The sequence below is a fragment of the Polyodon spathula genome, chromosome 26, assembly GCF_017654505.1.
Source record: "Polyodon spathula isolate WHYD16114869_AA chromosome 26, ASM1765450v1, whole genome shotgun sequence".
Lineage (NCBI taxonomy): Eukaryota > Metazoa > Chordata > Actinopteri > Acipenseriformes > Polyodontidae > Polyodon > Polyodon spathula.
In genome coordinates, this window is record NC_054559.1 from 736,744 (window position 1) to 804,391 (window position 67,648).

General features: G+C 42.0%; 2 protein-coding genes and 1 pseudogene across 3 annotated transcripts; 1 reads left to right on the forward strand and 2 right to left on the reverse strand.

Moving 5' to 3' along the window:
- Positions 1–2,706: 2,706 nt before the first annotated feature.
- LOC121300458 lies at positions 2,707–5,635 on the reverse strand (annotated as a pseudogene).
- Positions 5,636–30,786: 25,151 nt separating this feature from the next.
- On the reverse strand, positions 30,787–39,587 carry LOC121300885 (R3H domain-containing protein 4-like). The gene is made up of 8 exons (XM_041229848.1): positions 39,378–39,587; positions 37,850–38,004; positions 37,376–37,497; positions 35,670–35,796; positions 35,071–35,156; positions 34,580–34,665; positions 33,462–33,517; positions 30,787–32,127 (listed from the first exon to the last, which is right to left on the reverse strand). The coding sequence occupies exons 1-8, from the start codon at positions 39,425–39,427 to the stop codon at positions 32,024–32,026; spliced, it is 786 nt and encodes a 261-aa protein (XP_041085782.1). The 5' UTR covers positions 39,428–39,587; the 3' UTR covers positions 30,787–32,023.
- Positions 39,588–48,756: 9,169 nt separating this feature from the next.
- LOC121300532 (iron-sulfur cluster assembly 1 homolog, mitochondrial-like) lies at positions 48,757–60,360 on the forward strand. Of its 2 annotated transcripts, XM_041229097.1 has the most exons (4): positions 48,757–48,854; positions 57,808–57,861; positions 58,507–58,612; positions 58,894–60,360. In XM_041229097.1, the coding sequence occupies exons 1-4, from the start codon at positions 48,771–48,773 to the stop codon at positions 59,040–59,042; spliced, it is 393 nt and encodes a 130-aa protein (XP_041085031.1). In that variant the 5' UTR covers positions 48,757–48,770; the 3' UTR covers positions 59,043–60,360. The 2 variants fall into 2 exon arrangements, with proteins under 2 accessions (XP_041085031.1, XP_041085033.1); XM_041229099.1 differs by lacking the exon at positions 57,808–57,861.
- The last annotated feature ends 7,288 nt before the right edge of the window (positions 60,361–67,648 follow it).

The window sequence follows — 67,648 nt, forward strand, 5'->3', positions numbered from 1 at the left end:
GTAAAAGTACTCAGGAAAATACTCTCAAGCTTTACAATATTGTTCAGGTTTGAAATATACAGTAGAGCTGTGACAGGTGTGGAACGTGGGTCTGTGTATTCGCTGCTCAGTGCCAAGCATGAGATCGAGATGGAGGTTGTAGTTGATATGCCCGCAGGCGCACAGGTTTTATTAATGTAGAACAACACTGAACAGCTTACTTGACAGTAGTGCACAGAGGATATACAACACAGTGTATGAAAAGCAATATAAAACACTGTACAAAAACAATCAAATAAAAGGTGCCATGAAAACACCTAATAAATGGAGGTCCGCTTCTACACCTCACTCACTATACTCAGGTGCGATTAAACAAACCCTGACCTGGATAGAAATGAAGAGTTTGGGGGTCATTTGACACTCTGTCACAAAAACAGCTGCAGTAAACCAGAAACAGGAACTAACACAAAATAAACAGAGAGAGGCAGAGTTTTGGTGAAGCTGAGTGCTTGCTTGCGCTTTAATAAATGAAGAAACAGTAAATAAAAAGGTTGCAACAAAAACAGCACACGGCATGTGAGGCCAAAATAAACAGACAAACAAAACAAATTAACACTAAATGAAACGGACACTACCAAACACCGGACAAACAGACAAACACGGTGAGTTAAATTATGATTTGCTTTAACTATTATTATTACCTCTGTCTCCAATCCCATTCTCCACTCACCGAACACACAACCCTGAATGAGTGAAAACATCCTGCTTTTATGCAGCTGTACCGAGACTCGATTGCTAATAAATCGTTCAAATGGAGTCTCAGTACAACTGCACGTGAATTAATGAAGTGCAATTCCCCGTGCTCACATATTATTACATTTTACCTGCACGTGCTGTGCAATCCTCTTGCCTAAATACAAATATACATTTTAAACACTTGTGCGCATAACCCATATTATATCCTGTGTACCAGTGACTATACACCAACATTAACACACAACATAGAAATTCACAGGAGTGGGGCAACATTGCCACACATTCATATTAGGGAAGTTACTAAAATATCTTTTTACTATTTGAGAAATATAGCCAAACTTAGACCGATTATTTATGTATCTGATGCCGAGAGACTAATGCATGCCCTTGTTTAATCTAGAATTGATTATTGTAATGCACTTTTTTCTGGTACAGTCACTAGAATTCTGATTAAAACCAGGAAAAGTAAACAGATTACCCCTGTTTTGGCCTCTTTACACTGGCTCCCTGTGCAGTATAGAATTGATTTTAAGACTTTGCTGTTAATTTACAAGGCCCTCAATAGATTAGCACCTAGTTATTTGCAGGAGTTGCTGACCCCGTATTTTCCAAACTGCACTTAGATCACAATATGCGGGGGCTGCTGCTTCTTCCTAGGGCCAACAAAAGCAACACAAGAGGTAGGGCTTTTTTCTTGTAGAGCTACTAAATTACAGAATGCTCTGTCAGGGAAGCTGGGACTGTTACAGTTTTCAAGACTAAAAATGTGGTTTCATAAAATGTTTTTTGTATCTTAGTGGGTTTTAATGTAGTTTTAAAATTGCTGCTTTTGTATTGTTTATTTACTGTTATTTAAATATGTTATTTAAATGGTCTGATTGTGGCAGTTGTATGTGTGACATGCTATACAAATGTATTGCGGTTTGTTCTTTTTTCCACTATGTACTGTGCAGTGCTTTGCGATTTTGTATAAAAAGCACTATATAACTATAGCACTATACTTTTGTATAAAAATCACTATATAAAATGCAATAAATAAATAAATAAATAAAAACACACAGTGATCAGCGGTTTTGACTTGCTGACTCTTCAGTATTCAACCCTTTGTCAAACACACAGCCGTTGGCAAATTTCAGCTTCTTTACGTACTGATCCCGGTTCACTCTCACGGCGATCAGAGGATTTCAGCCAGGTCTTTCAGTCTCTTTGTCCAGGTAGCGTCAACGATCTTCAGCCCGTTAGCTTGTGCATAAACGGGACCCGACACCGTGCTGGGACACCCCTAACTGCTGATTAGATTTCACAGCTGGTAATCACACTCAGCAGGCAGGCTGTCCCAAGCACTTAATTTATTATTTACAATACATGCACACAAGATTTACAATACACACACACACACACACACACACACATATACACAAAACCCCCTCTTCATGTGCAGGGCTCAAAGGCATCTGAAAACAGTCTAATGGTCTGCAAACAAAAAAATTCAATCACATAAGCTGGCACAGTTTATACTTTATACCAATTAACATTGCAACACAAGGGGCATAGAGTGCACTGGCTTTCCACTAGTCGTAAGCCTTGTTTAAGACAGACAAGGGTCCCTGCGGTGCTCACCTGGTAAAGACACAACCGCGGAGTGCAGGCTTGTGTCTTGCATGTATGATGTTGCTGATTGTTGCCAGGGATTCCACAGGAAGCGTCGTATTGGCGCTGGCACTTCTGCAGATTAAGCAAAATTGGCAGGGGGAACATTATTGGACATGGGGGGAAAAGACAGGAGTGAAATAATAGGGTACACTAGTACATGTAATCCCTGCTGGTCCCTTTGTCATAAAACAAACTCATAGCATTGCTTTTCTGTGGTACTCCAATTTCTTAAAAATAATTTAAGAGCACAACTTATCAACAGCCTCCGATGCTATGTAACACATTAGCAGGGTCTAGAGGTACCCCCGGATGGTCCACTTACTCCTGGGTTATGGGTGCATTCTGAGATCCAGATGGGATGAAGTGCATCTCTGTTTTGGCAGTGCAGTGGGGCAGGTTGGCGTCTGCGATGCGCTGCTTAAATATGAAGGGGAAGGCTTTCTTGAAAGTCTTGCGGAAGTTAGTTCTCATGAAGGAGTACACAATCGGGTTGACACAGGAGTTGGTGTAGGACATGCAATGAGCCCAGATCTTCACTTTGTAGATGTAGTAGTCATGCTCAAAGCTGGTGCTGAAGGACTGCACCAGGATGTAGATCTGGCTGGGCCCCCAGCAGTGGGCAAAGAGAAGCACCATGACATCCACCGTGCGGGAGATCTTGGCTCTCATTGCCTCCGAGCGCCCTGCCAGCAACTGCAGCTGGAGGTGAAGAGACATTTTAAACACTCTGAACACCTGACTAGCTTTATGAAAGCGTATGTAGCTTCAAACTTCATTTCCTTCATTTTTACTGCCTTGCTATCTTTTTATGAGTGCATTCTTTAATAAACCTGTTTTAGGCTACTTTCACTTGAGTTCAAGAACTATGCCAGTGGCCTGCCATAGACATATGTAAGGTATGCTTAATCAGCGAACTCTTACTTCTATGTCTTTTCGGAAGAAAAATCCAACACCATCTAGTGATCTGCCACTTGGAAAATACTGTACGTTTAATTTAGTATTGCTGGCATTACAAATGCTGGTGGCAAGATAGTGCTGGCGCTTACACATATAAAGATGCTTTGGCCAACAAAAATGTAATTTGAAGCTACTTCCTCTTTAGCATTTTTCCAGGACCCCAATTGTATTGTTCTTAATTTGTTTTGCTTAAGAAGAATTCAGGATATGTAAACATTCCAAATACAACACTGCAGATAAACTATTGAATCCTGGAATTCAAGCATCGGTCCTCATTAGAAAATTTTGTTATGTTCTTGTAGTTTTATCCACCATAGGCCCATGTAAAGAAATCTCCATGATTATGAGAATAAGAAGGGCAGTGCTTCTACCTGATACTTGTTATCAGATGGTTCCACAGTGGGGTGCCCCATCTGGAATAGCATGGCGGTGTAACACACACACAGATGGTCACTAGGGGGAGCAAGTAGACCGCCAAGAAATTGTAGAGGATGAAGGCTTTCTCGTGAAAGATGGAGGGGAAGTGTTCAGTGCAGTAGGTCTGTGGTCCGAACCATTCCCCTTTGGTTATCCAGTGGTACATGGGGACTGGGATGGACACCAAGAATGAGCCTGCAGCATAGAACAGGCGGGAGTCCAGACAATGCAAGGACACTTCTTGAACTTTTCATCATGTGTGCAATCATTCAGAGTGGTTCCTGTTGCAATCACTCAAACACTGTTTTTGTTTTTTGATCAGTCTGTGTTGCTTTCACCAGGATTCAGGAGCTGCCCTTCTGTTCCAGCTCCCTGTCATTACTATATGTAGCCTGCAATACACTAGCCTTACAGTAGAAGTAAGAGCCAGCTCCATCTAGTGGTCTGCGATTTTAGTTTTACTGTTCACTAGATGGTGCTGGAGCTTACTAATATAAAAGATACATCTACAAATATTAGTGGAATTGTATTGTTAGCAACTGTGACAGGAAATGGCTGAGCAGTGATGTCAGGCCAGAAGAAAGAAGGAAAACAAACCAGGTAGTACTGCAGTGTAAGACGCGGCTGCGTTGTTTTATTACACACAAAAAATAAAATAAAAGATTTAAAAAAAAAAACACTCACAGAGCACAAAAATAAAAGGCTGAAACAAAACAAATCACGAACACAAAATAACAACTGAAACTAAGGTCAGGCTGGGCAACTGCCTTCACTGATCCTTATATGTTCTTTTAATTTTAAATTTGCTCCTCGCTGACCAGGAGTAAGCTAAAAAGGATAAAGAAAAAAGTAAATCGGCATAAGACAAAAAAGAAAATTAGATTGGGAGGGGTTTTGTGGGTTTTTTTGTAAAGTTTTATCTTCAGGTGCAGGCTTTTATGCAGGTGACCATCTCCCGATTAGCAATAAACTAAACAAAATACATACATAAATAAATCATAATAAACAAATACGAGACAGGGGGAGACCATGTTCTAAAAATAAACACTTTACAGGGCTGGTTGCCCTGTTACATATCCCCCCCCCGCCCCTTGTGCAAAGCACACATGGCCCCAACGGCCACCTCCCGCCTCAGTCTCAAAGTCCCAAAAGAGGGGTCTGGAATAGTCCATGGGAGTGGCCATGGTGGGAGCCCCCCCCCATGTCTTCCTGGCTGGAAGCTCCCTCTTCCGGGGCTCCAGCCGGACTGTAGCAGGGGGACCTGGTATCCTGACCTTCCCCCTCTTCATGGCCGACAGCGCCCTTTTCTTAGGCGCCAGCCCCTGTGCTTCCTGCGGTCCTGCAGGACTGGCAACGACTCCAGGCGAAACAAAACTGGCAGCGACCCCGAGCGAAGCAAGACCGTCAACGACACCAAGGGATACGAGCCAGGCAGCAGCCCCAGGTGACGCGAGCCAAGCAGCGGCCCCAGGCTTCCCATGGTGGCGGAGGTGTAACCAGCAGGTATTCTCCCTCTGCTGGTGGGTACCTTGTCAGTGGACATTCGGCCTTCCCCCTCTTGGGCTGGGGACCCACCGACTCCTCCCTCTTGGGCTGTGGACGTTCAAACTCCTCCCACTCAGGCACAAGACGTTCGGGCTCCTCCCTCTTGGGTGTAGGATGCAGTGACTCCTCCCTCTTGGGCGCTGGAGATGGTCGGGTCTGGCCCACTGCCCAGAAGCACTCAGCAGCATCCCCCACCAGACCCTGGTTCCACACGTTCATACCGGGGGTCTCCATAGGGGCAGTCCTGTCGGACGTGCCCAAACTTGCCACCTGCACCGCACATAGGAGCCCCTTCTATCCTCCGGCTGCCCAGTCTGGGGGTCCACATGGTGCTTCTTGCAGCTTTTCCTTCCCATCCTCTCTTCCTCACTCCACACGTAAAAAAAACAAGAAAAAAACTGCAGTACCTTCTCTCGGCAGTACCTTTTCCAGCCTGCGTCCAGGAGGCGCTGGTGATCTCACCACTGACACTACGTGTGACAGGAAATGGCTGAGCGGTGACATCAGGCCAGAAGCAGGAAGGAAAACAAACTAGGTAGTACTGCAGTGCAAGACACAGCTGCGTCGTTTTATTACACACAAAAATAAAATAAAAGATTTAACAAAAATAAATGCTTACAAAGCACAAAAATAAAAGGTTGAAACAAAACAAATCACGAACACAAAATAACAACTAAAACTAAGGTCAATTGCCTTCACTGATCCTTATATGTTCCTCCGAAAACACCCATTTTGTTCCTTTGATATACACAACCTACTCAACACTTCCAATGTGTGAAAAAATGGAGGGGACGGGGGTGAAAAAACTAATCAATTAAAAATAAAAACCTGAAAAGTCTTCACTAGATAAGTATTCACCCCCTTTGCTATGACACTCCTAAATAAGCTCAGGTGCAACCAATTACCTTCAGAATTCACACAATAAGTTAAATGGAATCCATCTGTGTGCAATAAAAGTGGTTCACATGATTTCAGATTAAATACACCTGTCTCTGTAAGGTCCCACAGCTGTGTAGCATATTCAAAACAAAGATACTACCATGAAGACCAAGGAGCTTTCAAAACAACTCCGGGATGAAGATATGGAAAGGCACAGATCAGGGGAGGCGTATAAAAAGATTTCAAAGGCATAGAATATCCCTTGGAGCACAGTCAAGTCAATCATTAAGAAGTGAAAGGTATACGGCACCACCCTGAATCTGCTTCAAGCAGGCCGTCCTCCCAAACTGTGCAGTAGGTAAGCAGGGCATTGGTCAGAGAAGCCACCAAGAGGCCAATGACAACTCTGAAAGACCTACAGCGTTCCATAGCTGAGATGGGAGAAACTGAGGTACTCCACAAATCTGGCCTGTATGGAAGAGTGGCAAAAAGGAAGCCATTTCTGAAAAAAAGCCCATGTAAAATCCTGCTTGGAATATGCAAAAAGGCATGTGGGAGACACTGAAAAGATCTGGCAAAAGATTCTGTGGTCCGATGAAACAAACATTGAACTATTTGGCCTAAATGCAAAGCGTTATGTCTGGCGCAAACCCAACACAGCACATCACCCAGGTAACACCATCCCTACTGTGAAGCATGGTGGTGGCAGCATCACGCTATGGGGATGCTTTTCATCGGCAGGGACTGGGAAGCTTGTCAGAGTAGAAGGCAAAATGGATGGAGCTAAATACAAGCAAATCCTTGAGGAATACCTGCTTCAGTCTGCAAAAGACCAAAGAATGGGACGGAGATTCATCTTTTATCAGGATAATGAACCCAAACACACAGCCAAAGCGACACATGAGTGACTTAAAAACAAGAAAGTGAGTGTTCTAGAGTGGAGCAGTCAAAGCCCGGACTTGAATCCGATCCATGCTTTTCGATCCATGGCAATGGCCTTGGCATCACAGAGGGTGGATCGCCGGTTTTTCAGGTCTTATTCGATTTGTTTTGACCATGTCTTCTTGGGCGCTGCTCTTTGAACTTTCCACTCGGTTGGACATTTTCGCCAGAGAAGCTGGTATGGTGTCCTGGTGTTGCTCATTCTGCAGATGTGCCCGAACCATTGCAGTCTTCTTAGTTGGACCGCTTCCATGACCGTTGGCTGGTGGTCGCATCTTATTCGGATGGTTTCATTTCGGATGCGGACGCGGAGGGAGATACTAAGGATCTGCCACAGACATCGCATTTGAAAGACTTCGAGCTTGTTTAGGTCTTGCTTCAGTAGAGTCCATGTTTCTGACCCGTATAGGAGAATTGGCAGGATCAGCGTCCGGAAAAGGCGTATTTTGGTCTTAACGGAGATGTTGGCCCTTTGCCATAAGCACCACTTGAGCGAAACGAATGCCGTGGTTGCTTGGCCGATTCTGCCGTGGACATTGGTTGAGGACGCCACTTTCTTCTCCTGACCCAGAAAACTACTATGTATAGTAATATGCACAAGCATGTTTTCATTTTTGATGCTTTCGGGAAGACAGTTTTTTCCTTTTAAATAATATGCATGGATTATTGTTGATTATTGCCATGTTGGATATTCATTTAGGAAATTGGTGGGTGAATCTTTTCCTTATTACTATGCTCTTTTTCAGATTCCAAACTTTAAGCCCCAAACGAGTGGTGGTTCAAAGTTCCCTTCCAAATATACAACAGCACACGTACAGAACATCATTTAGAGATGAAGGATGCAAGCTGGGTAATATATACTGAGCAACACACAGTTCTGACTCACTTCATTGTGAAGTGCAGTATGAGGTCCCTCTAGCCTGTGTCCTATTACCTAGTGTTACACTGCTGGAAATTAACATTCATTTCAGAAGTAGTGTTAATATAGGATTGTGACAGAGATCGAATGATTATTGGTGTTAGAGCTCCCTCCCAACCTGTGAGGGCACTATGTAAAAAGAACAGAGTACCTTTAATCAAATGGTATGACAATTTATTCATTAGGGTAGGTGGAGTTGGTCATTTAGGAAGGGGGCTGATTTAAGGTAACCAAGCTCAATGATCCGGATGGGAGACGGCGTGGCGTCCGAAGACTTGAAGGCGAGGATGTGCTCATTAACCTAGAGGTCATGAGCAAGGGTATAAATAGGGGGGCGTAGTGTAAGTGATCTATTCCTTGGTAAATGGTTAGTGTTTTAAACCTAAAGGAGTCTGTGTTGCCATATTTTGAACCGTGAGTTTTTGTCTTGTGTCTGTTAGTGTTTGTTAACTGTTGTCTGTTTTTTAATAGACTACCAGTAGCACGATCCAGAGCTGTAGTGAAAGCCAGCATAAACCCGGACATCACTTTCACCCCCTGTATTTTCACGGGGAACGTTAGGTTATTACCATAACCCTGGTTCCCTGAAAAGAATGACAACCATTACCGAATGGGAAGAGCCTCTCTGACCGTCACTCACTGAGCATAAATAAAAAAGCCTCCCTATCATGACCCTGCAGTGAGGAGGAAGTCCTTACCACCTCCTGTTGAAGAGAGTCGTCCTCACAGTAGCATATCGCCATTTTCTTTTGAAACTGAAGGTCAGCTGGGGACACGACCTCTAAGGGTAATGGTTGCCATTATTTTCAGGGAACCAGGATTATGGTAATAACCTAACATTCCCTTTTAAGTGGAATGGCAATCATTACCGAATGGGAAGCTGTACCAAAGCTGTCGAGTCTCCACATTACCGACAGTACAGCCTCACGGCTATAGCTTCCAGAGCCCTCATGACGCCTAAGGGCATGCCGCCTGCAACACCCTAGAGCCCAGAGAGGGCATTGCTCAGTTTGCAATATCAAGGCAGTCCATGTAGCAGCATTGCAAAGCTCATCCAAGGAGGCGCCAAGAAAAAGAGCCCACCAAGTCGCTTGGGCCCGGGTAGAAAGGGCCGTAATGTCCCTCGGCATGGGGGAGTCCGTCTGTTCATACGTCAAGCAGCATCTGCCACCCAGTGTGCTAGACGTTGCTTCGATAGGCCTTGACCTCTAGAGCGGGACCCATAGCAGACAAACAGCTGGTTGGACTGTCTCCAGGACGCTGTCCTATCCAGGTAACAGCGTAGAGCTCGGTCCGGGCATAGCGTGTGCTGCCTACAGTCCTCCTCTAACTCGTGCAGGGGAGGTCTGAAAGTTTCCAAAACCACTGGTTGGTTAATATGGAATGAAGATACCACCTTTGGCAAAAAGGCTGGGTTTGTTCTTAATGCTACCCGCAAGTCATTTCCAGCAAAAGCCATACATGTGTCATCTATGGATATTGCATGAAGCTCACTTACTCGTCTGGCAGACGTAATGGCTAATAAAAATGCCACTTTGAGGGAAACAGGGCACAGCTCTACTGAGGCCATGGGCTCAAATGGGGGACCCTTAAGGACCCCCAGCACTGTGGACTGAGACTGTACAAAGTTGCTCTTCTGTTGATGTATGAAGAGCCTTAACCTCGTCACATGATCTGTGACCTGTCTGGTTTCCGCCTCGGCGCATGCTTTGGAACGCACGCAAAATAGCCAAAAGCCCAGTAGTTCAAGATTCGAATATCCCGCAGCCTGAGTGGAGCCAGTGCTGCATCAATGCACTTGGAAAATGTGCGGGGCACCAGCGAGAGGCCAAACGGCAGCACGTAGAATTCGTACACGTTGCCTTGAAAGGCGATGCGTAGATATTTTCTGTGTGCGGCACGGATCGGGATATGGAAGTAGGCATCTTGCCTGTCAATCGATGTGAACCAGTCGCCCAGCTGGATGGACTGGATGATACGCTGTGCTGTCAACATATTGAACTTACTCCGTTTGAGGAACATGTTGAGGACCCTGAGGTCCAGAATAGGTCGAAAACCGCCATCCCTCTTGGATACCAGGGCTTGGGAGGAGCACGTCTTTTTTAAGCAACGGCCTCGGACTCCAGCCGGAGACCTGGTTACCCCTGGACGGCGGTGGTCCCTGAGTGGAAGCGACAGCGAGTGGGAGAAGTACAGGCGTGGAAAAGTACAGAGCAGTTTCAAAGCAGGTTGAAAGGAGGTTGACGGCTGCAGAAGAAACTAAACTTCAAAAAAAAGAAAAACCTCAACATGGTCTTCAAGCCAGTAATCTGTGACACCTGCTTGATGTGGGAAATCCGAGAAAACCCAGCGGAGCTAAACCAAGTGTGAGTAAAGTGCCGCGCGATCCAGGATTTGCATAAACTAGTAAGTATGCTAGAAATGGAGCTGGAAGAAGTGAGACAGCAACAGGATCTTGAGGAACTGGCACACCCACAATTCATGGAAGTCTGCATCACCCCTAACAGACTGAAAGCCACCAGGGAGATAGAAGGTCAGAACAGCTGGGTTCAGGTAGGCAGAAGCAGGGAAAAAAAGAAACTTTGTCAAACACAACCACCAGAAATCAAAACAACCAACAGATTTGAGTCACTTCAGAATTTTGATGAGCAGAACCAACAACAAGAGAATGAAAGGAACAACATCCAGGACCCTATTGACAGTGGTGACCAGACAGCAAAAAGAAGGGAGGTCATGATTGTTGGGGACTCCATATTGAGAAACACAGCAAGTTCAATTCGCAGTTTGGACCCCCTTACTACAACAGTGTGCTGCCTTCCGGGAGCCTCGGTCAAGCACATCACTGAGAACGTGGACAGGCTCCTGGAACGAACAGGAGACGACCCGGTAGTTGTCGTCCACATCGGTACAAACAACATTGGAAGAGACAGACCAAAATCCCTGCAAAACAAATTCAGAGAGCTAGGAAGGAAATTAAAAGAGAAAACCAAAACTGTGGTATTTTCTGGTATACTACCGGCACCTTGCAAAGGACCATATGGACAGCTGGAAATAATTAATCAAAATGCATGGCTGAAGACGTGGTGCACACGGGAAGGCTTCACCTATCTTGATCATTGGACCACATTCTACAACGAGGACTATCTGTATAGACGGGATGGACTGCACTTAAATAACAAGGGAACCAGTCTACTCGGAGAAAAGATCCTCGAGCAGGTTCGGAAGCATTTAAACTAGAAAGGAAGGGGGGAGAAATCAACAAAAAAACAGAAGGGAGACCGCATCAAAACAAGAACAACAACTCAGGTAAGACAACCATTAAATGTATTTATCTAAATGCTAGAAGTATCAGAAACAAAATTCTAGAACTTGAAGCTACTGCACTAACAGGTAACTATGATGTGATAGGTGTTACAGAAACGTGGTTATCTGAGAGTGATGGGGACGAATATAATATTTGTGGGTATACACTGTATAGGAAAGACAGGCAGGACAGAAGAGGAGGAGGGGTAGCGCTATACATAAGAAACAGTCTTGAAGCCCAGGTGTTAAACCTGGACAAAGAAAATAAAACCGAATCAATATGGGTCAGAATAACAGACAAAAATTCAAAAGGCATAATAATAGGAGCATGCTATAGACCGCCAGATTCAGACGGTGAGCAAAATAATCTGTTATACAATGACATTAGAAATGTGTGTAGCAAAGGAGAAGCCATACTAATGGGGGATTTCAACTTCCCCCAAATAAAATGGGAAAACCCGGTGGGTAGCGCGAAGGATGAAATAGAAATGGTGGAAATGACAAATGACTGCTTCCTAACACAATTTGTGAAGGCACCCACTAGAGGGGAGGCATGCCTTGATTTAGTCTTTTCAAATAACGAAGATAGAATAACTAAAACAGAGGTCAGAGAACCACTGGCAAACTCAGACCACAACATGGTCTCATTTGAAGTGTTTTTTAAATCCCCAAAAGTAAAGACTAAAGCTAAGGTTTACAATTTTAGAAAAGCAAACTATGAAGGCATGAAACAGAGACTAACAGAAGTAGATTGGAGTAAAATAGAGAAAACACCCACAGAAGAAGGATGGTTGTTCTTCAAAAATGTAGTACTAGAGGCGCAAAACAATTACATCCCTAAAGTAGACAAATCTAAATGTAAAACTAAATTGCCAAAATGGTTTAATAGATCTATTAAAAAAAAATATTCAGCGAAAAAAGGCACTTTACAGAGCATTAAAAAAGGACCAAAAAGAAAGTATGCAGAAAGAGTACACGGAACTGCAAACGCAAGTCAAAAAGGAAGTTAGAAAGGCCAAGAGAGAAATAGAAATGAACATTGCTAAGGGAGCTAAAACCAATTCCAAAATGTTTTTCCAATATTACAACAGCAAGAGAACATTCAAAGAGGAGATTAAATGTTTAAGAGATACAAATGGCAAAATCGTAGAGGAAGAAAAAAAAATAGCAAATATGTTAAATGATTACTTTTCACAAGTTTTTACAAAGGAAGATACTGACAACATGCCCCACATATCATCCAGTCCTATCCAGTTTTAAATAACTTTAGCATAACTGAGGCAGAAGTGTTAAAGGGACTAGGAGCTCTTAAAATAAACAAATCCCCTGGGCCGGATGAGATCCTCCCAGTAGTACTCAAAGAAATGAAAGAAGTAATTTACAAACCGCTAACCAAGATCATGCAGCAGTCTCTTGACACAGGGGTGGTACCGACAGACTGGAAAATTGCAAACGTAATACCGATCCACAAAAAGGGAAACAAAACTGAACCAGGTAACTACAGACCAGTAAGCCTGACTTCTATTATATGCAAACTTATGGAAACTATAATAAGATCCAAAATGGAAAATTACCTATATGGTAACAGGGTACTGGGAGACAGTCAACATGGTTTTAGGAAAGGGAGATCGTGTCTAACTAACTTGCTTGATTTTTTTGAGGATGCAACATCCATAATGGATAATTGCAAAGCATATGACATGGTTTATTTAGATTTCCAGAAAGCTTTTGACAAAGTCCCGCACAAAAGATTAATTCTCAAACTGAACGCAGTTGGGATTCAAGGAAACACATGTACATGGATTAGGGAGTGGTTAACATGTAGAAAACAGAAAGTACTGATTAGAGGAAAAACCTCAGAATGGAGTGTGGTAACCAGCGGTGTACCACAGGGATCAGTATTAGGTCCTCTGCTATTCCTAATCTACATTAATGATTTAGATTCTGGTATAGTAAGCAAACTTGTTAAATTTGCAGATGACACAAAAGTAGGAGGAGTGGCAAACACTGTTGCAGCAGCAAAGGTCATTCAAAATGATCTAGACAAGATTCAGAACTGGGCAGACACATGGCAAATGACATTTAATAGAGAAAAGTGTAAGGTACTGCACGCAGGAAATAAAAATGTACATTATAAATATCGTATGGGAGATACTGAAATTGGAGAAGGAATCTATGAAAAAGACCTAGGAGTTTTTGTTGACTCAGAAATGTCTTCATCTAGACAATGTGGGGAAGCTATAAAAAAGGCTAACAAGATGCTCGGATACATTGTGAAAAGTGTTGAATTTAAATCAAGGGAAGTAATGTTAAAACTGTACAATGCACTAGTAAGACCTCATCTTGAATATTGTGTTCAGTTCTGGTCACCTCGCTATAAAAAAGATATTGCTGCTCTAGAAAGAGTGCAAAGAAGAGCGACCAGAATTATTCCGGGCTTAAAAGGCATGTCATATGCAGCCAGGCTAAAAGAATTGAATCTGTTCAGTCTTGAACAAAGAAGACTACGTGGCGACCTAATTCAAGCATTCAAAATTCTAAAAGGTATTGACAGTGTCGACCCAAGGGACTTTTTCAGCCTGAAAAAAGAAACAAGGACCAGGGGTCACAAATGGAGTTTAGAAAAAGGGGCATTCAGAACAGAAAATAGGAGACACTTTTTTACACAGAGAATTGTGAGGGTCTGGAATCAACTCCCCAGTAATGTTGTTGAAGCTGACACCCTGGGATCCTTCAAGAAGCTGCTTGATGAGATTTTGGGATCAATAAGCTACTAACAACCAAACGAGCAAGATGGGCCGAATGGCCTCCTCTCGTTTGTAAACTTTCTTATGTTCTTATGTTCTTATGTTCTTACCATCGGCTCTTCCTCTGCCTGCTCGCTTGGTCTGGGGTGGAGGGCGGCATTCAGGCCCAGTTGCCCCAGCAGGCTGGGAAGGCCACCTAGGGCACTGGCGGTAAGCAGGAAGGTGAGAGAATTTGGAAGAGACCTCTGTAGCCTTGTGGGACCTCTCTAGGCTCACATCAATGGTCGCTCCGAATGTCTGCCCTGGTGTTATAGGGGCATCTAACAACGCAACCTTCTCCGTCTCCACGACCTTGGCTTGGGTTAGCCAAAAATGTCGGCGAGCATCCACCAGCGCCGCTAGAGACTTCCCTGATGCCTGACTTAACTACCCCATCAGGTCAGTCATCGCCCCCATCACCACCTGAAGCTCCCCCTTGTCTGTCTCTGATGTCCACTCCTGTAGTCTCGCTGCTAGCTGCGACTGGTAGAGCACCAATATGGACATGACATTTGTCCAGTCTCCTGGAGTTCCCTGGAGTTCCCTCAGTGAAAGAGAAAATAAGCTGATCACCAATCTCAATAAAGGGGTCGAAACCAACTCTAATCAGTAGAAACTACCAATGCTCAGTGACTGACAGTCAGAGAGGCTCTTCCCATTCGATAATGGTTGTCATTCTAGGGAACTGTAAATACACCATGAACACTTATTCACTATCACTAAGAACTGTGTTTGTGTTTATTGTTGGTGTGTTAAACTGGACTTTTGGTTGCGGGATTTTTTACAAATGAAGTGATACTCGCCACTGTACTCACTTCCATCATTTATTATTTACAGGTGTTTGCCATAAGGCTCTGGATATTGACATAATTTCAATAAACACCCTTGCACCTATTAATTACTGTCTGTGTGATTCTTACCTGCACTGCACTACACTCACCTGCATCCATTCACCACTTTGCCACAGGGATGCAGTTACCTTCAGATTTAATTAAATATTTTATGTACTGAGTCATCTATTCATACAGAACAAGAGCACTACAAGGCAATACTCTATAGTAGACACTGATGTTGTAATCTGAAAAGTCTTTATAATACAGTGTATAGTAGACATGTGATACAACCATCTGAAATGTCTTTGTATGTAGGTGCTGTGTAGAGCTGAGGGAACTCAGAACCACTTTTACAGGAACAATGGCTTGACTGGGAGACTTACTTAGATGCTGTATCAAACAAATGTCTCCTCTAATGTGCCACGCAGTGGCCTGAAACCTAATCTCCTGAAAGCAAGTTCCGAGCCACAAAGTGGCTTTGTTTTCCCTCAGCTTAAGGTTTTCACCCACTGCTTTTCACCCACTCAAGGTCAGAGCAGCTGGTAAGCCCACTCATGGAGTGGATCTCAGCTTGTACGATACAGCTCCCTGTGCAATATTCTTCATGTATCCATTAGCTTGTATCTGATGGTGTGATGAGTCAAAGGGTTTTCGGTCTGTGATTCAGCCTCCCGACAGTAGATGGCATCAAACCAACTCGGGACTTCCCTTACCAAGATCTCGTGACCATGGCAAAAGTCATCTTTTGAGGGGCGGCACCTTGGTGAGGGGCGGAAGTACGAGTATGTAACTTCCAGCCACTGGAGTCAAGTGAAGGAGAAGGACACGTGTCGGTTGGGGATTGGTGTTCCACTGACTACAGAGGCGGGACATTACATACTAAAGGGAACGTACTACTGTGTTCGGGGTGGGTCCGAAAGTAAAGTAGGAGGAGTAACGGGTGAAGGGAGAGACTGATTTTGTGCAGCGGGTTTTTTTTAAAATACTAACATTTCATTTGTCTTTTTTTTGTTTATGTATGGTCACCACGAAGACAAATTAAAGACGAGTCATCAGTTTGTTTTGGATTCCACCCCTGCACTCCTTCCCTCACACCATTTTGTTTTTCGTTTGTTATTTAATCCTTTTGTTGTGTATAGAAAATAAAAATAAATTATTTTATTTCTGTACACATAAATTACTGTCTGGACATTCCATTTAATACACTCTCGCCTCACAGATGGGTATACACAGAGCAGGTGGCAGCCAGAGTTGAATGGCGTGAGGAATGCTGCTAGCACCTAGCATTCTCCAGACAAGCTCTAAGGTAGACAGATGAACCTAGAAACACTCAGAACAATTTAGACCATTCAGACTTTCCTTGGACATCTCACCTGAGGCGACAGTGATGGGCAAAGTCAAGAGTAATTGCAGGGCAATGCTCAAATTGCCATACAGCTCCAACAGATTCTCCTTGTAGATGTAATCCAGCATTTCTGCTGGAGAAGAAATGTGACCTGGAAAAACAATGACAGCTGCCCTCACTTCAAGGACCAGGTCCTGGCTGTCAATGTCCCTGTGTAGATTGGCTGGGATGAGGTTAAATTCCCCTATCAGCCTGGGTTTATTGTGTTCAGGTGGCTGGGGGGGCTGATTGGAGTAATTAACGATCAATCAGCACCCAACCACCTGATATAAAAGGAAGCCTCAGTGTCCTATTAGGGAGAGGAGGGAGCTGAGGAAGCAAGCTGGTGTTTGAGATTGCTGGGTTTTGGCTTGCTGTTTTGTGGTTTTTTAAATTTTTCTGATCCAGTGAAGGCATCGCAGCCTGGAAACCTTTATTTTGTAAGTTTTGCTTTGTTATATGTGATTAAATACCTTTGTTTTGGTCCATATGCCCTTTTATTTTGTGCTTATTTATAATAAAAGTATTATTTTTTTGAACTGCAGTCTGTCTCTGGGCCTCTACCCAGTTGCCAGCCTGTCATAATCCCCTAGTGTCTGCTCCAGGTTCCTGCATGACTCCTCCAATGTGTCTTCTTGAACGGCTTTCTTTATGTTATCTGCTGAATATAAAAATCCAAACAAAGAAAAAAACTGGTCCACCTGTGTGAACCTCTCACTGACACTATTCGGTGCTATATCAACCAGGGGAAGGAAAACATCTTGCTTAAAGCGCTGTTCTGGTGTGAATTGAGTTTTCTCTGTGCCCTCATAGAGGAACTGGTGAGTTGTTCTTCTCTGTCTCTCCATTGGGAATGTCATGTCTAGGTGCTGTTTCTCTAGCATCTGTCTGGGCAGAGGCAAGTCCACCATCCCTGTATTCCTGGAGAAACTGTTTAACACCATCAGTCTCCCTCATCACTCTCTCAATCGACACACTGGGGCTTTGCAGGAGTTTGCTGATGCAGTGTACCTGCTACAACACATTGTACCAGATCACAACACCAAGAATGAACTGCCATGTCAGCTCCTCACACAGGCTCTGTGATGAAGACAATGTCTCCTCATCTTCTTCTCTGTTGCGTGTTCACTGGGTGCAGTTAAAGCCTCAACCACTTCAGGCATCTGGTAGCGAAGTGCTTTCACACTGTCAATGCGGCACTACCATCTTGTTGTTGACAGACTTTTCACTGTGAGCATCATATGATTTTGTAGTATTGACCAGCGCTGTACTGAGGAGCTGAAGAGGTTGTAAAGAATGGTGAAAAAACTCAGAGAGTGCAGATGACTTGGCTGCATCAGCCACAACACGGTTTAGTGTGTGACTGCTGCATTAAACACACATTGCCTTATTGTTCAGTTCCAGCACTCTTTTCTGTACCCCCTGCTTGTGTCCCATCACATTACTTCCATTGTCATAGGATTGCCCATGACAGTCTGCAATGTTCAATTTCAAGTGGTTCAGCTGCTCAAGGAGGATATTACACAAGCCTTTTCCTGTGGTGTCATCAACACTGATAAACCCAACAAAGTGCTCTGAGATGGAGACATGTGAATTAATTATGTGCAACCTCGTGCTCACATATTAACTACTTTTTACTTGCACGTGAAGTGCTGTGCAATCCTCGTGCCTAAATACAAATATACATTTTAAACACTCGTGTTACGCAGACCCGTTTATATCCCGTGTACCAATGACTATACACCAACATTAAACACACAACATAACTCACAGTTCACAATGTGTAGCACCAGGGACAACTGTTTTGTGTGGCTGATGTCTGGGGTGCAGTCCATTATGACTGAGAAGTATTTGGCCTCTTTCACTTTCTGCACAATTGCATCACATGTTTTCTGTCCAACTAATGCAATTAGCTCATTTTGGATGGTGTTACTCACGTAATGATCCTTGATTTCCTTTTTGTCAGTCCTTCTAAGATGTTTGCTCATTATGGGATCAAACTGTGCCATCAGCTCTATCTGTCCAAGTAAGTTGCCATTATGGGGCTCAAAAAGTTTCTCTGAGTGTCCTCTTAATGCCTGGTTGTGTTCTGCTAAATAGCAAAGAATGGCAATTATTCTGCTTAACACAGCCCTCCAGTACTGTACTTCCAGAGCCTGTAATTCCTGACTGGCACTATTAATGGTTTTCCCAGATTTCAGCCTTTCATCTAATTCACGCCAGCTCTGCATATTGGCACGGTGCGATTTGCCATTTTCATGCTCTTTCGAGTGGCTATGAAGATTTATCCACGAACGAAATCCACTGCTGCTAAGAGCATATCTGGTCCCTCTTTCAAACAGCTTGCAGCAGAAACAAAACACAGAATCACTGCTCACTGAGTAAACTAACCACTTACGATGTATTTCCTCTCCGTTTTTCATTTTCTTTTGGTAATTCTCTTCAGTAAAACAACGTGGGACTTTGTCATCGTTTTGTGCGAAGTCAAAATCCTTAATTTGAACTGGCCCTCTTTTGATCAGCTGACATTTCTCTTGGTCGGTAAGCTTGCCCGTCCAAAGCGCTGGGTCGTCCGAGAGAATGACAGTTTCACTCGCCACCGGGTCATCATTCGATTGTTGTTGCGAGGATTCGGGCGAGACGTCAGCAAGTTCCGCGGCAGGTGGAGCGGCTTCTTCTGAGCGAGTCGCTGTAACGTTATCCCATAGGTCTGTGCGAACGGGGCTGCGGCAACAAGCTGAGGTGGCGGCAATATCACGAGGAGGACAAACATTTTCCACCTCCTACCCATCGGATGAGTCCTTTGCAGTGTTACTCTTAAAGAAACTAGGGAGCTTCTGCAAACTTTCCTGTCGAGTTTTCGATTCTTTTATCTTCAGTCGTTTTTGAGCTTCTCTAGGATTCGTGTGCTTCATTTTGCTAGCTTTCACTGACTGAAGCTGGCCTAGTTACGGTAACTCAAATGTGTCATGACGCGTGATGAATGAACTTGCCTTTTGTAAATAGATAGACTTGCAGACAGTGTGTGTGTGGTCTATGAAAGAAAATGTGTATTATTTTACTTTATTTGAGAAAATAAGGATTTTGTTGCAATTCAGGCTGTAATGTAACACTGCTACTAGGCAGCAGGGGGCCCCACGCAATTGTGTGGTTTGCGTGTTTGAAAACCACGCCCCTGTGTATAAGAGGTGTAACGTTTTTGGAAGGTCAGCAATTGCCTAAGTGCAAAGCAAAATTCTTACATCACATTATAATGTTTGCACCCGCTTAGTATCCAGATCCCACCAAAATCCATGCTCTTTTCTTCATTTGAATTTATTACAGTATAATTGTAATGGACTAATGATGGCAAAGTGCAAATTTGATAGCGGGTGCAGAATGCCAGAACACCATTCTTTACATAAGCCGCATTTTTTGCAGCTGCTAAACACAGGTTTTGCACGCACAAATCACTTTCCTTACATCTACCCTTTAATGTAGTATGACGTACCTTTGTGCATGCACACCCTGTCCTGTAAATATTGTGCTTGTGACTTCGGAACACAGATACAAAGATTCAAATATGAATACAAAAGGATATTTAAATCACCCAGATATGGTGCTTTGTCTAAATTAAACATTTCTCACCCTGAACTTAATGTGATCACTCACATTACTCTTATTTGATGTCTGCAATCATTGTGAATGGTTCTGGGTTCTGTTCCCCCCATGTTATAAGTGAATATGTTGTGTGCAGGGTGTCTCTCATTGTATAAGAGATGGCAACTCGTGCATGACTGCAAAACGAAGCCGAGCCATTCTGGCTGCTCAAACTGCAAAATGTCGTCTCATACAATAACAGATGCCCGACACACAACATATTCACTTATGATACACTAATGAAGATTTTACTCAAATTGCTTTAAAACAAAATATATTTGTATTTTTGTAAAACTTCCTTAAAGGTACCAAGAATGTGTGTGTTATTTTTGTGTTTTGATTTTTGAATACTGAATTAGGTGTGGTGCTCATGGCACGGGATGACATCTGTACACAGGACAAGAGGTAATGGAATTTCAGCAAAAACTACACTGTGATTGATCGATTTCTGATATGTGATTTAAATAGAGTTATGTAATTTGTCTAATATATAATATATAATGATTTTTTTTAAAGCTTGAATATTCTAAGTGCCAGGGCTGAACATATTTTTCCACTCAATTTAGATCATGTAACAATGTGACTGTTCAACTCTGCCTGTATCTGCCTCTACATATTTATCGTATCTATCTATCTATCTATATATATATATATATATATATATATATATATATATATATATATATATACACACACACAGTTGTAGTCAAAAGTTTACATACCTGTGACAGAGATCGAACGATTCTTGGTGTTAAATCTCCTTCCCGACCTGTGGGGGCACTATGTAAAAGTTACAGAGTAACCTTAGCTAAATGGCACGACAATTTATTCCTTAGGGTAGGAGGAAGTCGGTCATTAGGAAGGGGGCTGAGCTACGGCACCGAAGCTCAATGACTCGAATGGGAGACGACGTGACATCCGAGGATTGGAGGAGCGGATGCGCTCATTAACCTAGGGGTCATGAGCGAGGGTATAAATAGGGGGCATAGTGAAAGTGATCTTTTCCTTTGTATATAGTTAGCAAAACAACCTAGAAGGAGTATCATGCATTTTTTTAAGTAACCGTGTTTGTTAGTTTGTCTTGTAACGCTGTTTGTTTGTATTGTTTGTTTCAAGATTACTAACACGATCCAGAGCTGCAGCCTCAGGCCAGCATCAAACCCGGACATCACCACTCACTTTTCACTGAGGAACTGTCTTTGCACCACGAGTACTTGAGCAGTGGTTTTAATATAACCCAGAACCACTCAGAATAATTGCAATCACCATACAGTTTAACAGGGACATAAAAAAAAGCAAAGAAATTGACAGTTTCAATAACAGTAACATAACCGTAAGGAAATCAAAGAAATTAGATTTGTATAAATTGCTTTCATTATGCATGTGGTTTCAAGTGGTGTTTGCCGAGCACCTGGCACTATACACAGTACTGTATTCAGAATAAAAAACATTAAAGTAGAACTCAAATTTCTAAAAGATAAGCAACATAAGTAAAATTGTTAGGTTATTATCATAACCCTGGTTCTCTGAAAAAGAAATATTAACCATCACTAATGGGTTATTCCCCTTTAAGAACCCATGAACTGAAACATGTACGCAAACAAACTGGCGAGAGTGCATGATGCAGTGCGAGTTGCCCCAAGAAAAGCACGCTGCGGCCATTTGCAAATTCTCTTTTACTTTTGAGTGTCGTGGCTCAGCAGCAACCATGAAGACTGATAGTTAATATTCATATTTCAGAGAACAAGGGTAATGATAATAACCTAACCTTACAAATATGAAATATGAACCATCACTAATGGGTAATTATACCCAATCTGTTGTAAGGACAGGTGTGAGACTCTTCTGAGCTAATGGCACTAGCTGTCCCAAGGTAACTAGGTTACCCACTGTGACAGAGAGTGAGAGGATCTGAGCTGTAAATCTCCCTCCCGACCCAAGAGGGCGCTAAGCAGAGGTACTTGCACGCCTGTACTGAGATGGGCCGGCTTGGAGACAGAGGTGGAAAAGGAAGTCAGCCATCTTAGTTCTGGGCGGAATGACCATATTAGGGGGCAAGATTACTGTGATCAGCTGTGCTGCATTAGATAACTGGCAGGTGTGCTGAGTTGCGCTGATCATGGGGTGGAGTCTCCTGGTATATAAGGGCTGTCATTTTGCAAGTGCAGGGCTTTTGGAGGTAACACTGAACCTGGGTTGCTGAGCCGTGAGATCTGAGCAGGTTGCGGCGACTGGGCAATTCCAATGGTTGTCCACAAAGGAGCTGTATCAGCGAGGCAAACCAGGCTCTCTTACAATGAGGTGCTACTAGTAGGACCATGGCCCTGTCTTGTCTGATCTTCTCCAAGAACAGCAGCAGCAGTGCTAATGGCGGGAATGCATACAGTGGTCATGCTTGTCACTGGTGAGCCAGTGCATCGACCCCCTAGTCACCCTTGGTCTCTCTTTATGGAGAACCGCAGGGTGCAATGAGTCGACTCCTGGGAGGCAAAGAGATCGATCTCTGCTCTCCCGAACCGCTCCCATATGAGTATCACTACCTCGGGATGGAGTCTTCAATATGCACTGCTCAGCACCTGCCTTGAAAGGAGGTCTGCGGCAGTGTTTACCATTCCAGGTAGATGAATCGCTCAGAGTGAGAGAAGGTGAGTGTGTGCCCAGAGGAGAAGCCTGGTGACCACCCTATTGAGACTGGACGATCTCGTACCGCCTTGGTAGTTGATGCAAGCCACCACTGTTGTCCATCCGGACAAGCACGTGTCTCCCCTTGATCTCCTCCAGAAAGTACTGAAGGGTTAGAAACACCGCTTGCAGTTCCAGAAGATTTATTTGTTGGCCCGCGCCAAGGGGGACGCCACACCCCTTGTGCACCCTGACTGTTTCACACTCCGCCCCAACCGTGGTTGGAGGCGTCGGTGGTGATCACTACTCCTCTTGTGACTGCTCCCAGCCTGATGTCTAAGCACAGGTGGGTTGGTTGTTTCCACCAAGAGAGAGTCTGGAGACACTATCTGGACACTGTCACTAAGTGGCTGCGGTTCAGCATTGGGTGAGGGACCATCCTGCTGAACCAAACCTGTAGGGGACTGTCACAAAGATGGCTGCAGTGGGTTACGTCAGACCAGAAACAGGAACCAAAACAGAACACGGAAATGGTGAAGTCACTGACACGCTGTTTAATAATTAAACAGACAGAAAATAAAAAGGTTTGTAACAAAAACACTGACACCAAAACAGGACACGGCACTTTAGCCAAAATAAATAAACAAACAAAACTTACTAACACTAAACAGACAGTGAATGAACAGAACACAATGGCACTTCCAGCACGCAATACAATTGTAATCCAAATAAATCCCCTCTCTCTCATATGTTCTCCACACACCGAACATCCTGCTTTTATGCAGCTGTACCGAGACTTGATTGCTAATCAATCATTCAATTGGAGTCTCGGTACAACTGCACGTGAATTAATAAAGTGCAATTCCTTGTGCTCACATATTATTACATTTTACCTGCACATGAAGTGATGTGCAATCCTCATGCCTAAACACAAATATACATTTTAAACCCACTTGTGTTACACAGACTCATTTATATCCCTGTACACCAACATTAACACACTACATGTAACATACAACTCAAATAAATAGCCCGGGGGCGGGGCACTTTGCCACATATACCCTTGTGCGAAGCACACCTGGCCTCAATGGCCACCTCCCCCCTTAAAAACCCAGCAGTCCAAGTCAAAGTCTTGGGCTGGGAAGGGAGGCTTCACTGGGCCAATGGTTGAAAATGCTGTCAGCTCCCCTGCCAGTAGTGGTGGTCCACTTCTGCAGCGGAAAAGCTTCTCTGTTCCTTTGCATCCCTGGTAGCAGAAAAACTGCCAGGGGCAATGCTGTCAGCAGGCCTGCTGACAGCTTCCAGTCTGACTCATTCAGCCGGGGCAGTCCTGGCAGCAGAAAGGCTGCTGAGGAAGGTGATCTCCTGACCTTTGCCCCCTTCTTCATAGCCAGCAGCTCCCTCTGGTGGGACTCCGGCCACACTGACCCCTGTGGCCAAGCAGAGCTGATGGCGACCCCTGGCGAAGCAGAGCCGGCAGCCCCAGGCGATGCGGAGCGGCTGGCAACCCCAGGCGATGCGGAGACAGGCATTCTTGGGTGAAGACATGAAGGGAGTCAGGACAAGCTGGGGTGTGGGTTTTGGCCCTCTTCTTGGCCACTGCCGCCAGGCGGTTCTTCCCTGTGCTTCCCTCAGCAGCCTATGCAAGGGCTGATGAGGACTGCCAGCATCTAGTCCTTGTCCTTCTGGTGAAGGGAGGGGCAGCTTCTGCTCTGGTGGGAGAAGTGATACCAGTAGGCATTCATTCTCTGCTGATGGACAGGGACCCAGCAGGCATTCACCCTCTGCTGGTGGACGGGGACCCAGGAGGCATTCACCCTCTGCTGGTGGACGGGGAACCAGCAGGCATTCACCCTCTGCTGGTGGAGGTGGCGGAGGCAGAGGCAGCTCCAGCTGCTCTGCTTCTGCCGGTGGAGGTGGAGGAGGCAGAGACAGCTCCTGCTGCTCTGCTTCTGGTGGTGGAGGTGGCAGAGGCAGCTCCTGCTGCTCTGCTCTGGGCGGTGGAAGCGGTGGAGGTGGGAGCAGCATGTAGCCTCCTGGCGACGGAGGTGGGAGTGGTATGTAGTCTCCTGGTGACGGAGGTGGGAGCGGTGTGTAGTCTCCTGGTGATGGAGGTGGGAGTGGCGTGTAGTATCCTGGCGATGGAGGTGGGAGCAGCGTGTAGTATCCTGGCAATGGCAGTATCCTTCCCACTTGGAATGCAACCTGCTGGAGCAGTCCCATATCGGCAGCCAAGTAGTTGATCACCATGGCTTCCAGGTTCACAAAGGTCACTGGGTTGTAGTGTTGTTCCCAGCGTTCCCAATGTTCCCCATCTCTGGCCCACAACAGGTCAACACCCTTGGGAGGTCTTCCCTGTTCCACTCCGGGTCCAACACCTCAGAGGATGGGAAAGGCTCTGTCTCCTCCCTCCTGGGCTGTGGATGTTCCTCGACCCCTCTCTTGGGCTGAGGATGTTCAGGCTCCTGCCCCTCAGGCTGTGGAGGTGAAACCAGCACAGACTCCTCCCTCTTGGGCGGTGGACACACAGACTCCTCCCTTTATAGCTGTGGAGCTGGAATTCGCTTCTTCCCCTTTTTTCTGTGGGATGGTCTCGAGGCCTTCAGGCGAAACCACCTCCACATCCTCCACCTCTCCCCGATCGAGGGCCTTCAAAAAGAGAGGGTCTTCACAGGGGCAAACATCCCCCTATACTCCATGCCTATACTCCATGCAGGAGGCGCACCATGGAGCCCCTCCTTCCTTCAATTCCTCCTGGCGATTACACCATAGTTGCCTTTCTTCCTGCCATCCCATTTTTTTCTTCCCCCCCCCCCCCCCCCCACACAAAAAAAAGGCTGTTGGGGTTTTTTTTTTCATACAACACAAATAAATAGCCCATGGCCGGGGCACTTTGCCACAGGGCCGCATATGTAGAAAGCTGAGTGGAAGGGATTGAGAAGCTGCTGCCATCAACCCCAGAAGTTTCTGGAATGTCACCACTGGTAAAGCTCTGCCTGCCATGCTTGTCACCCTGTCGTCTGACAGAGCAGCTGTCATGAACCTAGAGTCCAGACTCAAATCCAACTGGCTTTTCGCATGATTCACTTTCAGACCTAGTCGGAAGAGATGATTGGTGATGAGTTAAGTGTGTTGTCTTGCCTGACCTGGCGATTCCGCACAAATGAGCCGGTCGTCCAGGTGGTTTTGAATTCTGATACCCTCGAGTCTCAGAGTGGCCTGAACAGCATCCATGCATTTCGTAAAAACACGTGGCGCTAGGGACAGGCCGAACGGCTGTACACGAAACTCACAGCCTTTTTCTTGAAAGGCGAACCGAAGGTACTTCTGGTGCCCTGGTTTTATGGGAATGTGGAAGTAGGCGTCCTGTAAGTCCATTATCGTGAACCAGTCACCTGTTCTGATGGACTGCGACAACCATCGCAGAGTCAACATCTTGAACCGCCAGGGGCTCAAGTATTGGTTGACCTGTCTGAGATCGAGGATCGGTCTGAGGCCGTCATCCCGTTTGGGCACCAGAAAGAAGTAGTAGTGAAGAACCCTCCGACATGGACAAGATGCGAATAGCCTACTTGTGCAGCAGGGTTTCTAGCTCCTGAGCCACTGAGTCGTTGGGGTCCTTGACCAGCGTATGGACCACGCCCCGAAGGGGGTGGTCCATGGCTGAATTGTAAGGAGTACCCCCAACGTATAGTGGTGAGCACCCAAGAATCGTGGGTGCACTGGTCCCAGTAGTCCAGATGGACCCTGGAGAAGGGGCCCCGGGCCTGTGGCAACAATGTCCTAGGGCTGTTGCTTTGACTTTGGCACCTGGGTTTTTTTGCTAGATGCGTTGCACTGAAACCGTTTGTGCCTACCATTCCTTCAGTGCGACGTACCAGCAACTTCTGAAGGATCCCGTGGACTGCCTTGAGGCTACCACTGTAGCCGGGGTGGTGGTATCTGATACCACTGCTTCTTAGGTGGTGGTGCAGGCTTAGGGGCAAGGTTATTGAACACCATTGTTGCTTCCCTTGCCACCTTGGACAGAAGCAACAAATCATCCACCGCAGGGCCGAAAGTATGCCCTGGTGTAATGGGCGCGTCAAGCAGATCAGCCTTATTCCCCTCCGTCAGCCTGGCTTGGGAAAGCCACAGCTGACGGCATGCTGCCACCAATGCTGCCATACTCCGCCCTGTTGCTTGGCTCAGGAGCTTCGACAGCCGTAGCAACATGCAAGAGATTAACTGCAGCTCATCCGTCTGATCAGCGGTGAGTCCCATCTCAGCAGCAGAGCTCCAAATGTGGCTCTGGTAAGCCACCAGGCCCGTATTGTAGTTGCCCTAATGCACAACGAATGTGCCAGCAGAGTAGGATTCTTTAGAAGGACCTCTGTGGCCCTACATTGCTTGTTTGGGCAAGCGGTGTCCTTGGACAGCAACGTCAAACACTGAGAATCTCTCGGCCTTTGCAATTGGTCACGGCACCTTAAGTGCTTCATTGGCTCGACGCATCAAGTGTATAAGCTCCCTAGGTAATGGAGGTAGGGGCAGCAAATCCGATGCTGCTTGTTCCTCCAATACAAACCCTTCTTCCTCCTCCCCTTTTTCCAAAGCAAGGACAAAGACAGCATCCTCCATTTCCTCCCCCACCGACGCAAATGGAGGGGGAGGGGGAGAAGTCACCGTGTGTGACGGAACAGGTGCTTGTGTCACCATAGGCGCAGCAGGTGCCTGTGCTGGCAAAGACTGCTCCTGCAACTCAGAGTTGACTGCTGTTGCTGGAACATCTCGCACATATTACGCCAGGGTTCCGATGACTTGGACCTGTGCCGCCTCTTCTTCCTCCTTGGGGGGGGTGAAGGAGAAGAAGCAGGAGAGGAAGAGAATGGTTAGGGGCTTCTCCTGTGTCCCTTCCTAGAGGTAGGCTCCCTAGAGCAGCGTTCCCCAGAACTGCGCTCCCTAGAGCGCCTCCTACTGCTACCAGCTGTCTCTGTAGGAGGTAGTTGCACAGGAGTGATGGAGCGATCACTCGATTGGTGCATAAGTCTGGTCCGTAGGGATCGCTTTCTGAAAACAGCACACTGTGCGCAAAAGGCAGGGTCCTCCAGAGCTCGCTCTGCGTGTTCTTGGCCTAAGCAGCACATGCATTTCTCATGGCCATCAGCTGCTGGCAGCTTGGCACCACAGTCAACACAACTGTGAAACATAGTGCTTATTGCTTATGTAATAGGCTGAGCGCAAACTAAAAATAACTAGTACTGAGCTATGCTCTGCATCTAGCCTGGTCCCTGACTTGGTATCTACAGACCAGTAAAACACTAGTCTGGGTACCTAATATCTAGTACAACTGGTACCAAAAGCAAGAAAGCTTGGTACCAATTCTGGTGTTGACAGCAATACGTTGGTGCCAGCAACCTGGTACTGAAGTAGTTTAGGTACCGAGCAGGAATACTACAGGTACCGAAACTAATTGAAAACGGCTCGGTACTAGAGAGCACCGCAATCTTGTTTTCTGTAAAACAAAGAAAAACAAGGGGAGTAAACAGTAACGTAACACCACTGATATACAAAAGATAAAGAAACTATCCCAGCCAGGGTGGTACTATATTTTTATTTATTTATTTTTATTTCTGGAACAGAGCCCTGTCCAGACGAGAGTCTGGATCTCGCTGCAAAGAGTGAGCGAGATCCAGGAGGGTGAATGCAAGTCACAGGCTCCCGCTGGCACACGGTCGGTTCAGGCTTACTAGCTCAAAACTTGGCAGAAAGTTTTTTTTCTTTGTTTTGTTTTTTAACCATGGTAGAATTTATTGACCAAAGGAAAAAAAACTATTATAAGACAGAATCTGCAAAAAACTGTTTAAGAAGAGGCACAAATCGAGGCAGCAATGCGAAACTTGCAACTCTTAGTGAAAAAGGAAAAGTAAATTTGCAATTGGCCAGTGTGCTTTTGTTGGGTCAACTTGCACTGCATCATGCACTCTCGCAGGTGTTTGTTGGCGTACATGCTTCAGTTCTTGGGTTCTTAAAGGGGAATAACCCATTAGTGATGGTTAATATTTCATATTTGTAAGAGAACTACCTTTATCCCAAGATAGAAATATAACATGACAGGTGATGAAGGAGGTCGCTTTGGCCTCCATCTCTAGAATGTAGCTCAGTGCATACAATGTGACAGAGGGCATGATCAGTATCAAGTGGTAAAAACAATGCAGTACCTGTTCCAACAGGAAAACTATTTTTTTTTTATTTTTACTTTGCTTATAAAAAGAAGCTATAGTAAAAGTATAGTCCTGGTACTCTCTAATCAGCAGTTTCCTTTAATTTCTTCCTTAACATTTTTGTTTTCTTTTTTTTGTAGCAGAACATCACTTTAATACATTTGTGGTAACTGTGTATGACTGTAATGTAACCTCATACATGCCTGACTCAAATTCCCACGGATATTCAAAGTGGAAATGGAATGCTTTTAGAAAATGACTAAAGTCTCTGACAGCTTTTTTCGGTCACGTTTCTGAACACAAGCTAATTTCTGAAAGGAGATGGGCCCTCAATTGTGTCTCTTGCAGACAATTCAAACCCAGGCTCTTGTTTTGCCAGGTTTTTAATTATTGAACTCCTCCTTGGTTCAATTACCCAACAAAATACCAAATTGTTTTTTTTGTTTTTTTAAATAAGGCAATGGGTTAAGCTCAATTCAATAACTAAGGACGTGGTAAAATAAAATAAAAAACTTGAATACTGTGTATATTCATTATCAATTTAATCTGCCCTACATGTAATACCTTAGATTAAGTGGTTCATCCAGTTGATATTTCCCATATCACGCAGCTGTGCAATATGGGAAAAGCATGCTCATTAATACCAGCGACAGGGCTAGCCCAGTGCGAGCTGTCATACAGCAACACACCTCCACAATTCTCTCGTGTACATAAAGAAACTCTTTCAAAGTCCTCCACCTTCAGTGAAAATCAGGTATATCCAAGAGAAACACACATTTCCAACATCTAGCATCCCACCCTTCAGGTGCACATTGCATTTTCCTATCACACACTCCCTCATGCAGACTCCTACATATCTTACTCCCTAAAATTACAACACATACTGAAAGCACTTGATTGGCATTAATTCATTCAAAATGGGATTGCACATCACATAGTATATGAACAGGGAATTAATGTATGGACAGGAACTCATCCTAGACCTGGAGGACAGCTACGGCACAGCCATAAAGTCTGATTTAACTCTGGCCTTAGTTGGGTTTTGTCCAGCTTTAAACTTACAGCAAGCCTTTTTTAAAAGGGTGCTTTATGTGTTATCACTGTTTCAAATGCAATGACTAATGATTGTGTAGTAAACCTCGTTGATCTGACAAAGTTGTAATATTTCCTGAAAGGCATAGCAAGAAAACAGAACTTTCTCTAACCTTATACAGTATCAAATATTTTAAAAAGGAAATACATTCTTTCAAAATTGTACATTTGAGACCTATATAGTGCAAGGAATTGCACTTCAGTCAAGAGTTATTAATTTTTTTTTTTTTTACCTACCACTCTAATGCATCTAACCTGCCCAACTCTGCAAGAATTTTTATTACACACTGACAATTGTATTTGACAAGTCAATTATGTTTATTTGATCTGTAAAGTAGTGACAATACCAGAACCAAGCAATTAACAGTGGGCAGAAATACTGGTTTGTAGTTCTTGTACTGCATTGGTGGAGTTAACAGTGCCATGGGGGGTATTCTATGGATGAAGTGTATGACAGGAAGAAATTTTGATACACAGAGTTAGCAGCTGAGGTGGAATGTGGGGTGGCTAGTCTGGGTTTATCCATTAGAGGTGGGATTTCAGGAATTTGTTGCGCACTCCAGGCTCACTCCAACCCGGCTTCTTAGAGATATTGGATTCAGTGGACAGGAATTGCAGCATATAGTGAAGGCTCCATCTGAGGAGACAGACAGTAGTAGCAACTGGCTTTGGTGGAGGAAAGAGGCTGGTTGGAGTGATGGAGAAAGTATCACCCTAGTGTGTGCTCTACCAAATAAAAGTGTTGTGTAAATAGCCAATATCCAACCAACATCCCCTTACTTTTGATCATCACATGGATCTGAAACATGGCTTTTAGTATGAGTTTGAAAACAATTAGTTCAGAACAGTTATAAAGTAATCACAAAGCTAACAAAAATAAATGGGATCCAGTTTATTTTTTATAATAGAAAGCCACTTAAATAATACACTTAACATGACCACAAATGGTTTTAATATAAGAAAAAGCCCCTTTTGGTATTTATAAACAATCAATGGGGACCACTAATGGTCACGGAGAAACATTCTGAAAGGTCAGAAGGCTAGTACACTTTGGGACTATAATATTGTACACAAAACAGCTAAAAACACAAACTTTGGTAACTTTACATTATTGTCCTTAAATGCATCATTAAACAAATTACTAAAATCAGTTCTTTGCCTGAAATGAGCCCATGGAAGAAATATCCATGGTAGCACCAAAGAGAACATATATACCCACATATACACAGACAAAATTATATATATTTTTTATATATATATGACACACACACGCATACATACATAAGGCGTAATGGTTCACATGTTAATGGCTTACATGTAACAACTAAAAGTGTACCAACTATCAGCCATGATTGATCGTTTTCCTTTTGAAATTAATAATTTGGGGTACACTTGTTTCTTGTATATAGACACAATTTTCTTTCCGAAAAGAAAACGCACCCAATAATGTGAAGAAATTAAAAAATGTGGACATTTAAGTGTCTTGTATTAAGTAGTCATATTGGTTAGGGCCAGGTTATAGGAGACGTTCATGCCCAATATTACTGGAACTTACAACTGCAGACCTGTGGTTCGCCTACTGCTGTGCTTTCAAATAGAAAATATTTGTAGATTTATACGTCAATGTTCTACTCCTTTATTCATGGAACTGACCCCATTTTGGGTTACTGATTACAGTAAGGGTCTCTTGTAGATGTCAAACATCTGCAAGGGTGGACTGATCAATTTGCCTGCCCTGCAGCACCTAGTTTTGTTATTATAACTACTTGGAAATGCATTACAAACCAATCAGGCCTGTACTAGATCAGCTCTGAACTGGTCATGAGGTATTGATTGCAGGGATTGTGCTACTAGTAACTAGTTATTTATAAACACTGCTGACCGATAAATTCATTGGGTAATTTAAAAAATGTGAGATCAATCACCGGCAACAGAAGCAGATACACCCATGCTCTAGATAACAAGGGCTTTCTTTATCCTACAATCAAGATAAAAGATAATTCCGACTGTACAATACTTCGACTGTGGTTTAGTAAAGGTATCCCCTGAATGCGCAGAGGCTGGCAGAGCAGCTGCATGTGAAGGCTAGAGGTTTGTTTGGAAAAGGCTCTCTGTCAGCACATCTGTTCCAGGTAGGCAGACAAGAGCAAACCTGGAGGCAGGAATTCCTCCTGTTTATTCACCACTTCAGTCTGTCTCTTCCCATCGCAGTCAGAACCTGTTTAAAAGAGAAGCAGCCTAATTGATCAATATCAATTCAAACAACTAAAATAACAAGTCAGTTTTATTCTGATTATGGTATAAATGTTGCAAATGCTATTAAGTTAAGAAACTTCAAAGACTTTTGCTCTATCAAACAGAAGTGACACAGGCACCTTGGAAAAGGATCCAAATGTTCAGTCCTGCTGATCACTGATTAATTCCAGTTTTGCATTTGGTTGCCTCTCAGCACACTGTCCATTTAGAGTCCTATTTTTATCCCAAAACCCTTGACTAAAAGGCCATTACTTTGTATTCATTAACGTCCTTAAATCTCAGTTCTCTTCAGAATGTTTTTTTTTTCTTGTTCTTTACTTAAATCTGCATTAAATTAAATGGCTTTGTTAATATAAAATGCAATGGATAATTGGGAACACAAACAATCTGAAAAGCTGTCCTGCCATCAGTTGTTCTTTGTATTCTTGAACAGATTGTTCCTTCATTTAACTGTATTGCTACCTGACTTATTCAACTAACTACCACACAGACATACAAACTATTTATATACAAGCTAAGGGAAAAGCTAATTTTCATAAGGGAAAAAATAAATATCGAAATTTACTCCTTCTGGACAATTTAATCTGGCAACTGCTGAACATTTTTAAGCAGTTTTCATCAAGTTGCTTTCGATATGCTCAATAGCTAAACAGTATATTCCATTTGAAGAAGTGCTTCTGTAGATATAGGAGAGATAGGGTGCAAGGAAATACCCCCAGATTCTAATACTCTCATTAACTTGTGCCAAGAATGTCCTTTTCATTATAACTGAATAAACATTTCACTGGATATATTTAAAATGTGTGACATACAGAGAGTAAGATGGATGAACGGACAGACAGCCTCTATATACCCGGGATTATTACGCACTCAATAAGGTCCTAAGCAAGCTTCATCACAACAGACCCTTATAGAGATAAGCAAAACTCTAGGAGTATGACATACATATGCATGACCCCCGGCAAGTAAGAAAATGGCTTTTGAAACCTTGGTTAGCACACCTTTAGAGTAATGAATGTTGCCCATTTTTGCCAGTTAATTAAAAAACACTTCTGTAGGCTTCAGACAGTATTGGTGGTAGTCCTAAAGTCTTCATCCACATACCTGGTTTATGGGTTCATATACAAAAACTATTGTTCATAATGCCGTCAAGATCCCCTGTATCAGGCATTTCAGCTTGATAATGGACCCTTGCCATTCATTCATTTATTAGAAGTGTTTGATTATTAAGCTGCAATGCCCGCTTGGTTTAATGCTTTAATTGAAAAGCAACTCAGGAATCACAGATATACTCACTTGCAGAGACAAGGTCCATATACTGGCAGATAGCATGGAGCAGCAATCTCTCATAGCTAGAAAATAAATAAATACAAATTATATTATATATTATACATCCACGTTTGTCTAAAGTGTTAACAGGTTTCTTTTTAGACTGTTTAATAGGCTTAATCAACTAAGTATTTGTAAAAATAGTCTTCACTCAATTTCTTAGTAGTGTACAAAAACAGCTATAAATGAAATGAAGAAGTTAACGCTAAGAGACGCCACGGGTAAAGTCCCTGTTACAAGACAAGTTCCGTCACTGACTTCTCGGGCACATGCGTGATACTACAGGGGCAGCTCAGACGCTTGGCAGAGACGGGCCGCCAGCCAGTTGGTTTCACAGGGAGGCCCGGCTGGGGATTGGCTGGCTGAGGATCCCCGATTGGCTGGTGGGGTGCGTCCAGGTGAGCACTTGAGACTTTAAAAAGAGGATTGCACTACACACCTTTGTTTTTTGTCCAGGTGAACCGGGGCAAGAATGAGAGAGAAAGAACCAACTTGGATCGGCTACCAGACTAAATCGCTAGGAGAGCTCGGGGAGCGTGAACTAGCTCAACAGTACAAATTCTGCTTGGTACATCTGTGTCACTGTTAACTGAGACTACAGAAACACGTACAACTAGGAGAATCGTACTGCAGTGTGCAGAGCTGTAGGCTCTGGGAGCGGGACCATCCTTTTAGTGGAGGTATCGCTTGGCTGCCTGTAGACCAACTTAATTTTTTTAAGCTGTGTTTTCAGTTTTATTTTTGCACCTAGTTGTTGCTGTTTGTCCTGTTCCTTTATTTACACCCCACTTTGTACTCAGTTGCCCGTGACCTTACCGTTGCTGGTACCATCACGTGGTTTCCCATCTGGTCTCATCTCAAACTAGATGCTACCGTTATTGGTACTCTAGCAGAAGCATCTTGAAATTACAACCAAAAGGCAAAAAAGGACTGTCCAATCTAAATAAATCTGTTTACCTGCGTGGCGTGGTCAAACACAGGCTCTGTGTGACTCTCCCGTGTGTCAGCCCCTCTCTTACAGTCAATACTATAATAAGAGAAAAGAGTTTCGAGATGTCTAAAGTTCTGAATCTGCTGATACAAACCTGCTCTCCAGTACTGCCTTGAAAACAGACTGCGGCTGTGCTGAGAAAAAAACCATCAGCTTCTCCTCTAGGAACTCCAGTGTACCCTGGGTCAGGAAAGAGGGGAACGCATCACTGATCCACCAACTGCTTCTATCATCACTTAAGGCTGTTTCACAGTCAAAATGTGAACAACCCGTTACAGGAGTTGAGAAATTCAAAATCTGTGCTAGATCCTACTACTTCACCTGGTAAAATAGTTTGATATTCTTGGCTGTTGTAATACAATTCATTATAGCTAAACTATTGTTCTGAGTAGAAAGATACCCCACCAAAAAAACTGCCTTTGCCCATGCTTCAGAATGGGGCAAGTGTTTATGTTTGAGACATCTAAATCAGAATTCATTACTGGTTGGTTCTCCACTATATCTCCCCTGCCATATGAACGGCGAGTTACATGAACAGGGGTGCGGCCCCAGTGTCGGCTCGAGCCGTGTAAGATTGCTGCTCACCATTGGGATTTGCTTGCGCTTCAGTGCAGCTCGCAGTCTCCGGTCAATTCTCTGGAAGCTGTCTTTGGGGGTGTAGGCAGGGTACTCTGCCAGGAGGGAATCATAAATCGAACTTTAGTACACCTCTATACTAAAACCCATTTAAATCTACCCCTCATCTATATCTATTTTATGCCAGAATTGTGGGTACTGTTTACAGCTTTCTTTATAGCAAGTAGTATGTGTACTTTCTCAGAAACCAGCTTTCCAGCATAGAAACAGATAGCTTCCTTTGTTTTAATGCTTTAAAATCAAAATGCATTTGTGCTAGAACGTGTCTATTTTAAAACTGCAAGTTTGATACATTGGTGCAAAATGGAATTATTTTGTTAAGTACAATTACTTTAAAGTAAATCTTTCTAATGTTTATTTTGGGGTGGGGTGGTGTGGCAGGTCAGGAGGAGAGGGGGTTGACCCACTAACTACCATCACTACATACAATGAAAATTTGCCCACAAAAGTTTTATGCATTTAGATCCGCAGCCTCAAAAGGTTCAGACATTATGGTAACTGGTTAATTCAGTTTTCACTAATGAATCTATATCTCTAGGTTTTCCTACCTTCTCTTTGGTCATTCTCTGCTTTCTCTGGAAGCTTCGTGCTGCGTTTTCTCTTGGCCTCTTCTTCCAGATAGACCAGTAGTTTCTCTTGCTCCTCCCCAGAGCGGTTCATGAAGTCATTCCACAGCTAAAAAAAGAGCGGAGGCACAAAGTTCAGAGACAGGGAGAAGGACGAGGGAATGTGGACACCAAGTACATGCTTCAAAAGAGAGTAGCAGTTAGTGTGGAGATTCTAGGAATCTGGTGAAGAGCCCTGCACTTTTTTGGTAATGGTAAAAAACAAAAGCTGAGAAAATGTAAAAGGAATCCCATTTCATTAAGAGCAAAATAAATCAATCTGTTTTGAAGACCATTAAGTTGGAAGTTAAGGTAAAACTATGTCAAATAGACAAATGTTTCAACGAGAGACTAATCACCATAAAACAGCTGGGGTTAAATGCTTTGAAGAACTACCAGGGACGCAACTACACCACGGCCCAGCCTCTGGGGGGAGGGGCCCAGCACTGAGTTAATTCTTTTTTTTCTGAGCCCATTTTAAATGACTAAAAGTAAAAAATATTGAGGTGCCATGTAATCTACTGAGATTAGAAAAATAAAACGCAGCAATGTAGTATTGGCGGACTGTTAATCAAAACACAAATTTGCAAATCATACCTAACAGACTGTCTGTCTGGAGGCAGGACGTAGAATGAACGCTCTGGCAATAGGTCAGTGTTGCTAAGGTCATGTGATTCTCTGCTTGCAGATGTGATACCGACAACGGATGGTAAAAATTCAGTCTTTAAAAAAAAAATACATGCTTTTGAGATATTAATTTAAGTGTGTTCATTAATTTCTTTGCTTATGGGCCAAGTTCTGAGATGCAGACGCATGCTTTTTTATAGAAACATTTTAATTCTAACTTTTGATAACACTCATTTAGAAATCCAACTGATGCCTATGATTAAGAAGTTTTGTGACTAACTTGAAGTTGTTTTAATATTAACTAAATTGAGTTATTAATCAAATTGATTGATTTTGTTACATTATTTATTAAATGTTTGGATATACTGTTACTTGATTGATTACTGTCTTGTTCACAGTCCTCAAATAACATAATATGTTTTCTTGTAAAATAAAAAAATATATACACATGTTTTTGAGCAATTCAAATTTTGCTGGTCATTATTTTCAAAAGGTTTTCTTTACGTTGTGCTGCAGCTTTTTTTGTTTTGTTTAAAACCCTGATCCTGGTTCCACACGGTGAGCAGGTTTTTAATTTCTTTTACAAAACACAGGTTTGTTGTACAGGTAGCGTGGATGGTCCTGGTCCTTTGGCTTTTTATTTGCCTCGAGGTGTGTCAGCTGACCCCTTTTATTGCAAGACACTCCGCCAGGACACGTCCACCAGCTGGTCAAGGAACCAAAGCCAAAGAATCGTCAGCTGAGACTCCCTGTAAACAAACTCAGCTGGCAATGCGTCACAGGCAAAGTGTTTGGCTCTCTAATAACCCTTCACACACAAAAAAAAAACCTCAAATGAAAATGAACAAAACATATTTTCATGCACACTCGTTTTTCATATCTGTTGAGGACTTACACACTCAAAAGTGACTCTCTCTCATTCTAGAACAGAAACAATTTGAAGAATCTTTAATAAGTCAACCTGATGTCAGTATACATTTCATCACTATGATCAAATGCTGTTCCAACCCCACCCAGCGTACCCGCACATAGTTCCCATTGGTGCAGGCCTCTGTGAAGATGGAGGGGGGTGCTGTGTACTCACTCTCCTCCTCTTCATCCTTTGAGCACTCTTCTTTCTCCAGCAGGTTTGCCAGGTAGCGAGCTGGTAAGGGACAGGGAAAGAGGAAGCATTGGGATAACTAAGGCTATACTACTGGGTAGCCAGCTTTAAAGCCATTTCCTTATTTTTATTAGCATTCTCATTGCTTATCGAATGGTGCTATTAAGGATTAGAAAACCTTGCTTAGGATAATGTTTCTATTGATGCTTGTAAAGTAAATTCCCATCAGAACTGTTTAGAGTAAAGGACAGACAGTTTCTTCTATATGAGATTAAAAGGCATTACTGTCTGGTAGTTAACTAAGGTGAGAGTGACTGTACAGACAACGTGAAGAGGAAGGAAGGCTGTATTGCAAAGCAGTTTCCAAAGCACAGCAGTAGAGGCCAACACTCACTGTTCTCCAGTCTGCGCTGGCTCTTGCGCCCCTTAGCTTTGGGGGTGAGGTCAGAGTTGCGGATCGCCTGGTTGATGAAATACTGCTTCCTTCTGGCCAGGGACCCTCGCTTTGAAGGGGAGGATGGCAATGATGAGCAGCAGTCATCAATCAGACTAAAAAAAAAAACAGTCCTGGTAATCAACATTGCAGAAAACTATTTGAAATCAGGTTTGAATGATGTCTGCGTTGTGTGCAGCTGGTACTAGTCATCGCGAGCCTCACACTGTAGGACAGTGCAGTCAGGATAACGTTTGCTGCACAGGAAGTACAGTTGCAGAGTGGTGGGAGGATACATTGGCTTTATGAAAATAAAGTCTGGTTTACAAAGATTTGGGTTTCAATCTGTTATCTGAAAATGGGGTTCACCTTATTCTGCAAGGGGGTGGGGCTTTTTTCACTTTAGTTGTATTCTACCAAACATGATCGATAACACAAATTACACATGTGTAAAACTCATTGTAATTCATTACAGACCCCTTACACTATAACTAATTATTTGTAAGCTGCTGTATATAAAAAATAAATTTAATTAAAGGAGACATTTCAAATCAGCCGTTTCAAGATATAGCTCAATTTACATAACGTATATTACACAATAACTTTTCGGGACTACACATAACGCACAAGCGAGGAGTGGACTACTAGCTCCAAATTATATTTTCTTTTAACACGGAAACATGCTTTTCCTTCGTCTAGTCCACTGTGACGTCAAGATTTGCCAGCTGGTTGTGAGCCCCGTCCTAACTGACGTTCTACTTTAAGAATGGAGAAAAGGTGTCATCACTCGATCTGGAATAGGGTATTAAACCGTCAATCACTCAGGTTCTTTTTATTATAACCAGTCAACTAAAAAATGCAACAATAATAATAATAATAATAATCTGGCAAAGCGCCGGTGTAATTGTACTGTTAAATACATTTAAAACTATTTCATTGTACAAATAAATAACAAACATGTTTATCCAAGCACGTACTTGTTTATTGATAGGCTTTTTATTAAAAACAATACATACCTATATTGTCCAAAATATGTTTTTTTTTTTAAAATACCGGTATGTACTTAGTGTAAAACTCCTCAAAACAATATTTACTTTGCTACACGTTTACTGAATAGTAAATTGTTGACGTATCACAATTGTATTTTCTTTAAAACATGCATTAATTAACACAAAACACCAAACAACACCGCCAGCCGAACAGCATACATTACACGACTGCTGGACTTCAATCCAAAATGGCGTCGCCAAACAACAAATAAATCTAATACTGTCTTTTATGGAAGCAAAGGACAAGGACTGCAGTGACGACTTGAAGGCAACATTATACACATATTTTTTTTTTCATAAATACATTATTGACGTTTTTAAGTGGTGACATTATTGGTTTTATATCAAACGTAGTCTGAGGAAAATCGAACAACAAATTCCACCCTTCAGTTATATTTTTCCATATCAAACAAGTGTGTTTGCTTCTTTCATTTACTTACAGATAATCCTCTTCCGGGATACTGCCATTGTTGTTATTTAATACAACCATTACGCAGAGAGGTGACTGCTGCACATAACAGAGTTATTGATATTTTAAAGTATAAACGACTTTTTATTGTATGTATGTATCTATCTAAACAGTATGTGCTGATTCTTACAGAAACCGCAGCAGCCCTTTCCTTTCACCTCCCGTTCCTACTGAGGGAAGTGAGGTCATTCCAGCAGGGCGTGCAAATTTGAAGGGGAAGCGCTTCTCTGCGGATATTTGCTAGTTAGGTGTGAGAAATGGCTTCCGTCTTTTTTAAAACTAATGGTACCAACACATTTTTTTCTTAAGAGTCAAATTATAAATATATTTTATTATTATTATCATTATTATTATTATTATTTACTTATCTTTTGATGTTAGCAGTGTTTGTTGGTGGTTCTTGCTAATTGGTGCTTTGACTTTCAGTTAAGGAGCTGTTCTTGTAGGCTAGCTAGCGCCTGCACCATCTACTGTAGTGGTTACCAACATCGTCCTAGGGACCTCACCACCACCCCCATCCCAGTGTGCTGGTTTTCATTTCAAGTAATTGAGCTCTCAGTTACTTAACTAGATATGTCATTGAACTGATAATTTGCTTAATTAGACTTTTTTTTTATTGTGTTCAGCTCTTAAATAGTTGCAGAGTTCGAGTTACTTATAAAATGTTATACCTAACTTAAATCTTCAACTGTTTAAGAGCTGAACACAATAAATAAAAAGGTCTAATTAAGCAAATAATCAGTTCAACTATGGGTATTGTTAAGTAATTGAGAATTCAGATGGAATGAAAACCAGCAGCCACAGGAGATCCCCCTGGCCAGGGTTGGGAACCACTGCTCTAGTGTATAGCGGGGTGTTGCACCAACACTAAAGGAAACTTTTTTTTGCAAAGTGGCAAATCACTAGATGGCGCTAGCTGTTACTTCTAAAGAGACACATTGCCTGATCAAGTCTAGGTTATGTATATCTATGGCAGGCAGAGGGTTGGGTTAGGCTACTCATAAAATCCCCCTATTGATGAAACAATTTCCCCCTATTTTCAGACTTTTCCCCCTATTTAAACAATACCTGTATTGGAAAGGGGGAGCTGCGTAGATAGTATTTACCAACCTAGGATTCAAAAATAATTCAGGTGTTGCTGTAATTAACTCAAATATCAGGCACTAAGAAAGTTTTCTAAGGTGTCCTGGCTGCTAGAAATGCTGGCAATGTGGCTTGTGGATTTCTGGAGTGTATGTGTGGTTGGCTGAAAGATCCTGCAATCTTGTCCCCTCCACTGCAAGCCATCTTTAACATCCAGGAGGTATCCTGACTTCACTGACTGACAAAAAAAGAAAAAAAAAAAAAAGAAAAAGAAACAAAAACAGAAAAAAGAAAAAAAAAAAAAAAAAAAAAAAAGAAACAAAAAAAAAGAAGGACTTAGAACATTGGAGGTGACGTTCGATCTTTAACATCCAGGAGGTATCCTGACTTCACTGACTGACAGCCTTGAGAAGGCAGAGCCAAGGGTGATTAAAGAGTTAATGACTCCTGTATATTTTGTGTTCTTTGTCAGTGTTTTTAGATAATTTAATAAATGGTATCATTATTTATGAGACATTGTTAAAATGCAGTACATTTTTTTCATTAAGCAACTGTCATATGTTTGTTTGTTAATAATAATAACAACAACAACAACATAGTACGGAATTTCTCTGAAAATATGTTCTGTAAATCAAGACCCATGCAAAATGTACACGTTACCTATAATATTCAATGCAGTGGAGGAGTGTGCATGTGTGGATGGGGAGGAGTCAAGCGCAAGGCGGGACTTATGGTAAAAGACATGTAGTATTGGCTACTGCAGTAGGCCATCACTGTCAGAAGGCAGGGTTAATATTTTTTAAATATCATGACAACACTTTTTTGTAATAGGGCATATTATTTTGTACTGACCTATAAAAGACATTAAAAATGTTACAAAAATTTCCTTTTTTCATTTAAGAAACATAGCTAGACTGAGAGGTGTGCTTTCCAAGCAGAATGCAGAGAGATTGATGCATGCTTTTATATCTTCAAGGATTGATGATTGTAACAGCCTTTTTGCAGATATTAGTGACAATGCTATATCTCGGCTGCAACTTGTACAGAATGCTGCTGCAAGAGTTTTAACTAGGAGTAAGAAACAAGATCATATCACCCCTGTGCTGGCGTCCTTGCATTGGCTCCCTGTTCGATTTAGGATAGATTTTAAGGTGCTATTATTAACTTATAAGGCTCTAAATGGCTTAGCTCCACCCTGTTTAAAGCTACATTGAACCAAAATTATGGAACAACTTGCCTAATACTATAAAGGAAGCTCCTTCTGCCGATGCTTTTAAATCTTGTTTAAAAACACACTTGTATAGCTTGGCTTCCGCAAGTTTTTAAAGTGATATTCTCTACGCTGAAGACAGTTCTTAATGACTTTCGTTGTAGGTTTGGGGTCGTTGTCATGCTGCAGAATAAATTTGGGGCCAATCAGATGTTATTCATATCATACTCAAGCTTTTGAATAGCGCAAATGTGTAACAGGATTTTTTTTTTTCTTTTCAAAATTATGTTTATGGGTCTGTGACAGAAATATAATGATTCTTGGTTGTAAATATCCCTTCCGAACTGTGAGGGTGCTAAGCAGTGAGAACAAAGTTCTTTGGATGGGCTGATCTGACAGTTCTTTACCTGGGTCAGGAAGTCGGCCAGTCTGAAAGAAGGTGAGACTCCTTTGCAAGAACGTATTGACCTGGAAGGGAAGCGAAGTGGCAACCGCAGATTGGAGAAGCGGTTGCACTTGTTTACCAAGGGGTCATGCATGAAACTGGCCGAGGATTATGAGGACTCCCTGGTCTCCGCCTGGACAAGCAGAGCCCCTCCTTTCTCTCCCCTGCCACCACCACCCTCAACACCGGAATCCTCCTAGATCGCAAGCCCCAATGGGCAAACTTGTCTCCTCTTCATGGAGATCAAGGTTGGCCCTCAGCGGTGGTAAAGCTGCTACCCCGGCCTCGTTGCCATACCAGCAACGAGACACACATTTAACCAATGTTCCCATCTTCTCCCCTATCTGTTTTAGATGCAACTGATGCACCAGGCCAGGTCATGCGATGGAGTGTGACGTGGCAGCATGCAATTGGGCATGTGGAGCGGGTAAGCGTGGGGAAAATGGTCAGGAGGGGCCTTGTATTGTTAATGCAGTTTTAGGTAAGGTGACAGCCCACGCATTAGTGGACACAGGGTTAACGCAGCTCTCTTAGGCGGTCTGTCGTGGCAGCCATGAGGCCAGGTGGCGATCTCCTGTGTCTAAGGGGATACGACAACATATCCCACCCTAAAAGTATATTTATTGGTAGGTACCGATAAAATGCCACCTATTAGTGGAAAGGCTACCACACCCAATAATTCTGGGTCGAGACTGGTCAAATTATAAAGAATTGGTTAAATTAATGGCAGTCTCGACCGTACACATAGATGTGGCAGAAAAAAAGAAGTGAACTGGTGATGTGTTTCCTTTTCAAACCGAAATGTTTTCTCCTATTTTCTGTCCTAGAAAAATGAATAATGGGAGGGAGCATCACTAAGACAAGGCTGGGGTCTGGTGGGAGAGCACTCGAATGGTAACAAACACCAGTCAAAAGGAGTTGGAACGCAGTGTGACTGAGAGGGCAAGGCTACTCGGCCATCTAGGGTAGATGCTACTCCAGCCCCTCTCAATATACCGGACATGTGGTACTCAAGTGCAGACATAGTGTGGGACCAACATAATTACCCGTTACTGGTGCAAGCTTGGGGGCAGGTCCTGTCTATTGAAGGTAAGGATGTTGATGGCGCTGGGGCGCTAGTATATCCACACTTCAGTATCAAGGGACAATTACTATATAGGGTAAACCTAACCGTGGGCACAGGACAACCTGTAACACAAATCCACAATTCCCCTGTCTTGTCGGACCGAGGTCATGAGGCTGGTGCATGATATCCCTTTTACGGGGCACCTCAGAGCTGACAAGATAAGGGAGCGGATATTGGCTCGATTCTATACTGATGTGTCGAGATATGTAGCCACATGCCCAGACTGCCAGCGAATAGTGCCAGGTCGAGTGCGCCTCACCCCTTTGGTTCCACTGCCGATTATTTCCACTCCTTTTGAACGCATTGCAATGGACATAGTGGGCCCTTTGCTACTTTCTGATTCCAGGTATACGCATATATTAGTAGTGGTAGATTATGCAACGTGATACCCGGAAGCAGTTCCATTGAGGTCCACTAATGCCGCTGCAATAGCCACAGAGTTAGTACAGATTATGGCTATAGTAGGGATCCCCAAGGAGATCTTGACTGATCATGGAATCAACTTTCTGTCTAACTCTTATGGCAGGTATATAAAATATAAAAAGTAGGTCCCATCAGGACGTCTATTTATCATCCACAGATGGATGATTTAGTAGAACGTTTTAATCAGACCTTGAAGCAGATGCTGACGTTTTGTAACGCAAGAGCAAAAACATTGGGCATTGCTTCTTCCCTACCTCCTTTTTGCAGTGAGAGAGGTGCCACAGAGTTCGACAGGGTTCTCCCCCTTTCTGCTCTTGTGTGGCTGACAGCCTCGCGGCATTCTCGATCTGTTCAGAGAGAGGGGTGGGAGGATCACAAAGGCTCATCAAAAAACATAGTGAAGCATGTGCTCCTACTTAGAGATTGCCTGGATTTGGTTAGTTGTTTGGCTCAGGACAACTTCAAATCAGCTCAGGACCGGCAACAGCAGCATTACATAAAAATGAATTAATTCGGACCTTTACACCTGGAGACAAGGTAATGCTGCTGCTTCCCTCCTCAAAATCAAAACTGTGTGCTAAATGGCCGTATGAGGTGATTCGGGCTATAGGGAAAGTAAATTATGAAATTAGACAGCCTGATCACCGGAAAGAACGTGAAATTTACCATGTTAATTTGTTAAAGCCCTGGCAGGCAAGGGAGGTCTTATTTATCGCCCCAGGCAATATGGAGGATGATTTAGGCCTCTGTCCAGAGACCCTGAGCGCAAGAGCGATTCCTATGGGGGAACAATTGGTTCCGGATCAGCAAAGAGAGCTGTGTAAGCTTATTGAGAATGTTTTTTTTGACGTGCCCGGCAGAACAAACAGACCTTATGTGTGGATTTCAGAAAGGTAAACGCTATTTCTAAGTTCGATGCATATCCCATGCCTCGGAATGACAAACTTTTAGACAGACTGGGAAAAGTGAGGTTTATTTACACTCTGGACCTGACAAAGGGATACTGGCAAATCCCTTTAACCCGCAGCTCCAGAGAGAAAACCGCATTTTCAACACCAGAAGGGCTGTTCCACTTTAAAACCATGCCATTTGGGCTACATGGTGCACCCACTGCCTTTCAGAGACTGATGGACCAGGTTTTACGCCCACATCATGAATATGCAGCAGCGTATATTGATGATGTGGTGATTTACAGCTCCACCTGGCGAGAGCATTTGGCTAGGGTTGCAGCGGTTCTTCAGTCTCTAAGGGCAGCCCGGCTGACAGCTAACTTGAGGAAATGTGCGTTTGCCAAAACAGAGACTCAATATTTGGGATTTTTAATGGGGAATGGAAGGGTGAGACCTGTGGTCATCAAAATCCAGGCTTTGGTTGATGCAGCGATCCCCAAAACCAAGACTCAGGTGAGGTCACTACTGGGCTTAGCCGGTTATTACCACTGCTTCATCCGAGTATGCCACAGTGGTTAACCCGTTAGTCGACCTCACTGAAAAGAGTGCTCCAAATTTAAATAAATGGTCAGCTAAGTGTCAGTTGACGTTTGATACTATTAAGCATAGACTTTGCCAGGCCCCCACTCTTATCACACCGGACTTCACCAAGAGATTCATCCTCCACACCAACGCATCGGATGTAGGTTTGGGTGCAGTCTTGTCCCAAAAAGTAGCTGGAGGAGAACACCCAATATTGTACCGGAGCAAAAAAATGTTACCTCGGGAACGCAACTACTCCGTAGTCGAAAAAGAGTGTTTGGCCATTAAATGGACTACTCACTCTTTACGATACTACCTGCTGGAACACTCATTTGATCTGGTCACAGACCACGCCCCACTCACGTGGTTAAGCACAATGAAGGACAGCAATGCCCGGATAACTCTGTGGTATCTGGCATTGCAGCCCTTCATGTACCATATGGTTCACCGTGCGGGGAAAGACCACCAAAATGCGAATTACTTTTCCCGGGAGGGGGGAGTAATGGGAAAGGTAGATTTTGCCGAGTGTTCCTGGTGGGATATGAGACAGAAATACAATGAGTTCTGGTGATAAATCTTCCTCCCGACCTATGAGGGCGCTAAAGAATGAGAGGAGAAGTATCTGGAAGGGCTGGCCTGACAGTTCGTTTCCGGGACCGGGAAGTGGGTCAGCCTGGAAAGAAGCAAGACTCTGTTGTAAGACCGTATTGACTTGAAAGGTAAACAAGGGGCAGCTGCAAGTAATAAGGCAGCTGCAACCGTTTACCTAGATATCATGCGGGGTTACATATAGGGGCCAGGGTAACGCTGATCTTTTCCTTCGTTTGGGTAAACGTTTGGAGAGAGAAGGAGCGAGAGAGGAACTCTCAGTAATTAAAAGAGAAATATGTGTTGTGTGTGTGTATTGTTACCTGTCTGTGTTTTGTCACTGTAGACAGTTAAAGCACTTCTCCGGAGCTGTCGGAAAAAGGGTCAGCACTATCTGAAGCACCACTACATTCCACACAAACCTGTGTCTGCACCGAGCAACTGCACGTCTGCACGCACCCAGGACTGGTGGCCGCGTCTTGTGTTTTTGTTCGGGACTGTGCCCAGTTTTTGTTATCCCCACGCTTTACACATTGTTGTGTATAGCCGGGGATTTATTATTTAACGGTCACCAGACCTGGATTACCAATTAAAGCACCTTGTTCACTGAAATACCGTTGTCTGTTCATCACTCCTGCACCGCATCACCGCTACACCTGTTCCCCTTATCAACCACTTTGCCACACAGAGATTTAGGATTTTTAACGGGGAATGGAAATCCAGGCTTTGGTAAACGCAGCGATCCCCAAAACCAAGAAACAGGTGAGGTTGCTACTGGGATTAGCCAGTTATTACCACCACATACAGAAAGCAAATATATAGTACTTCAACTTACAAAAACACATTGTAAAAATTACAACAACAGATGAATAAGTACAGAACAGCTGGAGCTGGGGGATTAGTTGTTCATCTGACCTCACTCAGACACAGCTACTTTCTATAAATATATAGAAAATATTTAACGAGCAAGTCTTCTTACAAGTATAGTACTAACAGTATACAAAATATGAGTATTTGGACACAGTGACTTTGCAGTTGTGTCCTGCTACGGCTACATTGAAGTATTGCCTACTGCAGTTTGTGTTATTTTATATGATTTTTTTTTTTCCAGAAATGTCAAAAGTTATAGATTTTGAACTGCTCGCCCATTATCATTGAGAGCAAAGCATATATAAATCCAGAATTCCAGGCACTTTCTCCTGAGGAAAACTCACCACCTGTACGTTTTCAGTTCCAGGATTTCCACTCACAATTTTAGGACTCTTCACAGTTTCCATACAGTGGCCTCCTGCTATATTTGGGCCATTTTCTCTGCATTTTGCGTACATCTATCTGTAATTGTTACGTTGGCCTGAAGTTTGTCGTTTCCCATGGATAAAATTGATTATGTTGGTGTATCCCATTTTGTGAAAGTTTCCTGGATTTCAAAATACATTATAAATGTCTCTCACTTATAACAAACATACAAAGGGTGTAGTGCAGGAGACAGAGAAAATGTCCTTATATTTAAATCCAAGGTCAAAGTAAAACCCAATCAATTGCTCAGTCACAAATGCAACTATTGTACCCCTAAAGAAATGCAACTGCTGTCTGCAGCCAGCCTTCTGATAAATCATACTACCAGTAAATTGTGCTCACCACTAACTAGTGCACTTGAGATAATAACTGGTGCTCATGAGATACTAAATGGTGTGCATCAGTTCACTTCTTCCACCTCACAATGTCCCTTTAGGGGCTGTATAAAATTGTGATGAAACATTTCATTGCTAATTCTGATTCTATTCTGTACATGCTGTTGTCACGGTCTTCAACGTTGTCATCATCCTAATAGCTCTAATTTTGAATTGACAGTCATGGGGGTATGTTACTGATATACTTGTTCAAATATCAAAGTGGGGCTGCACCCAGTTCCATCTGCAGTCTACAATCCAGCATGCATCCCTAGTGAAGAGACTGTGATGCTTCTGCTTTCACACACCTTTGCCGAAAAGCTCTCTAGTGGATCACATACCATGCAAAGTTTGCATACAATTCAGACAAGAGGATTTCCTCATTTTACTAACATTCTGGTATTTCTTTGGCCATTCAGTGAAGACAAACATTTTATTTCTGAATAATTGAGGTGCCTCTGTAATCATCCCATGGTAGCTTGTGTGCTACCATTGCTCATTTATACAGAACCACTGCATTACCAATGTGTCACATTGTCATTTCTTGAAGACCCATTTGTGGTAAGTCCGCGATGAAAAAGAACATGTACCCACTTCTCTCCCGAGCACTGCAATGTTCTGGGATACAAATTCATCCTAAAAGCACTTGAGTCCCTGGAGCACAGGGGTAGGAGCTATAGCTGAGCTCCTGTAGCCTTAGAGACATACAGCATGCTTACATTGTGCAGCTCCCAATTAGTGAGCTGTAGGAGGGAGGAGGACAGGGCTCAGTGAAAGCATAGCTAAACATTGTAAAACCTATAGAGGCATGGTGAAGCATATTAAAAATAATAATTAAAAAAAAAAAAAAAAATTTGGTAAACCTTCTAAATGTTTCCTATAGTAAAAGCACAGCAAAGTGTAATAGCATAGGTAAGGCACGGTAAAGCATAGGTAAGCATTGTAAAGCCCAGTGAGATATGATGAGCAAATTAGAAAGATGGCAACTCCTGATAAACCAATGGTAGTACAACAATGGGAGGTGTGCACAATGTTCTGTGGCAAACCTTGCAAGTGCTCTACTAAATCAATATCATATTTGGTACAGTATTACTATAAAAAAAGTGTTATAGCCACCTGAACAAAGTGGACACCTGTCAACCAGCAACATCCCCAAACAGTTTGCTATTTCAATACAAGTAAACGGGAAACGTTTAGTTCAAATGCCACCAGTAAAATAACATATTACTTTAGAGCTTTATCTGGGGGAGGAGTCGGCTAGCGAGTCAAGTGTTTAGAATAGCTAATATACAAAATCCAATCAGCGCCGTCGCTATGGTCATGTGATATTTTAAATAACAAACAAAGATGGCGGCCCCCACGGTGATAGCGGGCGTACGAGCTGTGAAAAAAGCCAGACAAATCATTTCACCGAGAGCTGCTTTGGTGCTGGTGAGATAAAAACGAATAGCACTTTTAAACATGAAATACTGTGGAGAAACCGCGACAGAATTCTCTATTTATATGATTTAGTTACGCAAGCTCACTTGTTGTTGACGTGGACAGACCACAAACAAAACGAGTAGCTCGGTGCAATTTCCGAATAAATCCGGTTTATTCGGTAAACAGTATTATGAGCACATTTAGAATAGTAACCGTACAGGCTGGTCCTGCTTGAGGCCCCAGTTGTAGCATTCAAAAGAGCAGCTAATTTAGGTGATATTTAGTTCACACTAAACATAAAAGAATAATTGACAAAACATGTTCTTCAAATACTTGCAATAGTACATGTAAAGTGTGTAAATACAAGGACAAAAGTAAAAATATAATTAAACATATAAACATATCCACTAAATACTAATACCTACTGTAAAAACAGCAATGTTGTTTATGGAATAGCCTGTGATGAAGTAAAATGTTGTGAGACTGGAACAACTTTATATAAAATAATTCAGAACCACCTTTCATTAATTAGAAATAAAATTAAAAAAAAAAAAAAAAAAAAAAAATGAATGAACCAGTAGTACAGCACTTCACCAGTCAAGGACATGACATAAATGATGTAAAGTTTGTAGTATTAGAACAGCTAAAATTAGACAATGCGACATACAGAAGAATAAAAGAAAGTAAATGGATAATAGACGGAACACTATTATTCCAGCAGGACTCAACAGAAAAGAATGAACTAATTAACTCCAGTAAATACATAACATTTAAATAAATAAATACACGAAATTCATTCAAAAATTGTGCACGCTGATAAGCTGAGGAGGCCAAATCAAGGCGGATCCTCAGAGCCAGCATTGCATGATAATATAGGTATAAGTTGATATAAAATAATGTTAATTAGGATTAATACATATTTAAAGATAGAAGTAAACATGATGTCACAATATATAGAACACCATTGCATCATGTAAGAATAAATTATGGATTTGAATATAAACAATAACAAGTCGTTGTCATGCTGTCAAAAACCTGTAAATACCTCCAATGTTTTGATTCAAACACATGCTCCCTATATATATATATATAACTGCAGTGTACAAAATTGAAGGCATATGAAAGAAAAGGTTTGTAAAAAAATGTACACATAGTTTAAAAGATTAAAAAAAATCTTATTTTCAGGACGTTTCTGGCAAAAACCCTTCAGCTGTTTAAAAAGAAAAGTAAACACAGTGCAGTAAACTTGTTGTTGTTCAATAATTGTAATTATACAAAAATTCTGTGGATGGTGTCATGATTATTAGAATAGAATGTTCACTCCCAGAGGTTCCAAAGTTCCCAGTTTGAAGATAAACTCTCATTCGTTTTGTTTCCAAGCAACATTTGTTCCATAGTACTGATTGATCACGCAAACTGTGATGTCTTCAGCAGTGTTATCATCACTGTTGAAGTGACGGGCTACTGGAAATGCAACAATGTTAATGTGAATACTTCTTAAGTGTTCTATGATCTGCTAAACGCCTTTTAGTTTCCCCAATATACAATTTGTTGCATTTCTTGCAGATATTGCAGTAGACTGTTCCTTTAGATGTACATATAGAATGTTCATGAATGTTGAATGAAGATTTAATGCCTCTAATCTCTGTTTCAGAATGAATGTATTTACAGGCATTACATCATGGTCTACTATAGGGATATGTGCCTTTCAAAGGTTCCCCAGAAGGATGAATAGCGCTGTGTACCACATATTCTCTTATATTCTTGTCTCTTCTATATGACATCAAGGGGAATCTTGAAAATAGGCACTGTAGATGGATCTTGTAAAATTGTAAAGTCTCTTTGCACACTTCTCTGTATCTTTCTGTTGGTAGGGTGGTAAGTGAGGACCAGATGGATTCTATCATCTGTTTGTTGTATATTGTTATTATATAACACATTTTTTCTAAATATATTTGAAATGCAGGATTTAGCTTTAGTAATGGTCTTGTCGGGAAAGCCACAACTTCCAAAAAACACACATTTCCTTGCTTTTGGTGAAAAAATCTTGATCGTCGCTGCAAATACGTCTGATTCTTAACAGCTGTGAATAGGGAATCGAGTCACGGCAAGCCTTAGGGTGTGAGGAGTCATACTACAGATATGAATGCGAATCAGTTGGTTTGTAGTAGACAGTGACGTTACTGGTGGAAATGTTGCATTGTCTAATTTTAGAAATGTCTAATAAAGATATACTATTGCCCGTTTTTGATATGTTCCATTTGAAATCCAGGACTGGGTGGAAGTTTGTTACTGACTGAATGAACTGTTCTAAATCCTCACTGGAGTTGGTGGAAATTCCAGAGATGTTGTTAATGTACCCAAGATATAGTTTAGGTGTGTTTCCATTGTATTGATGTAAAAATTTGTTTTCAACATGCAGCAACCGCCACGCAATGTGCTGCAAGAAGCGTAGCACCTGCGCAAGTGAATGCCAGTAAGCCTGGCCAGGCAATCTAGTTCTTTCATGTTAGCGTTTTAATTAGCTCCTTACATACATATATACATATACCTATATATATATATATATATATATATATATATATATATATATATATATATATATACAAACACACACACACACACACACATATAATATTTATCCTTGCCTTGTTTTAAAAATAAATTTTTTGTGCAATCTTGTTTTAGTTTGTTGCTTTATTTGTTACTTTTGGGTGCCTTTGCATCAAGACTGGGACTGAAACTTTTAAACACAAATACACTGGTATACAAGTAGTGCAACTGTGAGGGCCATGGAATGAGCAGCCTGATTAGTTGTTGGCCTACCTGTAGTTTGTTGGTGTCTCCTTTCCTCTTTTCTGTTTTAATTAAGTTCAGCAGCGAATCAGACCATTAATGGTTGTGCTATACATTATTAATTCATTGTATGTATCTGTAAAAAAAAAAAAAAAAACCTATGATCTATGTTTATTTTTCCAATTGCCATGTTTAATGTGATTAGGATTGCAGTGTTGGTATGCTCCTTGAAGAATTATCTAGATATATACTGTGTAGTTTCTTCTACTATAGTTTTACTTGATATTGCTTGTTCTACCAACCTGGTTGTTTAGTTTTTTACTATTGAAACAGGGGTGATATTTGCCAGATAACTGACCTGATTTAAGACATACTGTTCTGATTACTCCAGGGTACACCTGTCCTTGGTACTCGGCTCGCAAAATCGCTAGCCCGACGTTCCGGGACAACCAAAAAAAATTTGTCGAACAACGCCTTTTTTTTGGCTGCTTGCCCGATGGGCAATCCGATCTGTAACAAGATAATGTTCTGTGCTTTAATCAAACAGCGGTTTCTCAAGCTAGATTCCAGTCACAGATGATCCTGGTAAAACATGTTTAGAGGGATCAAAGTTTTTCATTGGTAATGCTTAAGTGATTTCCGGGGTGACATACACATACACATTGCTTGTGACCAAAATCCCGCGAGGATTGCCCCGTGTAACACCCCTGACAACTCAAGCAATTGTAAAAAAAACAAATTAGTTAGACACGATCTCCCTTTCCTAAAACCATGTTGACTGTCTCCCAGCACCCTGTTACCATATAGGTACTTTTCCATTTTGGATCTTATTATAGTTTCCATAAGTTTGCATATAATAGAAGTCAGGCTTACTGGTCTGTAGTTACCTGGTTCAGTTTTGTTTCCCTTTTTGTGGATCGGTATTACGTTTGCAATTTTCCAGTCTGTTGGTACCACCCCTGTGTCAAGAGACTGCTGCATGATCTTGGTTAGCGGTTTGTAAATAACTTTAATTTCTTTGAGTACTATTGAGAGGATCTCATCCAGCCCAGGGGATTTGTTTATTTTAAGAGCTCCTAGTCCCTTTAACACTTCTGCCTCGGTTATGCTAAAGTTATTTAAAACTGGATAGGAACTGGATGACATGTGGGGCATGTTGTCGGTATCTTCCTTTGTAACAACTTGTGAAAAGTCATTTACTTTTCTAAAAACTTTTTGAAAAAAATATATTTGCTATTTTTTTTCTTCATCTACGATTTTGCCATTTGTATCTCTTAGACATTTACCTCCTCTTTGAATGTTCTCTTGTTGTTGTAATATTGGAAAAACATTTTGGAATTGGTTTTAGCCCCCTTAGCAATGTTCATTTCTATTTCTCGCTTGGCCTTTCTAACTTCCTTTTTGACTTGCGTTTGCAGTTCTGTGTAATCTTTCTGTGTACTTTCTTTTTGGTCCCTTAACGCTCTGTAAAGTGCCTTTTTTTGCTGAATATTTTTTTAAATTGATCTATTAAACCATTTTGGCAATTTAGTTTTACATTTAGATTTGTCTACTTTAGGGATGTAATTGTTTTGCGCCTCTAGTACTACATTTTTGAAGAACAGCCATCCTTTTTCTGTGGATGTTTTCTCTATTTTACTCCAATCTACTTCTGTTAGTCTCTGTTTCATACTTTCATAGTTTGCTTTTCTAAAATTGTAAACCTTAGCTTTAGTCATTACTTTTGGGGTTTTAAAAAGCACTTCAAATGAGACCATGTTGTGGTCTGAGTTTGCTAGTGGTTCTCTGACCTCTGTTTTAGTTATTCTGTCTTCGTTATTTGAAAAGACTAAATCAAGGCATGCCTCCCCTCTAGTCGGTGCCTTGACAAATTGTGTTAGGAAGCAGTCATTTGTCATTTCCACCATTTCAATTTCATCCGTCGTGCTCCCCACCGGGTTTTCCCATTTTATGTGGGGGAAGTTGAAATCCCCCATTAGTATGACTTTTCCTTTGCTACACGCATTTCTAATGTCATTGTATAACAGATTATTTTGCTCGCCGTCTGAATCTGGCGGTCTATAGCATGCTTCTATTATTATGCCCTTTGAATTTTTGTCTGTTATTCTGACCCATATTGATTCGGTTTTATTTTCTTTGTCCAGGTTTAACACCTGGGCTTCAAGACTGTTTCTTATGTATAGCGCTACCCCTCCTCCTCTTCTGTCCTGCCTGTCTTTCCTATACAGTGTATACCCACAAATATTATATTCGTCCCCATCACTCTCAGACAACCAAGTTTCAGTAACACCTATCACATCATAATTACTTGTTAGTGCAGTAGCTTCAAGTTCTAAAATTTTGTTTCTGATACTTCTAGCATTTAGATAAATACATTTAATGGTTGTCTTACCTGAGTTGTTGTCCTTGTTTTGATGCGGTCTCCCTTCTGTTTTTTTGTTGATTTCTCCCCCCTTCCTTTTTAGTTTAAATGCTTCTGAACCTGCTCGAGGGTCTTTTCTCCAAGTAGACTGGTTCCCTTTTTATTTAAGTTCAGTCCGTCCCGTCTATACAGATAGTCCTCATCGTAGAATGTGGTCCAATGATCAAGATAAGTGAAGCCTTCCCGTGTGCACCACGTCTTCAGCCATGCGTTTAGATTAATTATTTCCAGCTGTCCATATGGTCCTTTGCAAGGTGCCGGTAGTATACCAGAAAATACCACAGTTTTGGTTTTCTCTTTTAATTTCCTTCCTAGCTCTCTGAATTTGTTTTGCAGGGATTTTGGTCTGTCTCTTCCAATGTTGTTTGTACCGATGTGGACGACTACTACCGGGTCGTCTCCTGTTCGTTCTAGGAGCCTGTCCACATTCTCAGTGATGTGCTTGACAGAGGCTCCCGGAAGGCAGCACACTGTTGTAGTAAGGGGGTCCAAACTGCGAATTGAACTTGCTGTGTTTCTCAATATGGAGTCCCCAACAATCATGACCTCCCTTCTTTTTGCTGTCTGGTCACCACTGTCAATAGGGTCCTGGATGTTGTTCCTTTTGTTCTCTTGTTGTTGGTTTTGCTCATCAAAATTTTGAATTGACTCAAATTTGTTGGTTGTTTTGATTTCTGGTGGTTGTGTTTGACGTAGTTTCTTTTTTTCCCTGCTTCTGCCCACCTGAACCCAGCTGTTCTGACCTTCTATCTCCCTGGTGGCTTTCAGTCTTAGGGGTGGTGCAGACTTCAATGAATTGTGGGTGTGCCAGCTCCTCAAGATCCTATTGCTGTCTCATTGGTTAACTCTGCTGGGTTTTCTTGGATTTTCCACGTCAGGCAGGTGTCACAGATTACTGGCTTGAAGACCATGTTGATGGTTTTTTTTTTTTTTTTTTTTTTTTTTTTTTAAGTTTAGTTTCTTCTGCAGTTGTCAACCTTCTTTCAACCTGCTTCTAAACTACTCTGCACTTTTCCATGCCTGTACTTCTCCCACGCTGTTGCTGGGAAGACTGCCTCGTTTATAGCTGCGTTGCTCTGCTGTGCTGTTGGCTCCTCCCGCTGAATTTGAATCAATTGCTCCGAGTTTCAGCTTGTTTGTTATCAGAAAAACACACGTGGCTGTTTGACTTTGAGCTGCAGTGTTTCCCCAATGTTCTGTGTTTTCTAATTAAAGCAATTAAAGATGTAATTTCTCCTTACTGCTTCTAAACTGCTCTGCACTTTTCCATGCCTGTACTTCTCCCACGTTGTCGCTTCCACTCACTGTCACTGGGAAGACTGCCTCGTTTATAGCTCCTAGAAGAAGATATTGTTGTTCCAGAAGAAGGTTGTTTAATAACTTTCCTATTTGCTGAGAGAGCTGCCATTCCTGGGTTGTTTACGGAGTCATCCTTGGAATACACGTGGACTGCACACGTGAGGACTCCTGATACGCAATTACCAACAGTTTTCATTTTGTTAGGATATTTTATATTTTTTGCAAGGATAATTTGTTTTTGTGAATTTGCCTAAACAAGGATATTTCTAGTGTGTGTGTGTGTGTGTGTGTATATTATATATATATATATATATATATATATATATATATATATATATATATATATATATACTGTGACACCTCGGGGTAAGTCTGCCACTTGCAGGACTGTTTCCACTGTCTTCTTTGTTGTAAGATAGAATCACAGGACCACAGAAATCCACAATATCTACCTCTGTTAGGAGATCTGACTTCACTCTTTCTCTCTCTTGTATCTATCTTATAAACTGGGTAGCTAAGCTACTTACCAGTTTTAAATCTGTTCCTCTGTATTTCTTTTTGTGTTTTCCTTATCAACCCTGAACAAAGGAGATCATTTCCTTTTATTGTCAACCAGCCCAATCGCTTACAAGACTAACACCTCTTAAACACCTGCAGCTGTGCTGGTTTACAGTTCAATTAAACCCCATGTACTCCTGGCTCTTGTAGTTTTTTTGGTGGCTGCCATTTTTGTGGGCTCTACACTCTACACTACACTACACCTCCCGCATTGTCTCTTGGGAGATGTAGTCTTTCCCTGCTCAATCTGGCACTTTCCAGTGCCCTGGTCCTGTATAGCATAATATGCTAGGACCCACATAATTACCATTCGTGACCAGCCCACGTCTCTGGAAACAATGTGTGTGTGTGGGGGGGGGGAGTACTTTGGGACTTTACATTAAAAGAAGATACCATCAGGGTTTCAGGACTGTGAGTAGAAGGAAACTGAATAAGATGTTTAACATGAATGTTCATGTGTATATTTTCTTTGTTTTTTTGTTATCGGAACAAGGGCATTTCCTTCTCACAGACAGTAAAGCAAATAGAAATATAACAGGGTAGAAGTATGTTTATAAATCCTGTCTTTTTTACTGCAATAGGCTTGATTGAAACCATAAAGTTATTGGAGTGACTGTGATAACTGTATTACTGGTGAGAGTGGAATGAAATAGGGGATATTGTACATACTTTTGAGCATGAGATTATGCTGTGTGCACCAACCCTAGCCGATTTTAAAAAGGATTTGGGTTGTCAGAGAATTATACGGGCAATCCAAGTTTATTAGTGAGTTTACCCTGGTAATTGTGTAACGTTCATTAAATTGAACTTACACTTCATGGACACTGTTGATATTGCCTCACCGTTAATGTACAACCTTTTATCTACTACTTTACCTTTACTTATAGAGATGCTCTTTGATTTAGTGGGCTTGAATTATATATATATATATATATATATATATATATATATATATATATATATATATATATATATATATATATATACTGTTCTTTTTAAACAGTTGAAGGGCATTTGCCCGATACGCCCTGGAAAGAAAAGATTTTTTAATCTTTTAAACTGTGTACATTTTTTAAAAACTCATATATATCCCTGTATAGTTTACTGCTGTATTGTTTAAAAAGCATTTTACATCAATATATGGCCACAGATTACCATTTCTGTCTGTGTGCAGTACATTTTCTGTACAAGTATGTCATTCGCGGCAAGAACTGATACACAGGAGGAATATGGTGGTTCTGATGGTTTGATTTCTTTGTCAAACAAACAGCAACGGTGCTGCCCCATGCGTTGCTAAGCAAATACAAATGAAAAGACATGTCAAGTAAAAAATCGACTTGATCTTGGCACGAAGTGAAGCGATCAATTGAAGTGGTCTGTGCAAAATTGAGGTGCTTTATTAAACACTGCAAAAGGTCAGGATAACCTTTGTAAACAAATTAAGCTCAACGGTTTCCATAGTTACACGTTTGTGCTGATTGGCGACTGGGCGTTTTTAAACTACAATGCCTCTTGTTTTACTAGTGTTTAATTACTAATGTTAGATTTCGTTTATTATTATCATAAACTTTAAAATGAAACCCGCTCAAACCTTAACATATCAGATAAATGATTTCAAGAAGCACCGATGAGGGTTTTCAATAAACAACCACAATAATGTATGTAGACTGCAGGATATCATTATAATATGGTCTAGGAACAGCTGCTGGATCTTGAACATTCTTTCACTGTATAGTTACTACTGTAAAAAACTATACCAAAATCTTTATTTCACATTTGAATTTTGTTTACACAAAATCTGAAACGTTAAATATCTGGGTAACGTTTGAACTATGAACACCTCTACTCCATACAGTGTTTTTTTTTTTGTGCTTGTTTTCATTATAGACCCCTGCAGCAGTAAACCGGATAAAACAACTACTTAGTGACAAACCTGAATTTGTAAGTACCAGCAGAAGAGCTGACTTTCAAAGACTTTCCCTTATTTCAAAGTATTACTCAAGCAATTTGCTGGCACGCTGTGCATTGGCACTGTTACACTCTTGCCATGAGAGTCAGGACTAAATAGTTTAGTATCCTTAAATCGTGTTTAATGTAGTACTTTTATCAAGCGCACATTTTCATACACCAAACTGAAGTGGATTATGTGCAAGTACACAAGATGTAAGACTTCCTTATCCCAATAAATGTATCACGTTTCTTTTCTCACATTTCAGCAATGTTTAGGAGTCATTTGTTTTCATACTAATACAGCAAATTAAAGGGGTTGGTGAAGCACAGCATAATCAATCCAAATGCTGTCTAAGGAAATGGTTATTCATGGAGTGTCATTATCACATTAATGCAATGGTCGGGTTTCAGCTACGTCAATGGATTGGTTTTTGCTGTAAATTTTGTTTCTTTATAGCAGAATACATTTTAAAAGCATACCGCTGCTTTGCATCATAATTAAAAGTCTCAAGTAATATGAATAAGACCATTAATAAATTAGGGATGTATTGGTGGCTGAAAGGAACAGTATGGACAATGAGATTGCTCAAAGTAGCTGGTGCTGACTGTGTGTCTCTCTCTCATTCTTTTCTGCAGATTGGTTTAAAAATTGGGGTGAAGAGCCGGGGTTGTAGTGGTCTCTCCTACACTATTGAATATGCCAAGGAGAAGGGGAAGTTTGAGGAAGAAGTCAAACAAGATGGTGAGTGACTGGAACAAAGCATTCCATCTTTACTCACCCCTTTCCCCCTTCAGGTAATGTCAAGTGGACAAAAGTTTTGGTTGCCGGCTTTGTCAACCACAGATGGTGTTTTCATGAAAATCTGAAAACGCAGGCATCCATTTACCTCTTCTGATAATTTCCAGTTCTTTTAGTGCCATGAATGCACCCCGGATATTGTGAAAACGTACCTCTTGTTTCCTAATTTCTGCCAGAGAATTGTGTTTGTGGGTTCACTGATTGCATGCTGTCTGTGCTTGCAGGTGTTCGAGTGATTATTGATCAGAAGGCCCAGCTGACCCTCTTGGGGACAGAAATGGATTTCCTGGACTCAAAACTCTCTAGCGAATTTGTTTTCAACAACCCCAACGTAAAAGGGACATGTGGTTGTGGAGAAAGCTTCACAGTCTGAGACTTGAATGACTGAAGCTTTAGCACAGGGAGTGATAGGGTACCAGGAATAAACTGTTTCAATGTGGCATCTATTGTACGGTGGAATTTAAGGAAGCAGTCAAAGGTCAGAAATATCTTCAGTGGAATAATTTGGGTGGAGGGAGTGATCATTTTGCTCAGGTCAGATTCTGAGGACTTGGCTATACCTTCTTTAACTAGCTTCAATACGTTTTTCAGTTTCTATTTTTACATGCACAAGCAGTCAATGCTTTTGAATCTGAAAATAAATGTGCAGCTTTGATATGCAAAACTCTGGTTAGAAGTCAAAGCTTCTCAACCTATTCAGTTGAATCTGATTAAACACCAACCAGATTACTGCTCCAGACTGGTTTACATGCAGAATATATAGAGTCTTTGGGAGTTGATTCCTCATAAAGGCAGCTTAATTCAGATTAGATTGTACATGTAAACTGGGCAGTTGTCTCCCGGGGTCAATTGCACTGAACTAGAGATCATCTCGTAGTTAGTACAGAGGACAGGGCCATCAGTAGCCTCCAAGATATAACTAATACTAGCTAGTATGCTGTTTAGCCCCTAGATCCGTACTAAATTCAATAAGTGCATTGCAATTGACCCCCTGAGTTTATTATGGAGTTTGATTGTTCTGCTCATTATTACTGTCTCCACATCAGCACTGCCTGCTTGGCATAGCCCTCTCCTCCCTCCTGAATATACATATGATACAGCTGATGATCTGTCAGAATAAATCAAATATAACGAGTAGAATATATAGGGATTCATATAAAAAGAGATATTTTATTAAACTGTCATATTTAAATCTAACATAATGATATATAGACTTCATGCACTTTCATTGTATACTGTAGTTATTCCATGAACGAGGGTGGGCTAGTGAGTGGATTGATTATTCCATTAAATAGTGGATATATTATGTGTTCATGGAGTACTGTAGTTAGTCCACCAATAAAGGTTAAAAAAAAAAAAAAACCCACAGCACTCCATGAATGTTAATGAATTATTCTGTTATATTATACACTGTAAGGAAAGGGAAGTAGGTTTAACCCTAAATTAAACAGTTGAATTCAAGGTCTTACATTATATAAGTTTCCCGTCTGCTTTGAAACCCAGCGTGATTCACATGGTCATTTTGTCTTTGGATTTGAATGAATGAGACTTTAAACTACACTGAACAAAAATATAAAACGCAACATGTAAAGTGCTGGTCACATGTTTCGTGAACTGAAATAAGATCCCAGAAATTTTCCATACGCACAAAAAGCTTATTTCTCTAAAATTTTGTGCACAAATTTGTTTACATCCCTGTTAGTGAGCATTTTTCCTTGTGGCATGCCAAGAATAATAAACAGCATGATCATTACACAGGTGCACCTTGTGCTGGGGACAATAAAAGGCCACAATGCTACAGATGTCTGAAGTTTTGAGGGAGCGTGCAATTGGCATGCTGACTGCAGGAATGTCCACCAGAGCTGTTGCCAGAGAATTGAATGTTCATTTCTCTACCATAAGCCGCCTCCAACGTCGTTTTAGAGAATTTGGCAGTTTGTCCAACCAGCCTCACAACCGCAGACCACGTGTAACCATGCTAGCCCAGGACCTCCACATCCGGCTTCTTCGCCTGCGGGATCGTCTGAGACCAGCCATGTGGGTGATGACCAATCATTTATAGCGCTTGGTCTGCGGGATCGTGAAACTGTGGGTTTGCACAACTGAAGAATTTCTGCACCAACTGTCAGAAACTGTCTCAGGGAAGCTCATCTGCGTGCTGGTCGTCCTCACCAGGGTCTTGACCTGATTGCAGTTCGATGTTGTAACCAACTTCAGTGGGCAAATGCTCACCTTAGATGGCCACTGGCACGCTGGAAAAGTGTGCTCTTCACGGATGAATCCCGGTTTCAACTGTACTGGGCAGATGGCAGACAGCGTGTGTGGCGTCGTGTGGGCAAGCGGTTTGCTGATGTCAACGTTGTGAACAGAGTGCCCCATGGTGGCGGTGGGGTTATGGTATGTGTAGGGATAAGCTACGGACAACAAACACAATTGCATTTTATCGATGGCGATTTGAATGCACAGAGATACCGTGACGAGATCCGCCGCGATCACCTCATGTTTCAGCATGATAATGCACGGCCCCATGTCGCAAGGATCTGTACACAATTCCTGGAAGCTGAAAATGTCTCAGTTCTTCCATGCCCTGCATACTCACCAGACATGTCACCCATTGAGCATGTTTGGGATGCTCTGGATGTATGACAGCGTGTTCCAGTTCCCGCCAATATCCAGCAACTTTGCACAGCCATTGAAGAGGAGTGGGACAACATTCCACAGGCCACAATCAACAGCCTGATCAACTCTATGCGAAGGAGATGTGTCACGCTGCATGAGGCAAATGGTGGTTACACCAGATACTGACTGGTTTTCTGATCCACGCCCCTACCTTTTTTTTTTTTTTTTTTTTAAGGTATCTGTGACCAACAGATGCATATGGGTATTCCCAGTCATGTGAAATCCATAGATTAGGGCCTAATGAATTTATTTCAATTGACTGATTTCCTTATATCAACTGTAACGCAGTAAAATCTTTGAAATTATTGCATGTTGCGTTTATATTGTTGTTCAGTGTATTTACTCTTTAGCCTTAAATGTTAATACAAAGGCATTGTTTAACATGTAAACATCAATAAACCCATATCACAGTTTGTTTTTGTATTGTCCTGGGGCCGTTTTGAAGCAAGTGCAAAGAACAAGACACATTTTCTAAGAGAATTAAAACAAAACTAGCATCATAAAACTTATAAAGAACAACTTAGTTGCAGAAAGGAGCCGTTCAATTAAGGTTTGCATATTTTTTTTGCTCGCTTTATACCATCAAAATGATTGTATTCCTCTCTTTGTAGTTACTTCAGAATACTGCCCATGATGGTCATTAGCTCAACAGGATGATGTTACACTGGACAAAGACAAACGTGTACTAGATGTCTTCGACTGTCAGTTGCTTAAAAAAATAAAGCCAAGCACAGAATAGCTATGTGATGTGGGCTTTGCACTGAAACTGTAAATGCAGCGGATCAGATTCCCGAAGCTCAGGTGCAGATTCATAGCAAAAATTTAAATGCCTAAAATGTGAAGATTGCTGTTTTGCCTTTCTTCCTTTGTCATTTTAGCAAAAATGTTAACTGAGGTTTCAAAGGGCATGAGAAGAATCTTACTGTTTTTTTTAATGTTACTAGAGATTTATGTTAAAACAGTTGAGTCTATTACCATCTATGTTCAAAAAAAAAAAAAAAAAAAAAAAAAAAAGTGTTGTGCATTATCTGCTAAAATGTACTATTACTCAGTAAGGTGGCAGTTGCAACCTACTGATTCTAAAAAGACCTTTAGCAGAAAAAGCAGAGATCATGTACAGTTTATTATGAAACAGATTATAGGTCCCTGGGAATTCGCTATTTCATCCATGTAGTATGGATGTTCTGAAGTATTTGTTTAAACTCATTGGAAAAGGAATATTTGAGTAGACTGGGAACAGGAAACTTTTCCTACTGACAAAATGTTAATTTTATAATATGGGGGACTTAAAAACACCTTCAATTACAGGTAGTATTTAAATATCTATTTAATTTTTTAAAGTTCACAAATGCTCCATCTGAGTTTTTGCTCGTTCCTCAGCATTCTCTTAAAAAGGCAGATCTTCCTCAAATATGTGATCAGGGTGGGCTTCAGTTTGGGTCTTCTCTTCCTTATACGCATCAGGCAACTGAAGCCGTTCTTCATTCTGCCGTACCGAATGTGAAACTTCAGAGAGGCCATACAGCTGAACATCACCAGACAGGTAGAGTACGTGTAGGGGCCCAACAGGCCCTGTGGAAGGAGTGGGCAGCAGCCGGCAATGCTCACTGCCAACTTTACCCACGAATCCAGGCGGATCCTTATCCGAAGAGTTGACCATCACCTCCACTTCTAAACCAGAGTCTTGCAAAGAGGGTAGCATGCCTGCTCTTGAAAAATCAGTGATGGAGCTGGAGGACAGTGATAGGTAGTGTTTTGGGCCCATCACTAGTCTTGTGGTGTGGCTGTTGATAGATTTCAATGGTTTCATGTTCTATCACTTGAGCTAAGGGGCTCCAAATCTTAATCTTTTTGTCAGGTGAAACCTGATATGGGCCACCAGGAACCTGATTGCTTTTGGATGCTGCGTTGAGCTTGACACTGCCCAACCTCTTGAAAATGCTTTCGCCTGGATTATCAGAAGACTGCTGCGTGGTTGTCAGTGGTTTGGGTTCAGCACAGAACTTACATTGGGTGTGGCACAGCTCTGGAGAATAGCTGGTTTTAAGAAGCAAGAAAGCAGTTGAGAGTCTTTTAATCCTTTTGATTTTCTCCTGCGGGGTGTCAGGTAATTATTTAGCACACGTCATGTCACCACTTCTCCCAGCTCTGGACGCACGTTTCACATCCTGTAAGCCTTGTAGGTTTGGAACAATTGGAACCTGATCGGGTAATGAACATAGTGCTCCTTCCAAGGTGGCTGGTCTTTAGATGTTGGCACTTGGTTCTGAAGAACAGACATCACTGGTTTCAGGATGCATCACAACAGCTAGGATGCCGTTTTGTGTTTTTCCTTGTAGAGTTAGGTTTTTATGTTCAGTGGAGACCATGTGTGCAGGGAATCCTGATGCTTGCAGAGTTTCTCCCTTTTGCATACTAGTGGCAGGCAATGGATCCTCTTTTACCACTGGCCGCCGAGCAGATTCAAAGCAGCGCTGGACTCATGTTTGACAACTTTGCTTACCCCAGCTGGCCATAGCTGGGGTCCCGTTGGTGGAGGATGAGACCAGGGACAGTGATGAGGCACAGATCTGGACAGGCCAGCCCCTGCATGTGCTCCATATGGAAATGGGAAGCTGCAAGATCCTGGGCCTTCCATGTGAATCCATGTAGCTGGCCCGGGAAGAGCAATGTTGTTGCAGCTGTAGTGACAAGTTGCTGGAGGCCTTAAAGTGACACACTATAAGCAGCCACAATTCATTGGCAGCCTCCACATCATAGGCAATTGGTTGCTGCCCTGTCCTGGATCATACTGCATATATGACCTGTCCACCATGTTGGTCTGGTTGCAAGATCTGTGGTCTGGAATGTAAACAGGCGGCTGGGTTCTTGCTTTCCGTTGGATATTTGATGCTACAGGAGGTGGAGTATAAGCTTGGCTGCCTTGTTGTGTGGCTGGAGCTAAGATTTGTCTCTGCAATTGAGAATGCTCGCAGCTGGTTTGGTGAGTTATGACATGTGTCTGCACAGGAGTTAAGGTGTGCATCTGTATAAACAAATTCTGATGGCGGCTTTGCCGGACACCTGGAGCGAAGAATCTCCTCTGCTCTGGAGGGTTCCCAGTACCACAGCTAGTTTGGTAGACTGCAAGGACAAGTATATGTGTCTGCAGCCAAGGACTGTCATAGCTGCTGGCTTATTGGTGAACAGCTGGAGGTACAGTGCAGGTGAGAAGTTTCGTTACCACTTCTGGTCTGGTGAAGTGTAGGATGGAGAACTTGTGTTTGCATATAGTAACGTGGTTTACCTTGGCTGTGGGCCAACCCTGCAAAATGAATACAAATATACTATACTGAAGTTTGATCTTGCTTGTTTCATAATGTGACTGCAACTGTAAGACACAGACTAACATGAGAGGGTCATGTTTTATGTAGGACACTAGATGGCTAATGGAGACCATTATTAGTGAAGAACTTAAAAAGGCATTGTGGAGACACCAGCCACAGCTGGATTTTTTTTAGCGCATTTTGTCAGTCCGTTTGCGAGGGGACCGAATTGCAGGTGGATTTAAAGCTGAGGGAACTCAAAGTACTTTATGGCTTGGAACTTGGTTGCAGGAGACTGGGTTTCAGGCCACTGCATGGCATTCAGATTTGGGATTTGCTACAGTAAGGTTGCTTCAAACTAGGTCTCCTGGAACCAGGTTTCAGGCCACTGTTTCTAAAAAAGTGGCTTTGTGTTCCCTCCGTTTAAGAATTGCAGGTGTATTTAAAATAAACTTTTGGACTTTAGTGGAGATGTAGTTTTTGCCTCGTACATTTCATGTCCAACTAATATAAACAAGCACTGAGAGTAACATCAAAAACAATGGGTTAGTGAATACCGTAACACAAAAATGACTTCAAATAATTAAAACAACAACATATTCAAGTGTAAGCTTAGCTGACCTGCACTGTGATTCAGTTACTCTAGCCTGCCCAGGGATGAATGACGATAGGCGGGGTATAACTCTAGGTATGACACAGGTCCGGTTTTTGGGATGGAACCACATAACACTTGCGTTTTGATTGGTCCATGTCTGCCTCATGAATGTCGTCGCACGAGTGGAAAAGCTTGCAGTCATTTTTAACATTGCTAACAGAGAAAAAGAGAGCAAGAGATCTGCTTTCCACAACCTTTCAACTAAAATATAATGTGGTATTATGCTGTACTAATATAACAAACTATGGGTTATTACTTTATATGAATTATCATGTTATGCAGGAATGAAAGAATTTTTTTTTTTTCTGTAGTGGTGTTCTTTTTTCTTTCAAATAGCATATATCTATCATCTAGAATAATAATCTGATGACTCCCCCCCCAGTTTATTTAATAAATAATTTTGGGTGACAAACTGCTGGTTTGGGACAGAATAACTAACAGTAGCCTTAATTCTTAAAACTTTTAATGACAAGTATTTGGATGCACAGAATTAAAAAGACAAGTACTTTGGTCCTCCTGTAGTACCCCATAAGTCCACAAATCATGGGCCAACAAACTCGGTAGTACTCTCTTTAGATGCACAACAGTCTTAGCTAAAGAAGTTGGGTTCCTTCGAGTTCATACAACCCACGACCGCCATTGCCGAACCTCTAGGCCCTGGGGTCTTTGAGATATGACCCTGAGAAGGGTAGTTTTTGGACAGTTTTGATGGGGCGTAACTCTGGTTCCCACCGTGGCCCACCGCACAAGAAGTCAACATTTTCACTGTTCTAGGTACCAGGTCGGCTCAGCAAAATTTTTGGGTGAACTACTGCACCGTTTTAGGAGGTGGTCTGGGGCGTTCCCCTGAGTCTATATTACTTTCAATGGTGGTTCTACGTGTTCAAGAAATATGCATGAAAATGTGTTTTTCATCACTGCCATAGACATGAATGAGGCTGAAAACCCTGAAAATATTTTTTGCAAAGAATTGCTACAAATTCATGGCATGTTACATTCAAGCTGGTCCCCTGAGTCTAGAACCCTTCGAATGGTGGTTGTAGTTGCTCAGGGTCGAGAGATATGACTGAAAATGTGTTTTAACACTGCCATAGACATGAATGGGGCTGAACACCCTGAATTTTTTTTTGCAAAGAATTGCTACAAATTCATGGCATATTACATTCAGGCTGCTCCTGAGTCTAGAACCATTTGAATGGTGGTTCTAGGTGCTTCTGTTCCAGAAATATGCACTAAAGGGGATGGCTAGGTGTGTGCGGGCAGGGGTCGCATTGTGGTCTGTGTGGGCAGGGGTTAGACGGTGGTGTGTGCTTAGAAACTTGGCTGAATTCGAAAATTATCTAAAAACCAAAGCGGCCCAGAATTTGTGACGTTATCTGAAAGCAAAGCTGCCCAGAATTGGGGATGTAAATGAAAACGGGCAGTCTATATTTAAAACTGTGATTACATTAGAGATAAACTAATGTGTCCCGTAACAAAACTGCAATAGTGTATTTAATATCAAATATATACATCACGCAAATGATTATTGATATATGCTATTTGAAAGAAAAAAGTACACTACAGAAAAAAAAGCTATTCTTACATTCGTGTATAACATCATAATTCATATAAAGTAATAACCCATAGTTTGTTATATTAGTACAGCAAAATACCAAGTTATATTTTAATTGAAAGGTTGTGAAAAGTAGATCTCTCTCTAATCTGCAATGTTAAAAATGCCTGCAAGCTTTTCCACTCGTGTGGCGAGGTATTTATGTGACAGAAATGGACCAATCAAAAACGTGAGACCAATCAAAAAATGCGGTTCCATTCCAAAAACCGGGCCTGTGTTATACCTCTATAACTCACTGAAAATGCATTTTCATTAAGTTTTCCATGGGTGAAATGTTTTAATTTGAAATGTCAGTTAGGAAAAAAAAAAAGTTTTCATTCTACTAGGCTGTTGCCATGGTAAAGTGTTCCAAATATTCCAAAACATGCTGTTTCCAGAGTTCTTTTAAAAACAGATCACAGTACAAAATATGCCCTGTTCACACTAGTATTTTTATGACGTTATCATTGTGGAACCGTACTGAAACATCTGTCCAGGTGTCGTACCGATATAACTGTTTCGGTACGAAACTCAAAGAGCAGGTTTTGTACCGGTGTCACGGGGAAATAAGGTCAGCTGAGTTAGCGTTTGCCTTTGAGCCTTTCTACGCATGCACGAATCTTATAATATTAAAGGCAAGGTTCTCTTTCAATGGAATGACAACCATTACCAAATGGGAAGAGCCCTCTCTGACCACCAATCACTGAGCATATATAAAAAAGCTGCTCTATCAGGGCCCTGTTGTG

Excerpts from the sequence above, each read along its gene's own strand:
- LOC121300885 (XM_041229848.1), bottom strand. The coding sequence starts at position 39,427 with ATGGTTGTATTAAATAACAACAATGGCAGTATCCCGGAAGAGGATTAT. Across the intron at positions 38,005-39,377 it reads ATCCCGGAAGAGGATTATCT|TCTGATTGATGACTGCTGCT; the intron begins GTAAGTAAATGA and ends TTTTTTTTTTAG. Across the intron at positions 35,157-35,669 it reads AGAGAATGACCAAAGAGAAG|AGTACCCTGCCTACACCCCC; the intron begins GTAGGAAAACCT and ends CCCTCCTGGCAG.
- LOC121300532 (XM_041229097.1), top strand. The coding sequence starts at position 48,771 with ATGGCGGCCCCCACGGTGATAGCGGGCGTACGAGCTGTGAAAAAAGCC. Across the intron at positions 48,855-57,807 it reads CGAGAGCTGCTTTGGTGCTG|ACCCCTGCAGCAGTAAACCG; the intron begins GTGAGATAAAAA and ends TTTTCATTATAG. Across the intron at positions 58,613-58,893 it reads GGAAGAAGTCAAACAAGATG|GTGTTCGAGTGATTATTGAT; the intron begins GTGAGTGACTGG and ends CTGTGCTTGCAG.